The sequence below is a fragment of the Rhea pennata genome, chromosome 3, assembly GCF_028389875.1.
Source record: "Rhea pennata isolate bPtePen1 chromosome 3, bPtePen1.pri, whole genome shotgun sequence".
Classification (NCBI taxonomy): domain Eukaryota; kingdom Metazoa; phylum Chordata; class Aves; order Rheiformes; family Rheidae; genus Rhea; species Rhea pennata.
In genome coordinates this window covers 32,984,744-33,056,832 of record NC_084665.1, presented here as the reverse complement: position 1 = coordinate 33,056,832, position 72,089 = coordinate 32,984,744, and positions in this window count along the sequence as shown.

Genomic DNA, 72,089 nt, shown 5'->3' with positions numbered 1-72,089 from the left:
AGAGACTTCAACACTCTTAGGCTGACAAGCTAGGGTCTGGAAGCGTCCATGCTTTTGAAGGAGCCTTAACTACTGGCAAAGACAGACCAAACTATGTCACACATGTTCCTTGTCCTAAGATTTTTTCTATGAGAGAGGACAAGCTTATTCCAGGTTTTGGGGGACATCATAGGCTTCAAAAAGCCTGATTTAGGCTAGAAATCCATAACACAAGTACGTGAGTTTGTTCAAAAGTTGCTGGATAGCTCAAGGCCAAGTGAATGTGATATCTGCTCATGTCAGGTATGGGTTCATACAGTTCACATACTTTAAAAATTGCTCTCAGAAAGTACTTGCAGAAGCAGCTCCCTGTTGTGTTACTAGGCTTGTCCAAGTCCCAGTACAAGATGCACGTGTTCAGTGTGGTATTACCTCCTCTAGCACTAGTGGGAGGATCTTCAAAAATAATGGTCTACTTCTCACCTTCTAATGGACTCACACTGTTGACTTCAACTTAATTATTGTGATTTGAACTGACATGATGTGAGGTGAGGTCAGAACGTCTTTCCTACAAGGAGATTTAGACAATTAGATACACTAGAATGAAAGAGAGGTTAAACACCAGAAAATAACTTTCTAACAACAAAAATTCTGTACAGGAACAGGCTGCCTGAGAAAGATGTGGAATCTCCAACACTTGATACATGGATTAGAAGACAGAGGCATGGATTAGAAGATCAGATTAGATGTTCAAGCATGGATTAGACAAAGGTTTTCCAGGAATAGGTTAGATATGTGAGATCCTGCACTGGGGCTGAAGAAACTATATACCTTCCTGAAGCCCTTTCCAGATATATTTTCTGTGATTACCCAATTCATTTTAACCATATTTAACTAATTTAGGTACAAATGTTGGTAGCAAGTCAAATGTCATCTCTGACATTTAAAATTTGATTTATTACACTCATAGAGTGCTTTACTCTCTCTAATTCTTTCTACATTGTTTCCTGGGCCTAGATCTCGCGGACCTGAATACTGACCTGATTAATTAAATTCCTCCCAGGCCCCTAGCGAGTTGTCATTTTAAGACCCAGCAGTGCAACATTTGATTTACTTCATGCAACTTCCTTTTCTTCAATACCAGGCAATGAAAATATGTCAGCAGAGTCTCACATCAAAGAGAATATGAAGGGAAAAAATGCCTGTGCAGCCAGCTGGTTCTTTCCAAATCTCACTCATATACACTATATGTGTGTGCTTGGGGGTAAAAGTAAAGGACAGGGAAGAAAGTCTTAGATAAGAACTGAAAGTTACATTAATCTAGAAGAAGGATGAGAAATAAAGAAGCTCTTTCCCTGGCCAGACAAAATCAGGAAACCTCACAGAAGGAAGAGATGAGTTTGGAAGTGTGATCATATCACCACAGTGCTGAATACGAAACCTTTCATTTCAAATGTAATGATATTAAAAAGACAGGAAACAGGAAATTATACAGATTGAGCACAGAAAGTGAAATGGAGTTGTCAAGTTGTGCAAAAAAGTGCCATGCAAATTGTGAAAAAGTATGAGGGGTGATGGACAAAGGGCAAGGGGTGGAGAGGAGAGCAGAGCAGAGCAGAGCAGAGCAGAGCAGAGGAGAACCTATGACAGGAATAAAAACTTGACAATTGTAGGGGGAAAAGCTTTGCTTTTTGAATTTTTTTCTAACATTTTCCTTTTTACTCCTTTGTGTTGCTAGAGAAACTATACTTGCTAGGGTCAGTAGCTCACAATGTACAGTAACCTGTTATATGTGGTTTCTGACCATTACTTTAGAATATAGCACTTTTTAAAAGAGATTTTAAGCTAGTTTATACAATGCATGAGTTGTTGTTGGCAATATCTTTTCAAAGGAAATTATAACTCGCATCTCAATTTCAGCTACTTCTTTACAAAAAGATTAAATTCAATCCAATTCCGTTCATTGAACCTCTGGCTAAATCAAAACGTATGTTGCTGTTGAGGATACAAGCTAATTGAAAAGCCTTGACCTGAAATATGAAGAAGTAGCATTATATTTCTACAAGCTATTGGGGAACAAGACATTTGTGCATTACATCATGTTTTTATACCTCCTAAAATCCTCACAGAGGGGTGCACTGAACATAACAGAGAGCTCTGCTTTGCTAGAAAAAGGAAAAGAGGGGATGAAAAGCAAGAGGAAAAGACAAGGACTTTCCTTTCCTCAGGAGGAAAGGATAAGAAACTGCCAAGCCTACGTAATGATTCCTTGTTTGAAGAGTTCTGCTTTTACAAAGCAGGAGATGTATAACACCAGGGGGAATATACAAAAATGCAGGAATCAGAGCATCATCTTTACTTCCTTTCATTTTCCCCCTGAGTTGCCACAACACAGCTTTACATCTGGACTCTGCTAAATGAAAAATCCATTTCCCCTGGATTCATGATACAGAAAATGTTTGAGACTAGAACCTGAAAACTAAATAGGGACTTTATTCCATCTGCACTCAGGAAGTAATAATAATCATAACAACATCGGCAAAGCTAACTACCTAGCCACGCTGATGCTTTCGTCTATGCGAGATCTGCATTAGTGATTCTGCTCCCATTGCTTTTCTGGGATCTGGGATGCTGTAGAGAATTACAAAAGTGTCTTCATATGGTTATTTTGGAAGTGCTATATGTTTCGTAAACAGATGATACTTGGAGCAAGGAAACTTTCAGAGCATGAAAGGTTCTTCTGCAGTCTTTGCACAGGGCCAAGCACAGTGGGTCCAAATTCTAATTAGGATTGCTTGGAGCTATAGGAATACTGCACAGAGTGATAAGTAGGACATGTGAGTGACACCCACGGTATTCTTCAAATGCAGCTTGATTGTTAAGTTCCATTAGTGTTAATGGTTGCTACCTACAGCCAACAATTTCTTACCCTCAAGCCAAATGTCTTTTATTCAGAACATGGGAAAGAAAAAGAAAAAAAAAAAAAAAGAAGAAGAAGAAGGAAATAGTTGAAGTAAGATACTATAGCAAGAAAGTGACCTCATGTGTTTTCTATCCCTAACTGCCTCAGTTCTTCCACACAAAATGGCAGTTGTCTCTGCAGATGGCAGAAACTTAAAAATGAAAAAGCCTGGTACATAGAAAGCAGAAAATTGTAACACTTGCCTAGTTTCACGACCCTAAATCATATCTTGCTGCAGTCCAATATTTCCCCTAGGTCCACAGCTGAACAACATTTTTTTTTCTGTATTCAGTCAACTCCAGCTGCTGCAGAAAGAGCCTTGTGATTTGAACCTGGATCTTTGTCATAGCTGAGAAATATGCAGCCAATAACCCATTTATTTAATAATATACACTGTAGGTGGCAGAAGGGTCAGTATATTCTTTTCTATCACCAGGCCAAGGCATTCTCACACATAATGTCATGAAACTCATTTAACTCAGCTGAATATAGAGAAGTTGTAAAAAAAGTCAATTGAAAACATTCCTTGTAATCTTAATGGAGCAATGGGAGATAACAAAGCTTACACTCTTATCAGAATAACACAATTAAGCAAATTCAGCTTGAAGCAGTACATTATTTTGCGTTTTGAAGTATTTTTAAACTAGCTCCACTCCTGCCTAAGGTGGAGTTGATAAGTGCACGGTCATTTTATTCATATATCATGAGAATAACAACACAGTGAATATTAGAAATGTGTAGATCCCTTAATTTTATGACAGAAAATTGGCTTATATTTTTGCGACCTGGTAGCCTAAGAGAGATGTTCTTTCCACAGCTGACAAATATGTCTACTATAAATCGTCAATTCTTTAGAAAATCTGGTTACCTTCAGTAAACACCTGTAAATTTTTGAACAGTCAGGCTTACTTTTGGACTTGTGATGGACAATGATGGACATCATAAATATATCTCTCCTGACTTTCTGGTACCAGAATTGCATAGAGAGATTCTCTGGAAGTTAGTTAAATGGGACTAGTATAAAACTGGAACATCAGCATCTCCCTGCATAAATTTGCAAGCACTCATTCCAAAAGGTCAGCAGTGTGGCAGATGGATATCACAATGTGTGAACTCAGAAGAGCTGAGAATTACAAGGTTTGGTTCCAGAGGCAGTTAAAAGTTTAAGCATTTCCCTAAGCCTCTTGAGCAGGCTTTCTTTACTGACCTAAACCACCTGCTGCTTCAGTTCAAGCCAGAAATAGTCCAATAACAGCACTTACAAGTCTTCTGCTTTACTTCTGCTCTTCTTCTCATTGAGAAACTGAAAGTATGAAAGTAGAAGCTAAAATGTACAAATGCGAACCCTATTTGAACAAATCAATGTCAGCTTCTGGAAAAAGGTAGTCTAATGTCCATTCTTAGGTTAAGGCCAAGTATTTTCTGTGCTTATTTTATGCTGAGATTCTTTCACTTGGATAAATACTTTTATAATACCAGGAAAACATAACTTCTAGCCTCTCAGTACAAAAGCTGTTCCTGCATCTTCATGCATGCAATCTCACAGTATGCAGCTTTTCTTCCTGTGGGTATCCTCCTTTCATAAAGACAACCTAAAACAAATGCAGAGTGAAGGTAAAGAAAAATACATAAATTTTCCTCACTTTGCTGTCTTTTCACGTATTATATTGCTTTTGTGGCTTTATATATTAATCAGAAAGAGTAAGGGAAGTCCCTGTGACTATGGTAAGTCACCATTGGAAATGTGTGTATACAGCATAAAGCAGAGATGTGTAGACACCAAGGTAGGTCTGAATGAATGGTGTAACTACAGCCCAAGCCTCTGTTTATCTTGAGTCCCAGTGGTACATGATGCTGAGCAAGATGGACATCTCAGCCAGGTCCCATGCAAAGGGAGGTCCTGGAGAGAAGAGACAGTCCTTCTCAGGCAGGTTCAACCTCCTGCACAGAGTAGGCTTGAAAATCCATTTAAGGATTGCTACTTTAAGAAACCCTAAGGTCTTACTGCTCCTCCTCAGTATGGTGCTGTGTCTCCCTCTGATGGTCTCTGGACCACACTTCTAGGCTGATGAATATGCTGAAGTTTCGTATAACAAAGGGTGTCTTTTTAGCTCAGCTAGTGGATCAGCTAGGTTTAAAAAGTACTACTACATCAAAATGTGATGCGTTATCCAGTCCTCTAATGAAACAAGTCATAGCGACAAATTTTCAGAAGAGCCTAGTTTTCAGTCACAACTGAATAGAATTCAAATTTGCAAGGTGAGGGAGATTTATCAATCAGTAATTGCTAAAAGAGATGTAACAACTTTAGCCCTTTCAGAGACAACTCCACAAGGCTACTCTGAATGCCCAACTTGTCTCAAGGCTATAAAACCACTCTAAGAAACTATATTTTCCATAAATCCCTCAGGATTTGCCAGCAGACTTGAAATTAGAAAGTCTTCCTTGTTACCTACAGCTTGCAGTCACCCTGTGGAGGTCCCCAGGAAAGCTCTGCAGCCCTGCATCCTGCTTTATCATCTTTCGCTGTATGCTGTGTCCTCCTGAGTGACCTGGTTCTGAACCACTGTTTCATCATGACTAGTTGCAGAAGATTTGTCCCACACTGGGAAGTACAGGAATTCACTGCCAATAATCTCATGATATTGCTCTGTTTAAAATGCAAATAGTTTCACTCTCTTTCTAGTAGTACCTCAGCCATGCCCTGAGAAGAACTACTGAATTGGGTGAGTTTATTAGGAACAGCAAACTGTGTGCATTTGCTGATCTCGGAAGACTTGACTGTGTAGTGACAGACCTTAGAATAAGGGTCACCTTAAGGTCTCCTTGAATATTCTGTAATTAATACTGCTAAACAGGACGTGATAGGAAATTCTCACTAGTAAAGTTTTGATCGGTTTGGTTATGCTGAAAATCTGAGGTATGCTGCAGCCTAGATTCCTCTCTTCCACTTACATAAGCAACAGCTATTTGTTCATACAAAGTTAAAAATTCTGTCTTGTTGTTGTGTGGCAGTGCAGCATTTAGGAAAATGTCTCAAGGCATTAAAAATAATAAAATGGTAATAATTCTCACATAATGAAAACATTCAGTAGTCTAGGATTCGAGGATAAGGATGAAGCAAACATTTCTTGTTACAGGTCTCATTATCTGTATGTCCCAGAAAAGGGAAAAAGTATACTAAAATCATGTGGGATCAAAATCAGCAGTACTGCCATCAATTTCAGTAAAGTCTCTTTCTTTTTTTAATATTTGAGGATGTGAACTACTGACCTTCAGGAAGAACAGCAGCATCTTAGACCTGAAGCCTCAAGATCTTAAATCTTTCTAGAGTATTCAAATCCATTATACCTCTCAGAAACAAAACAACCAAAAAATAATGTTTTAACACAAAAGACTAGCATTCAAATGCTAGAAATGTCTCTGCAGGAGTCAAGTTTAGTGCCCTTTGATTCTGCTGAGGGTGTTGATATAAAAATTCAGAGCAAATTGTCTAATCAGAAGTAAATGTTCTTTCTGCAGAGTATTTATTTTTGCTCCTCTAAGCCATATATTTGTGGAAGGGTGACTGCAGGGTGCTAATGACTAAGCCCAGGGTGGGGTTCAACCTCTTCATTTGTGTGCCCATACAAATTTGTCAGGGAAGGCAGAGACTCCTTTAGAAAATTCACATACAGAGATTGCTGCAAGCAGCAGTAGGTATGAACCTACTTTTCTTTGCCACTTTTCATGATTGCCACAGAATTAATACAGTGATCGCCCTATTGAAAGCACCGGTGTGGGGGATGTTTTTGCATTTTGCAGGTGACATAAGCTTGCTCTGGCTCTGCTATGAGGGAAAGGAACTCCCTCGACCTACATTCAAATCTCACTGGAAGCGATGTCCCTGTAGCCAGCACAGTGCCGAGCGCCAGCTAGTAAGCCCTTCTAGGCAGTTGTGAATCTGAGACTTGCCTAGAGTGAGGCATTAGACTGAGGTCTTGGCTAATTCAAAGTGCAGGCAGAGCAAGCCAATGCCTGCCAGTAAAATACCATGCTCGTTTATTTACTTTGTCACATCACTCACTATCTGGCTTCCAGTCTGGCTTCAACTAGTACTATTTTCAACTACCTGTCGGTTGAGTCTGCAATCAGATGGTCACAGCAGCCCGGCCACCACTGCAGTCCTGGAACATGGCACTGGCCTCCACACAGCACTGGAAGTGTCTTCGGACAGAAATGTTCTAATTAAGCTAAGACTTATCTCCTGGTTTTGAGATTTTCCTTTGTCAAGACTACAAGTTCTTAGCAGAAGAAATAGTTTCTTCAGCAAAGTTTAGCCCACTGGGTCCTCCTCTAAGCCAGCATTTTTTGGTACTGTACTAATGAAAATCAAAACCTGGATTCTTTCCCTGGCTGGGCCACCAGCTCGGATGCTTCTGTACGGAAAGCTGAGACTCAGATAATAATGGCAGTAGAATTAGGCTGTTTGGAGATAATTTCATCCACATTTCCCCCTTCTCTAAATTAAATAAGCTTAATTTTATCTTACATAAGACAGGCACTGGCAGGGTTAACTTGTGAATGGCATTGTGGTGATCAAACACTGTTATCTGGAAATACAGGACATAGAAATGACCATGAATAAAAATAATAAACTTGACCCAGCAGAGTAGTAATGAAAGGTGTTTGGGTTCTCCAGCCATTTGCTTCAAGAAAAAAAAATATATGACACAGCTGAGGTTTTTTGCACAGTAACATTTACCAGGCTACCGATCTCTACTTCATTAACCTTTTCCATTAAAGTGATAGAAGTTCACACAGCAATGAAAAGAAACTCTACAAGAAGCTGGGCACCCTGGCAAGTGGGATGGGTCTGTTTAGTCTGCTCAGACTAAAGGAAAGGTTATGAAAGTATCACGGCAGATAGTTTGTGGATCAAAACTGGCCAAGGAGAAGGGACTAGTCAGGAGCTACAGGAACAAATTAAGAAAGAGAGTTTTAGGGCCACATTCCAGCAAACACTTTCTGACAGGGAGACACAGGGAATTAGGCTACTGAACCAGAACTCAGCTTCTGTGCTTACAGCATACCACACCCTTTGATTTTAGTGAGAATGGCTCATGCCAGCACCCAAGGGGAATATCCCCATCAGAGACAACAGGAGTTCATCATTCACTCCATGTACTAGCAAATTCAAATACACCCTGTAGTTTTCCCTGCTGACATTTCTCTCTCTCTCTCTCTCTCTCTCTCTCTCTCACACACACACACACACACACACATTTTAAGTAACACACAATTATCTCAGCTTTTGAAAATAAACTGAAAGATAACACAGGGCGGAAATGGCTTCTGATGAAGGCTGTCTTCAACAGCACAGCTAGTAAGATCAAAAACTTGCTTTGTGTATGGGGGTCATTAAGCCATAGGAAGATGTACATATGGGAGGGACTGGGCAGAGTAATATGTTCGGAAAGAGAAATATATACAAGTTGGATTCAAGAGAAAGAAAAGAAAGCAAGGCCTGGAAATATAATGTGAAAACTTTCCATTGGTCCTTCAAGCTGCATAGCCCAGGAGACTACAGTTGCTATAGTGTAAGATGGCACTGCTGCTTTCACAGGTAACGAATTAGATGAGCTCCAATCTAGATATGAACTCTTGAGTTACTGTGTATTGTCACCACGTCAGTGCCCAGCCAATCCACCTACTCATGCTTTATAGATTTTACAAGAACAGGATTGCATCGGTCTGTTTTAAACCCCTGAACAGTTAATCTAACTGAGGTTTTTAAGGTTTTAGCAGGTCCTTCTAATAGCTGCTGTGGTAGTGTGCTGTTAACCTTTATTGCCATGAGAGCCCTATTAAGAATGAGTTATGCTCATGTCCTTTAAGGAAGGAAGGATTACATTTACAGATGTGTTGATATACTTGACATATGCCCTGTGATTGCTGGGACTCTCAGGTACCAAAAGAGTGCTGTTTTCACAAAGAAGTAATTTTTGTTTATATGATATATACACATGCTTGTAATAGTAATTTGTGTACAGCACTCAGCAACCAGGTGATGAAACTACATAGAGAGAGGTTGAGCGAGGCAGTAAGACTGTACAGTATATGACATATAAACTCTCACAGGCACAGGCTGTATGAAACTGGTTTCCTTTTGCCTGTTCCAGTTAGAACATCCATAAACATTTTCAGCATTGCTGCTATCATCACATTGGCTTGAACACATCAAATAGCTTGATTTGTAAGTATATGCAATTATGCTCATGAATCAAAGCATCAAATTTGGTTCATTTAGACTAGTAGATGCACGTTGTGTCTTGCTGTTCACTATTCAGAAACCAGCAAGGCAATTGTGTGACTGTTGATATTGCAGTTGCTACCACGAATAAATATTCATCCAGAAATCCATACCAAATCCAGGGGATTCTTTACCCCACTTTTTTTCAAAAAACATTCCCATCCTCCTCTCTGAGAACAGAATAAATGCAATGGTGATGTTTATCCTGTAGGCAGAGGAATCCGGGACTGATCTGAACCCCAGAGTCCTGACAGCTCATCTCTGTATTTCCTCTGAAGGAAACAAAACAAACCCGAGTTCACACTGCTGACATATCCCATTCCCCTACCTTTTTGCCAAGTGGTTTTGGCATGCTTTGTGGAAGGGTCCTGGGGCATCTTCTGTGCCTGATTCCAGTCACCTCACATCACCGAAGGGCTGATGAGATGAATTCGCTAAACTGGTTATGAGGTCCACAAGGCATGTAGATGGATATCAAATATGTCCTCTAGTCTAGTCTTGCCCAGCTATTTCTCCATAATAGAGCAGATGCAACCAATGGGACCTCAGGGATCAATGCATACAATATGATTCAGTTAATAAAAATGCATTTCACAATCTGTTCTTCAGCTGGCAATGTAATTTGTCCCAGTGCAAAAATATTTTCAGACAAAAAACAAATATACTTGCAGAAATCTGGAACAGCCCACAAACAATTTGCTAAACATAACAAAAGAGGAGGCAGGAGATAGATGTGTTATTGACAGTACCTGATCAGCCAAAATAATAATCATTAGGGTAAGAACATGAAGGCAGACTCTATGTCAACATGATGGTGATACTTCACTGTTTTAGAACCATATTTCTATTTACATTCCTACCTCTTCCCGCTCCTGTATCTCTTCCCTATTTGTTCATTTTTGTTTGGTTTCATTTTATTCTGTGAAGACAGACCACCCGGTCTTCTCCAAGCTAAGAAGGCATCGTACCACAGAAAAACGTATGGGTAACCATCCTTCTTGGGATGGCAGAATTAAAGCCAGCTGCAAAAGGTGCAAGCACATCAGTCTCTAAAGCTCACAAGTGAGAGCAGTCACCTGGCAGCACAGCCAAGTGGCAATGCCATTCCTCAACAGTCCCAGGCCCCTGCTGTACATCCCAGGCAGCTAGCAAAGGCAAGAAAACGTGGAAAACAGGTCAGCAAAATGAAACCATGCTTCTGGAGCTACTTTTCAAGATAGCAAGATGTTTTCCCATGTACCCAAACCTTTCCTACCGACCATAATTCCACATCTGGAGCACTGGCCATACTGGAGCATTACTGTAGGAAGACAGTGTTACCACTGCTGTATGGCATAGTTTGACTCTCAAATAGTCTGGTATCAGATATGGTACTCTCAAACCAAGGCTGCTGATTGCATGCTTGTTGCCAGCACTCCAGACCATCTAAATGCAAACTGTCTCTGACCTGGAAGCTCTGCCAACATATGTTAGCAACAGGAAGTACAAACTTAACAGTCTTGCTGCCTTGAAGAGCAGCGAGATCCAGAGAAAGACTGTCTGAATCTCTGTCCAGACTTTTTCCCAGACTCCTCCTGAAGGAGCAAGCTGGCCAAGCTGGTCTGTGGAGTTAAAGGCATTGAGATGAGACTCAGGACACAATGCTGTGACTACAAACAAACCACATTGTTTGGAGTCACTTAAGTTTTTCAGAATCAACAGAAATCAAGGACCTCTATTTTTAATTCCCTCTATGCAATTATGCATGGAATTAACTTTATTTCAAAAAAATTACAGAACAATTTAAGTCCGAAGAGACTGCAAAAATCCTACACCTTATTGTGCCTAAGCTGAAGATGCCATACAGACAAACTGGGAAAGCCTGAATAATATAACTCACAAACAGCAACTCTTGTACAAGGTGAGAGGATGGTTTAAAATTATTCCAGTCATCTCAGAAACTAAAAGTCTCTGACTTGTATGAAGCACAGCTATTCATGTAATATGACAACAAGCCTGAGAGAGGAAGTGCCATCCAGCTTACGTGCTAGATCAACAAAAGGAAACCAAAGTTTTTGACTGAAATCACCTTCTGAAATCAATGCAAAAGCCCTTCTAGTGTGTTTTCTTTCAAAGTAATCCCCAAAGCTTGGGGATTACAGCAGACCTGTGATCTTCCACATACACACACAATCTACAGAGGTCTGTGTATCTACCCTGCAGCAGCCACTCCACCTGAAAGCACTGTTACACTATATCTCACTCAAGGAGGGTGCCTGAGGGCTTTGGAGAGTCCAACAGACAGTCAAACAAAACATCAATTAGAGTTTAATGACTCTGCAATATATCAATGGAAAAGTCACAGTTATATTCACTGATTGATCAACAGAGTGCATATACTGATCGCAAATGGTTTAAGGAAGCTGCTCTTTGCTAATTACAAGACAGCTGCAAATGTAAAAAATATTAGCAAACCCGAGCTCAGAAATGCTATTTTTGCTTTTTCTCTACCCCAGCTCCACTTAAGAGACAACACTGAGTCATATCCTTTGCTTTATTCTTCCTCTTGCTATGTTTATGTGTTTTTACTTGTCCCCCAATGCAGATAGGAGAAGAATTCTGCAAATGAAAACCTGACCCTTCAGATCCTCAAAAGGCTCCAGCAGGACATCCTGTCTATTCAAGAAGTCCCCAAGCTGTGGGCTGGGAGCATGCACTAATCCTACCCTATGTTCACACTATTCTTATATCTGTCCAAGCCACCTGAAGGTGGCCACTGGCAGAGATACTCAGCTAACCAGACTCCTGGTCCAAGCCTGCACAGCCAGTCCCATGTTCTTATGCAAGGTTTTCCAGAGTGCTAGATGTTGGTGGAAGCTTTTGCTTGGTCTGGAAGTTGAGAAACTTATTTGAGTTCTCCAAACAGATTTTGAATACTAATTTTAAACTCATAATTTGCCCATTCTCATCTGTTACACCAGCACTGTCCCTCCCTCGCCTGTGTCTGCAAGTCCTACTTCTTCTGTAATGTCTTCAGGTGAGAATGGGCTAAGGGACACTTAAATGAAAGATATGCTGTTCATGTGTATGTATATTTTCTCTATATCTGGTTATAGCTCTCCCTTTTTTACCTCTTACTCTGTTTTAAGTCTTAAGACAAGGATCAACTCTCCTACATATTTGTAGCGTGTAGCTGGATGGTGATCTAATCCTGAGCGAGCAGTCAGGAAAAAAACAGTAACAGAAATATCAGATAAATATGAACATTAATAATTTGATTAAACTCCAGTCTAGTAGGCTCTCACTCTTCAGCAAAGCTCTGAAGTGTCTATTTCATGTTAGAATAAACATAAGTAGTTTGCTGAATAGGAGCAGGTTTAAAGCCTATGTCCAAATGTACTGCTGAATAAGGACTGCCAGGTATTTCAGATTAGAGCTATGGATTTTTTCCCTCCAGCTTAGTGGCTGGATAAAAGAAAAAAATGGGAAATTAAATGGGAATTAAGTGGGAAATTAAACAAGAAAGTTTCTCAGAGGTTTTGGCTAACTTAAAATATAACCCTTAAAGTTTTATTTTGCATACACAAAAATATTTTCTTTGTTTTGTTGGTGGATTATTTTCTAACAATTTTCCTTTAATTTAGAGTTTTGGTTAAAAATGAGAAAAAGAATTTTGGAGTAAAAAGGAAAACAATCATTCAGAAAATGACAAAATGAAGTGCCTTAAATTTCCATACCTGTTCTTTTATCACCAGATTTGACCCAAATTAGCAAAGCATTTTGGTCTCCCTGAAATTTGTCTATGATTATTTGGCAAATTTAATATACAGCAAAGCATCTCAATCTTTTTTATTATTATTCATCATATTTATTCTTTCTGAACATTAACACGAGAAAACTTGTGCTCATAAGAAAAGTAGAGTGTCACATGAACACGCCACTTATGGCGGAGCTGCTCGATCCATCTTGAAAGTTGCTTGCGAAACAAGCAGCATGCAGCAAAATGCAATGTGACTGCAGTGATCAGTAACCAAGCAGTGACTAGCTGGTGAGAAATCTGCTTCTGAAACGCTTTTGCAGTGACAATTGATTTGATCATTTCAAACAACGAGAGAAGCCTATTTGTAAACACACACTGAAAGGAGTGCCTAATCCATCAAATAAATTGTTTGCTTCAGATGGTCTCCCTGTTCTATCTGCTGGTGTGCAAATAAAAACAGATGACCATATAAGCATGGCATATAGACCTACTGGGTCATCTTGTGTCCTAGTTTATCACCAGTCAGGGAGCCACAGAATCCACAAGTGAGTCAAGGTGCTTACAGACTTCTGATTGTTTCTGGAGAGGTTTAACTTTTATCTTTTCTTACCTGCAGGGTTTAGGGATTAATTGCAGTCTCAAGATCTGCAGTATGAAATGATAAAGAGCCAGGAAAAGTAAAAATTTTTTTTGTTGTTGTTGTTTTGTTTTTTTTTTTTTTTTTTTTTTTAAAAAAAAAAAGGTGGGCTCTGGAAATGACAGTATATAACTTGCTGGAGCTGAACTATCAAACAAACTCATCCAGTATTACTCTTAAGAGTCTCTAAGCCAAAAGAAGCTCTTCAGGAAGCCTTTGTATGTTGTGTTTTAGGTTACCCTTGCACATAGATACCCTGGAGGCAAGGGTAGAGCATAAACCTGGCCTTACAGAAGGAGAGATAAACCTTCACAAGGTCTCCTGCATTAGTCCCCTTGCAATTTCACTCACCTCCTCACACCAAAGTCAAACAGAGGGTGGATAAAGAAGGCAAAAGAGAAAAGAATAAGGATTATGGGGAAAATATTTAAAAGCTGACTTTTTTATGTGCCTCCGTGTCACAGTGCTTTGTACTGAAAGCAGCATCTTGTGGCACCACTGTAGCAGCTACTCTGCGAACAACCAGGAGCCCCTGAGGAAATGGCTACAGCACGAAAAAGCTTAGACTTAGGTTCACCCTACCAATGCATCAGCAATGAAACTCACAGTCCCCTCTACAGCCAGTGAAGACCAATAGCACTGCTGCAGGGCACTCCAGCCTACTGAAAGGGCTGACAGTCCCAAGGATCCCATGCTTCTGTATGAGATTGCAGTCTACCACTGCAATGAAGTTGCCATTTCAGGTGCCTAACTTGGGTATCTGAAGTTAGGCAGGATAAATCTAGGTCTACCAGTTGAAGTAAAAGAACTAAAGCTTTGTTTTTCAAAGCACCAGGAAAGTTCAGTGGTGAGATGTATTCCAGCAATGTGATACATTAGTCCAAGGGAATCAGCAAAACCCCAGCACTCCTGTTACTTAAAACTATAAGGAATAATCCTGAACAGGTTTTGGAGCAGACAAACTGACCTCTGCGATCAGCGTGCTGGTTTCAGACTACAAGGTATGTGTCACCTCGCCATCCAGCCAACAGTGGTTTCAGGCAAGCTGGTCACAACCAACCAGACCAGAGAGACAGGGGAGAGCAGCCAAGCAATGCAGCTCTGACACCTGTGATTGAAAGATAAAAACAAGTGTGCAGACTGGGGACACTATTCAAACCAGGGCCTGGTCCTCAGTGCCAAAGAGCAGCCATGTCCCAGAGCTCTTTCTTCCACTTCACCCCATATAGTGAAGGTATGTTTTCCTGTCTGTCATGACCACACTACAGTTATCTAGGCCAAGGGATTAGAATACTTTAATGCTCTCACCACACTGCTACACTTCTGAAGTGTATTCAGCCTGAATTCAGCCTGAATTCAGCCTGAAGCTAGCACAGGATGCTACAGCCTGACAGGTAAGTGAGGTCGCACACTGGGAGCAATTTAGACCTTTCTCTGTGCATTTCGATGGCCTCTGCTAAGCTCCCAGGTGGAACTCAAGGTGATGGTTTTAACCTACAAAGCCATCACTGCTCTGAGACCTTTTTAGGTTAGAAATCTCTCTCTCTCCCCCATCAGTCACTGATGTTGCCTCTCAGGGGACGTGTTGCCACGTGGCATGTCACACCACCATTTATTTTGTTATCATTCTGCACAAGCCGCACAGCTCATCAACTTTCCTCTTTCTCTAAAGCTACACTGAGCAGCAGTGGATCTGTTCACAGGTATACCCCTTATTTAGACCATGACTCGTAACTGGATGTTAAGGTGCCCGAGGCACAGAATGAGTACTTGCAGGTATATTCTAAAAGGAGCAAAAAATGCGAAAAGGAGCAGTTTTCTGCTGTATTTACAGTTAATTATGTACAAGCTTATTTCTCCCTCTGTCCCCAGCACCCATTTAAGGATAGAGCTGTCATGCCAGATGTCAGGTACTTGTGCACATTGGGGCACTGAGGAGGTTCAGCAATATGCATTCTCCATTCAGCTGCAGTCCTTCCATCTACCACTCATAGCCTGCTCAAAATTTAACATTAAGCATCTAATGAAGCAGAGAAACACTGGCTCCCTCAACAATTTTCTTAAATATCCCCTAGCATATCCCTGTTTCTGCTCATCTGTTTTCCATGTGATTCTCTGTCAGTTACCACAAAGTGGAGCCTTCCTCAGCACTCCCTCAGAGGTCTCCTATGGACCCTATCACTTCCTTTTTGTTGCCGGATGTTTTCCAGTGCCCACAGTCTGACCTGCTGTATCTCAGTGTGAGCAAAATGGCAGCTATGGAGCTGACAGAGAGAGAAACTCACAACACAAAATTATTTGCACCCATCTAGATTTGTAGTGCTGTGCTAGGACCAGAACTGATTCAGTTTTAAGCAAACAGATGCCTTCTGAAAGAATTAGGAGTGGATTTAGGCCAGCACTTTAAACACTAAACTGATAGGTGCTTTAGAGATGAGATAGAGGGGGATTTTTCTCTCTTACAGCTATTGTGAAGTCCAGCTATCTAGATATTTGGGATTCATAGCAGGTCGATAGCTCCCTTTCCATCTATTCTAAAGTGCAGGCAGAGCGGGCAGATGCCAGGCCTGTACATTAGGATACAGTGCACTGACTTTTCTGCAGATCTTACCAGAGCAATCAGTAGCCTGGAGACCTCTAACCAGCTGGTTATGCAGATGTCTAATAACTGTCATATGGCTTCCTGTTAGAGGAGAAGTGGAGCTGAGGAAGATGGAGTGAGACTAATTAAAAAGGAAAATTTTGAATATGTTGCTTTTAACTTCCCTCAGCTGGCTAATTCAACTTCCTAAATTAGCACTTCCTAAATTAGAAGGAGCAGCATGGGGGGGGGGCAATCAGTGTAAAAGCATTAGAGAGCTATCCACTGTCCATCTCTTCAATGTCTGTCATAGTAGTCACGAACATCATGATATTTTCAATCCTTCACCAAGTTGAACCTCCAAAAATAGGTGAGAGGCAGTGAAACAAATAAATAGACAGTCCCTCTTCTCAGAGATCCCTGAAACGCTACACATAGTAGAGAGAAATACTGCATTAGAGAGGAGAACACACTAGAGTGAGAGAGGAGCACTTTATACCATTTCAGTTATGGAAGGAGAGAGGTTACATTTAAGGACATGCGGAAGCACTAAGTTTTGGTCTGTGGCTGAAACAGAACACATTTCATGACAATTTCTTTTTTGGAAGGTTGAAATTGTGAATATGTTTAGGGTTCAACAGTACATTTTGCCCAATGTGAAATGACACATTTTGAAACACATCTGATCAAAGAGAGGACTAGATTCAGAAAGTGAATGAAAAGAAGGAGTACTCTAGAGCATGGTTGTCATGCCATTGCTTTTGAATGGGAAAAACTGGGGTTAAGGTCTCCTCTAACAAATTTCAACACACAGTTTTAACCAAAGTCTCTCACTTAAAAGAGCTTGTTCGTTGAACTGCCAATAGTCAAAGATGAAGCTATCTCATGCTTGCCTCCTGAAATTGATGTAAAAGTTCTTTAAATATTCATTTATGCAGAGACCAGAAACCACATAAATAACCCTAGCCACCTGGCTGAAGTCAGTTTTTCACTTTGTGTCTGTGAATATTTAAGGCAGCTACAAAGTGGAACAGCTTCAAAAGGACAGCTCAATTCAGAACACACAATGGCTGGCAGCTGGGCCACTCTCCAAAGGGACAGAAGACTTCACTTAAAGTCCATATGTTATCAAAGAAGCAGAGAAGGGTGTGAACAAATCTGATAACCCCAACAGCCTACTCAGATACATTGTAAAAGGACAAAAGATCAGTTCCTCCTACATTACTTTTATGAATGAGGCTTAAACCCAGAAAATGTTTACTTGTCCAAAATTATACATTAAAATCTGCCTGCATTTGTTAATAATTGTAAATTGACTGAAATGTACATTTTTCACAATAAAACCTCTTTGTGCGTACACGTGTGTGCACACAGCCCCCCACATTACTGTTCACCTCTAATTACACTGAAATCCCCAATTCTAAATCTGATCAGATAGAGATCATATTCAAAAGCAGAAAATCCAATTCAGACACAATTAAATGTCAAGATAATATCTGATCCCATGAGATTTCAGACCAGGATGGAAGAGTGAGATACTTAAGAACTCTGGTGCTAAGTACTCTGGTGGTGGTAAAAAGGAAAGGTAGAGAAGAGAAAAAGAAAGGTCAGTTGTCTTCTTTGTAAATCAAATTTACACATTTGATGACAAAGCAAGAGGAGCTAACTAGAATATCTATGACCAAGCTCATACATAAAATATTCTAAATCTAGCACATTCCCCTTCCTCCCATCTCTTGAGGTAGCTTTATTTATCAGACATTAATCCCACTGTTAATCCCACTGCTTCAGTGTAACTAGCAGTGCATAACTCATTTCAAAACTGCCTGGAACAAAACAGGCTCCAGAACAGTCTGTGCTCAAAAATGTGACACAACAGGAAGTAGAAGGAAAAAAGTCTCATCAACTGTGCCAAGAAGGTGCAGAGAAGACCTCCCCTTCGGAGATATGGGGATCAGGGGCACAGGGAGAAGAAGCTTGTCTTTGGAGAAAGAGTACAGGTGGGGTGATAAAGCATGCAGGAGCAAGAGCAGGAAACTGGCTGCAGTTAAGTCATCTCTGCTTACTCTGTTCTTCTCAGGACTCTACAGATGAAAGTACTTCCAGGGTTTGAGGCTTAGGAGTCAATACTTAGAGCCTCTGGAAAGTCTGGGCTGGACCTGGTTTGAAAAACTTGGCAAGATTTCAGTGATGAAGACTCAGACATTATGAGTCAGGACATACAGAAACCATGAGATTTAAAATATTTTTAAAAGAGGTCTTTTTTTCTGATTTTTTCCCCACCTTTGCAACTGTCAAACTAGGATTGCATTTACCATTTTTCCTCTATGAATGTGAACTCTAAGGAGTCACTTACTGAATTATTTATTCTTAACTGAGGACTGATATTCGTGCAGCAGCCCCACCTCCACTCCCCAGCCCACTCCTACTACTGTACAACCAAATATCATGACTTCAAAGCTTGCTTTTAATTTTCTTGGGAGCCATTCATCCTTCCTGTGCATCAAGCCACTGGCATTTGTTCTTCTCCGTGGGTTTGCCTAAAACTATCACAGCCCCCTCTCCTACATACATTTGATTTCCTATTGCTTCCTTTACTTCAAAGACTGAATCATGACACTAGGGTTAGAAATGTGACTATTAATAGAAAAGAAAAAGAATCCCAGAGCAACTGGCATTTCTTGACCTATTATTTTTCTTGCTGAGCAAGAGGTCTGTGGGAATTTCCCTTCTCTCACTGGTATAAATACAAGATATAGCCACCAGGAAGGAATAATAATGAAAGGCTGCTCCCTGGGTGCTTGAAAACCTTTCTGAAATTAGATTTACCCAGGTCCAAATTCTCCATCATGATAGGTCAACATAACTCCTTTAATCTACTGGTGCTGCACACATTTATGCTAGCTTTGAATCGAGTTATCATCAAGGCAGACAGGATGGCCAGGCAAAGAGACGTGAGAGGGAGAAGGGGAGACATAACAAATCTGTGATGGCAAGCATAAGTGTTTAGATCCTCTGTTCTTCAACTGTATTTGCTTCTACCAGTAGCTGTAACAAACACTTGGTTTCAGACTTGGAGACGAAAGGAAGGTTCTTCTGTGACTTCTGTTGTTCTTGCTTGTTGCTGTTTTATTTATTTTCAGCCCACTCTAGTCACAGGAATTTGCTGCTCCTGTCAGGTAACATGGTATAGAAAGAAACCCATAGTATGCTAAGGAGCCATGTAATATGATGCGAGGAGATCTCAGGAGAAATGGGAATGGAGAAAAGCAGCCAATGCAGAGTGATCAGAATACGCTTGGGTATTGAATATTTGATGAGGCTGCCTATTCAAAAGAAAAATCAGCTTTGCTTAGTTCAGCCTATAAAAATGCTTTAATAGGTATAGAATAATTTGTGCTGAGACCCTCACTCTTTGATAATATATACTGGGAAGAGATCTGCAATTTCTCTCTCTTCTTGCCCCCTAACCCCTCCCTCCTCCTCCACACACATATATATACACCCATATGTACCTTCCTACAGTACTTCTGGATGACTTCTTTATATGGAATATTTACAGCAGAGATAATCCTCTAAAAGATGTTTAAAAAATGCAAAGGATGACTGCTGTGTTTCTCTCTATAGAAGAAGACATATCCACTATATCATTTTTTCTTGAAAGTGAGAAAGAGACCTCATTAAACTCATCACTGTTGGCTTCTTCATTTCATGTGTTCCTAAAATTGCCAGGATGTAAAATTATTCCTTGTGTGTCCATCAGCCCAGTCTAGTGGGGCAAGCCAAGTAGCTGCATTCATCTAACTGATAGAGGTAGTAATGTAATAGGAACAATAGACAAGTACACTAGTTCTTCCTCTTTATGATAAACATAAAAGTTAGGTAGTTTTGTTGCAAATGCTCTGGAAGAAACCACAAGGCTTCTGAAAAATTTTCAGGTATAATGTTCTCATGGCAGTAATACCAAATGAAGCTTTATTATTATTATTATTATTATTATTATTATTATTATTATTATTATTATTATCTGAAGGTATTTGTGCATGTTCATTCTCTCAGTAACTCTCAGCATTGAAAAAAGAAATAGCACTCTAGATTCTTGTCAGTGGTGATGTTCTTGGAAATTTCTGTCTGAACAAAACACCAACAGACATCTCTTCAGAAATTTTGCGACGTGATTCAAGGATGAAGAAAAGCTGTGTCCTGAAAACGATACATGTCAAAGTGGTGCGTTCTCCATGGAATTTGAATTCCTAGTGGTCTGCAGTCATATTCTAAATCTTATCAGCAATAAATTTCACTTACTTTTTCCTCCCAGTAGCACAGAGCCAATCCACATGTGAGAGAAAGAACTGAAAACTGCCTGACTCATGCATCATCAATAGAAACATTAACTGAGATTCAGCTGCAATACCAGAATTCATCCAAAGTCAGATCTGTGAAAACCCTCTAAGAAAATAAGCATTTACAAGAAACAGAGGGCCAAACTTCATGCTGGGGAGTTAACACAAAGCAGAATTTGTCTTGTACAACTTGCACTGCTAGTGAAGAAGGTGAGCAGAAAAGCTCCCTTTTCAGCTGTGAACTAAGCAGCTTTGGGGGTAGGTATCTCTACAAGAGAATGACTGTGTAATATCTGAAACTTAAACCAAGCATCTACTTTTCCTTTCTCTGTGGTGAATGAATACAGCTACACTCTATGATCTAATTTGGCTCCGTTACCAGGAAAATCAGTAAAGACAAGGTGATCCTTTCATTAGTTTGGATGTCTCAGTTTTCTAGGATACAAAAGATAAAAAACAACAGCACGGAAGTCCTACTTCAGATTTCTCCTACTCATTATATATCTGCCTTTATACTTATTAACTCAATAATAGCAGTACATTACTTATTGCTGTTGTAATATTAATAGAGTAACCTCTTGATCAAGGCTTTACTGCACTTTCTTAAGCAATTTCTGAAAAAAGGAGGATGCAGATTTGAAGACAGACACAGAAAGTAGGATTGCTCCTGGAATTAGGAGAAAAGAATGAGTGGGATGTTAGCACTTTTCTACACCTACTTCTTCCACACCTTAGTTATCCCAGCCAGTATATAGATAAGGTCCTCTTAGTTGATTGTTCAGTTGCAGACCTTTTTTTTTTAGATCAGCAAGAAATAATTTAGATTGATATAAAACACCCTTACTACTGTCTACAGTAGTGACGGTTAAAGAATGCCAGAGGGAATGTCAGACTTTCAGAACACTGTCAAGCCTGAAGGTTCAAAACATATCAGTTTGCCATGGAAAATTTTGTTTTAGGTATGAACTAAGGAGTTGCCGCAGAGCTGTTGAGAGGGATGCAGCAGAAAGCTGGTTAGCATAGCCTTTCCTTTAACAGAGCAAAGGAACAAAATCGATGGTCAGACCTAGTAAGGGGACACCTAGTCCTTGAATAGATGTGGGCATAGCAGACAGTGAATGAAGTGTGTTGGTGTGGCTGTGCAATGCTTATCAGCCCATCCTCTATGTGTAACCGGTGCAATTATCCTCATGCCCCCATAAGCAATAAGATCGTTTGTAACTATTTTATAAACAGAGGAAACCATTAAAAATTATATCTTCCCATGAGAATTTTCCTGACTCTGGTATCCACAGTATATACCTTCTGTTTTGCAGCCTGTACCCAGGGCTTAATGAGCAAATCACCGTAGCATGAGATACTACTTAACCAGTCAATATAGGCAGTATAGTAATGACAGTAATTAAAACACCTTATGGTGCATATGTTTCTCGAACTAAACTCACAACTGATACAGATGCTGCTGGTGGAACAGAGACACAAACCCGACTTTTTATGAAAAGGATCTGATGAAGACTGGCATGCAGAGATAAAAGGAGCTCTGATAAACCAATCTGATTTTATTATGCAGTGAGAAAGCATGAGACAGCCGATACTGCTAAGGGTTTCTCATGCTGCTTCCACAACCCAAACTGACACTGAGTGAGAAAGGCTCCCTGTGCTTAGTAGCCTGTCACTTCAACCAGTGACATCCTCATCTTGTCTATCTTGAGTTCACATTAAAGCACATTGTTGTTTGTCCCTTTACACATATTTGACTGAGATGATTATTTGTGTGTCTCATCCTTGTTGACAGGAACTTAATTCTCCCCTTTTTCACTTCCAGATAGATTTATAGTATTACCATGGCAAGCTGCCTAGCCTAGTCAGGAAGTTTAGCAGGTAAGATAGCAAGCAAAAAAACCAACAATGCTCTACCTGCTCCCCAAATAAAGAAAAAATCCTGTCAGTAAGCCCTCTAGATCTAGACTGAGTCCAATTAAATGAAAGTCAGCAAGGGACTGGGTAGCATACAGACTGAGTAATGACTTACAGAGCCCTTCTCCTCTAGGTGGCTGAGCGAAAGGAGTGAGAGAACATCTCACATGGTTCCTAGTCAAAGTCACATACAGAAGTCACAGATAGAGCTCAGGATGGAAAATAGCTGTGGCTTACATAGCTGTTTTTCTCAGTAGCAGCACAACAGAGAGGAAAAAGACACCATTTCCAACCCTAAATTCTGAAAAACCTTGCCAGGAAAGTATGGATACAAAAAGCAAAGACACCTAAAAAAAACAAAATGAAAGAACGCTGTGGATTGTGGCCAGTTACAGGGTGCTATAATCACAATCTTTCCTTCTGGGATATCAAAAAGACTGCTGATAGACCTTGTGATTTGTGTCCAACACAGGGGAATTGAATAATTTAGGTATCTCAGACCTCCTGCCATCACCGAGACAAATAGCAGATTAGGTTACCCAAACAGGATCCATTGGAAAGGGTGGCGAATCAGATTCCCCTCGCTAGAAGTTGCCTGCAAGGATGACCACAGTCAAGACTGTGCCTGTCTGTTTCCTGGAAGCTTTCTTTACCTTTTATGCTTATGGTGCATAGAGTGTTTTCTTGGACAATGAGAGTAAGGCAGCCTTTCTGCACTTTGAAGGACAGCTCACTGCATGTCAGACATGGTGCAGATTTAGCACTCAGCAAAGAAAGCACACCAGCTCTGAGAGAGCTGATGGGAAAGGGAGGAAAGTACACTTTCACTGCTGTGGCCCAAAATTCAAGTTACTAAGTTTGCCTGAACAAAGATTTGGTCCTTTCTCTAAGACCACATTCCCTCCAGGGCTTCAGGCGTCATCAGAGAATGCCAGCAGGCAGTGTGCTGGAACAGCTGAGGGGCAGATAGCTGCTTCCCCTGCATTGCTAAGCCTGCAAAATGTGACAGAAATGCACTCTTCTTAGATCTTCAAATCCAGCACAGGCTACTCAGGAGAAGTAATTTACTTTGTTCTATGCTACAAGTGTATATTTCACATGTATGCACATTTAAATTTTTTAGCAAGGACAAAATACATTAATTATTTTTATATCCTGTAAATAATATAATATAATAAAAATATATATTATTTAATATATTAATAATGTATAATATTTAATAAAAATCATCAGAGATAAAATTGTGACCTATATGCTTCCATAATTTAATATGTTTTAACTATGGGTCAGAGATCTGAGTGCTGAGCACCATACAAAATTAGTCCAATAATAATTATTAATCTCTTAAATGAATTTTGCCTTGCAGTTTTGTAAATAAAAAGAAAGGGCAGTATTTGGAGAACAATACATTAGGTAACTGAATGTTCTAGCCACTGAAAAAAATGAACTATGGCAATGATTATTTATGTTAGTGTGCTGAATAAGGAATAATTATCTGTATGCAGTACAAGTAAGTTTACTGGCCTACGCACTGCAAAAGGAAGATGACAATAAAAGCAGAGGAAAGGAAATGCTGAAAGACTCTGCAGAGCAGTCCTTAGAAGCTGCATAGCACAGTCAGCAGATGAAGTTTCACCTCCCCTAACAGACTGTTTTATCCCACTGGAGTAGCAGGAAGGAGTGAACTCTTCAAAGTCAAAGTGGGGGGAAACAAAACAAAAAAGCTTTAGCAAATGTCATCTTTTTTTCTGTTGTGAGATATCCAGAGGCTCTGGTGCAAACATTATTCAGAATGATTCCACCAACATGGTCTGTGTTAGTAAATAAATCCTGTGGGCTGTGTGCACGTTATCCACATACTTATAGAAATGGGTGATAAGTAAGCCATTACTCAGGTTGAGGGAGCAATTGTCCTCAGCACCTGCCATTGTTTCTGATCTCCAGCTGCCTAACATGTGTCACTGAAAAGGTGGAAAGCTTTAGTAAATCATTTGTGAGATGCATGCTAGCCAAATACAGATATCCCTGCTATATCTAACTCAAATATGCATAGATTCATAGAGATTAAGGCCAGAAAGAAGCAATATTTCAGCTTGCCTGACCTGTATATCACAGGTCATTCAGTTTCCCCTAGTTACTCCTGCATGAAGCTGAATAGTTCATGCTTGACTGATGCATATCTTTCAGGAAGGCATCAAATCTTGATCTGAATACATCATAGAAGAAACACATTTTTCCTTTTGTGATTTGTTCCACTGATTAATTTCTAACACTCTTGTGTTTCTCCCTAATTTTTCATTTAAATTTGCCTGGTCTCTGTTTCCAGCCATTGGTTCTTGTCGTTCTTTTCTCAAGCTAAGAGCCCTCTCAAACTTAATGTTTTTTTTTCTCCCTGAAGACATTCACTGAGGTATTATTAACAGGTTTATTAACTTACCTCTGTTTCAGTTTCTTAAGACACTAAACAGATCTAGCTCTTCCCCTCCATCATTTTCTCCAGGTCTCAAGTAGCATTTGCTGTGCTTCTTTTTGCTCTCCTAAATATGCTAGCCAGGCACCTGTATCAAGGCTGTATTTGGGAGTTAATCCTCTCCCTGTTTTCCCATTCCTATACCAAAGACAGTATTGTTCTTTTCTTCAGTTTTGTTATCCTAGGACACTGTTGAACCACTGGTTCAGCAATGCTTCAATGCTAGAGTCCCTTCTGTCCCAGATATGGCTCTTCATTCTGCACGTAGAGCCTTATTCCTACATACATCTGTCTTTGCTTTTGGCTGGGAATATTTCTGGATGAACTAGCAGAAGCTGATTGCCCTTTGTGGCTACCAGGTCGTCATTTTTACCACTCAACGGTCCATCTTCCCCCCTCCTTTCTTTTTTTTTAACTATTATTATTTACTGCCCCATGGTTGATGAAAATGTTGAGTAGTATAGATCCCTCTGGAACTTAATTTAGAAACATTCTCATTTTATGATGTTTCCTTGCTGACAGCTAACATTCAAGATTGTCAGATAGCGAGCTTTTATCTATTCAATATTCATTTTATGATATTGCACAGTGCTTTCCTTTAGAAAAATTTCATGTGATATTGAGTCAAATACCATACAAAAGTCTATTATATCTGTACAGTTGCTCTCATTGACCAAACTTATAATCTCATCAGAGAATGAAATTAGGTTTCCTTGACAAGATCTATTTTCTATTAAAGAAAAAATTGACTAGCATTAAAACTATTACACCACTTAGTCTTGTATCAACTGGTTCCTATATTCCTATATCATTTTTTTTTTTTGCAAAGGAGACTTATCAGACTAATTGCCCTACGTATATCTCCACCATCACACTTACCCTTTTTGAATACTGAGATGGTGCCTGCAAATATCCACCCTTGAGAATTACAGTGGCATTAGATAGAGGGGGAAAAAAAATAGTGATCCCTGGCCAGTTTCTGTAGGATTCTTTGGTAGAAGTTATATCACCATTGCTGATTCTGAAATTGCTCTTATACATACTTTTTCCAACCCTCCTTAGCTATCCACGTGTATTTCTGTGAATGACCACAGTATTAACATGAGTCATTCTTAATAGTGCTCCACCTTGAAAGCTGACCAATAAAGTCAACATGGCAATAAAATGAAGCAAAGTAAGTGTAAACTATTTCTTGACGCACGCAGTGGCACAGTCAGAAGCACAAGGAACAGACCCCTGTGGGACTTCTCTCACAAATTGTGACAAATTACAGTGGTAGCCAGGACAGCAGAGTGAAACCCACATGTGGAAGGCACCCGAGGAGCCCATAGTACATTCCCCCTGTCCACAGAAAGCTGTTGCTTGACCAGCATTGACAGTGAGCAAACAGAACAGGCTGCAAACACTACTTGGGCAAATGTGGGCTGATGGCTTGATCAAATACCACTCAACCACAAGTATGTGCCAGTACTCACCTTGCTCCGGCCTTTCCCTCCTTTTCAATAACTATTTCAGAAGTGGCACAAATCCCTCCTGGCACTGTAGAGTGAGATCTGATTAACAGAAGGCATGTTTTCTAACCAATAGCTTCTTTCTTTTTATTATTATTTTTTTTTTTTGAATAATCAACAGATGGAGCCAAGGTGATTCCCAAAAGTCTTTTCTCAGAGCAGAGGCTGAACTTATCTTTACTGGGATTTCAGCCACAGTAGTGACACCTCCCAGGGAATTCAGTGCACAGGCAACTTTTCCCCATTTGATTTTTTTTAAAATAGCCCCAGTTTGTGGAATGAAATTAATTCAGATACAAGCTGATGTGATAATTCCTACCTGTCACTGAAGGAGCAGGGTTCTGCATTCCCTTGCCATTCTGCTTGCAATACAGTGACCACGAGCAGCCTCTGAGGAGCTCAGAGGCCGCTCTGCCTGTGCACAGATCATGTTGACAGCATTAAAGCATTGAAAATTTGTTCATAAAACATGTACACAGAAATCCATAGAAGCTACATACATAACATATTTACTAAATCAAAAAGCAAATGTCCTGTCTGTAAAGATAGTTTCCATAGCCTCAGGCAATATAGAGGATCATTGAAGTCCTCAGTGAGATGGGGAAGATTTAGAAACTACATTTTACAGGCAGGGTAGAAAGTGTTTGTGTTTTGTCTGATGTCATGAAAGAAATTTTCATCAGAGTTCAAATTTGGATTTCCTCAGTTCGGAAACGCAAGACTGATAGGCTCTTGTCTTTGTCCTTCTGCAAGTCCTTCACAGACTAAGGAAGCTGTGTCCAAGTATCAATATTAAGATCAGTATACCAAGTCTTTCCCATTTCATGAGGGCTCAGATATAGTGATCTGATTTATCTCATTCTGAAGACGAAACCGTATGTCAAATTTAGGTCTGGATCAAAGTTGGAATTTCAGTTCTTAAGTATATATCTGTCTGAGAGTTTAAAACACAAACAATTCATACCATGTGCTAAGACACCTGTGTCTACACCTTGACAAAACATAACCAGAACAGAAAAGAAAGGTTGCAACTAGAAAGAAGACAGAATTATTTCTGGTCATAAAACTTGCAGTGGACCTAATCTCTTCTCCTTGAACATGACAGAAAAACTGAATGTCTAACTGATCAGGAGAGGATTTATTTCTTCTTTTGCACTCTCAGGTTGCCAGAAGACAGCGGGTTCAGGATGAAAACAAGCTGAATTTTATCTGCAGTCTTACAACTGAGTCATGTTAAGTGCTAAAGAAATCTACAAGCATTTATTTGTCACTTGGCTTCATGACCTTCCTTATGACCAGCACCTGCATATTCTTCAGTTCAGAGGCTTCCTTTTCTGCCATTGAGACCCAAGCAAGACATCACTTTATTATAAAAGATTGTTTGTTTGCTTTTTAAGTGAGTTAAAGATAAAGTAATGTCATTTTCTGCTGCAAAATACTCTGTGGGCAGCTAGAGATAAAAGGTTTATTGCAGCTTTATTAAAATATATTAAATAAATTGAAGACATGCTATCCAACCAGCTGACTGAGGCAGAGACTCCCTGTAGATATTTTGGTTGCGCATTAAGAAAGTTGTCACAAGTAATTTGGACTGCAGCATGGAGTTATAGACTGCCAAATGTTGATTAATTAAGCCTATGTTTGGATTAGTTCTGCTAGATGGTTTCATTAGGGAAAATGACTAAAAATACAGAGTAAAGCAACCAGAGGGAATCCAGGAAGTATTTTCATGTAAGTGAGACCTCCAGCAAAGACCAGGGTCTGAGACTGAACTATGTGTGTTGTAGGATGTTACATGGTCCTCCTTTCTCCTCCCTTAAGGTGGCAGAAATAGGCACTAAGGAAGCTGACTTGTCTCTGTTGTAGCACTGATTGATTTCACTGGAGCCATTCTCAACCAAGCTCTGTGCCAATAGCTGAGGAATAAAGCCCTTTGTTTCCTTGCCATGTCATGCTTCAGCTTTAAGGCATACTGCCAACTAATTTTACGCCCATAACATCTTCTCACTCTAAAGGCGATAAAGAACATATGATCATAAAAATAATGATTACTTGATTATTGTTTATTTTAATTTCAAATTTTATCTCCATATGGTTTTCCCCCTACAGTGTTGTGGGAAAAAAATGCCTTGATGAGGAGACCTCCTGCAATGGGAAATCCTTTTCTTATTTCCTTAGGCTACCATAATTTCCCTGTAAATGTACTGCCATGAGACTTCATTGAACATAGCTGCATTCCAAAAACAGTGAGCTAGCCGATTAAAAAAAAAAAAAAAAAGAAAAGAAAAAAGAAAAAAATAGTATGCCAGATTTCAGTTAGGAAGGAAAAAAAAAAAAAAAAAAGTGAGTTTTAGGGTTGAAGCAAACTATTACCTGTGTGAAGTAAAATCTCACTCTCTGAGCAGCCATGGAGAGACAAGCATCTTCCCCCAATTCATTTAGCCTTAAAACTAGAAGAGACATGTGGGAAGCTGGCCTGGACTGGGCGCAAATCTGACCCAGCTTGACAACCCTGGAGGCCAGAGGGCGGCACTTGGCAGAAGGTGGATATTGAACTCAAACTTTCAAGGAAGAAGAAAAGTGAATGAGGCAGCAGGTGAGTGCAAGTCTGTCTCAGCTGGAGGAGGTGACGCTGCAGGTGCCCAGCACACTGCCTGCAGAGCTGTAAGATCTTGAAATAGAGCATCACATAGCTGAGCTTCTGGCACCATAAAAGGAAGCTGGTACTTGTACCGCCTAAGTGAAGTTATAATAAAGAAAGTGAACTCATCGCGGTTGTCATGGTTCATAACATAAATCATTCTGCCTGATTCTAAACACATTTCACAGCCATTGTGCTCCAGCCCAGCCATGAGAGACACAGCCATGGCTGAAAGGAGGGTGTTTGGTCAGCTCCAGTATCATCCCCAACCCACCAGAAGAAAGCAGGACACTCATTTTTCAGCTGGCCCCACAGGGTGGTCTACAGAACCTATTTGTATAAGAGGTTCTCAAAAGTTTTACCCTTGTAAAAATATGAGATAAATAAAATTACTGGGCTGTTTGACTATTTTTCACAAAAATGAAAAAAGAAAAGAAATAAGACGTGCAAAATATTCACTCTCTGAAAAGTCAGCTGCTTTCAGATAGTCAGTTCAGAGAGCCAAAGTCTTTATTCACTCTGGAGAATATAGGACCCCTTTCTCTTTCTTCCATGCTTGTTTTCACTGCAGTTTAGAAAATCTATACATTGAAAAATTCAAAGAAGATTCTGATGCTGGTTTCATATAGTGCCACCTCTGTCTATTAAACTCTCCACTTAGACTACAGTTGGCTAATAGGACTTTTGTCTCGGTGAGCCACTTTTCAGGCAGACTTGTTATACACCAGTCTTTCATGGAGAAGAATTGCACTGAACTCAAGAGTATTCGTAGAGTCTGGAAAACAAAATCATCTTCATTCTCACCTCAGAAAAGAGAAGTGTGAGACTACAACCAGAAAAACAACCAACAGGCCATTACACTTTTCTCAGCTCATGAAAATTCCTTCCATTTAGCAGATGTGGAAAATCAAAGTGAATGGACAGAAACATTTTTTGACATGCTCATTTGCTCTGCTCACATATGTCACACTGCTCCTATGCTGGGCATAACCCTTTGATGTTATTCTTGTACAAATTTATTACAAAGGTCCATATTTATTTCTAGTATAACTCCAGGAGAATTGATTCTAGTCTGTAAAATTACCCAAGTAATTAACCAGCTAAGGCTGTAGTTGGAAAATATGTTAATGTTATGTAAGTATGTTAATATTTGGTTACTTTCAGAAGTAATAAAAAGTATTTCACTTCTTTGTATACACTGCTTGTGCCCCTAGTCACCTCTGCCCTGCCATTCCTCTCTTCCCTGACTGTCCCTTCCCCTCACCCTCCCTTCTCCCAGCCTTCGGTGCCAGCATACCCCATCTCCTCCGCTTCTGTTCAGCCTGAACCTCTTTCAGTCTCTTTTCCCTGTGACTAGTTGGCAGAAGCAAGGGCACTCTCTGAGCAAGTTAAGGGCTGTCAGAGAGTGATGTTACCTGTCAGATGTCAGGATAGGTCTCAAAAAGCTTGATTTCTAATGGCACCTTGTTAAAGTGACAGTGGGTTCAGTCTGTCTCCACAGTGCCAGGGGCTATTGGCACCCCATGGGGCTTGGCATGACCCAGCCCCCCATGAGCCATCCCAAGGGATGCCCCGTGCATGAGAGCTGACAGGCTGCACAGCCTCACCTGGGCCAGCTGTGAGCTCACTGCCTTTTCAAGCTGTGATCCTACATCTAAAGAGGACACTTTCCAAGCCTCTTTAACTGTTTTGTGCCTTGAGTCCCCCTTCTGTAAGGCAGATAGTAACATTTGCTATTACACTAGCTTGTCATGAGGTTTTATTCCTATTTTCCCGAGGCCTTTCCAAAGCATGGTAAGGAAATACCATAAAATATGCTCCAACAAACCCTCAGACCTGTAATCTACTTTGCCATAGCCTTCAGACTTGCTTCTACGCCGCTGTGCTCCTTTGGCTGGGCACCTGATGCAACAGCCACAACAAGCACACCTGGGGCAGCGGCCACTGCTGTCCAAGTCCTGGTGTGTCACGGTGAGCGATCAGCTGCACAGGCACTAGCATATCCGCCCAGCTTTTCCAATTTCATTATCACAGCGTAGCAATGTGGAGACTGGCTGCAAGTTCATTATTGTATTATTGAAAGTCCATCTTGCAGAACTCTAAGCCTCACCTATTTCCATAAGTTTTATCCTCTTACCTATGTGTGTTAAGACTCACAGTACCTGGTATCATAAATCCTTCATCTCTATTTTTCCTCTCTTCATAAAACCCTTTTGTGCTATACAAGGATGCCATTTATGCAGTTAAGCTATACTGCATTTATACATCTTCTAAATAATAAAAAAAAAAATTAGTGGAAATTGCCAAATTTCTGTATTTATAGAGTGATATCACAACTTTTTTTTTGCTTAATGGGAGCTGTCACAAAGTCATCTGCACAGTGACATATTTATAAACTGACAGTTTCTTATAAATACTGAAAATCTGTAATTATCACTCATGCTACTTATCTGAATTTGAAAATAGATAAAACAATGAACAAGAGCAAAAATTGCATGTTAAATTCAACCCATCTCAAAATATCCACCAACTCTTGTTCTTACAATGTACCCAATCACTTTATAGTATGACTTGATGCCACAAAAGCTGCTATATTGGTTCCCGACAACTGAAATACAGAAGGAAGCAGATTATTTTTAGCCAGAACATAACCTGACGGTGTGTAACTGATTCTGAACTGAAACTATTAGCTATAGGTCAGAAAAATTGAACTATTCTGAATAACTTTTAAGATCTGCCCAAAGAATTCCCACTTCTCCTGTAATTTGTGTAATATATCGTATTGTGCAACATATCATAAATTTGGCCTTCTTACCACTCAAATCTGATCTACAACAGATAATCTGCCATAATCCTTGAGGAAAGCGAGAAAGTGTGAAGGGCATATCAAGGACAAGTTGTTACTGCAGGAGGGAGAGCTGCAGTTTCCAAACGGCTTTCCTCCTCATTTAGTAGAGAACTGAGTGCCCACACCTTCAGCACATCTTTGGGGTATGGCAAATTTGAATCTGCGTTAGAAATTATGAGTCACTTCTTGTCAGAATCTGGATTCAGCAGAGTGTTTCAAAATGCTTAGTACAGCTACTTTTCCAGCTGATATTAGTGTAAAGTCTTCTGCTGACCAGGGAGACTAAAAACAGCATTTTGCATTTACATAATCCTTTCAGTCAGAGGAATCCCAGAGTCCCAGAGAAATCTCACATATAGACACAGTCAGTTTTGAGGTGGAGGACTGTTATAGCTAATGTTGCTCCTAGGGTGCTTCTTGTCAAGGCAATAGTACAGAGCCCTGCTCGCAGTGGTCAAAACAAAATACTGCTTCTGCACGTGGGATGAATGAATAAATAAATAAATAAAGCAGACTGGGCCTCAGATTTTTATGATGTTTTCCAGAGTTTTAGCTGGAGCTGACATTGTGAAATGACTCAAACTCAGCTGATAAAGGGCTTGGCTGACCTGTGCAGAACTGGAAAAAAACAGTGGGCAATTTCCTTACAGCTCCTCATCCATAAATCTCAAAATGTTTGGTTTTCTTGTTAATACAAAAACTTGTTCAGCTATCCTTATTAAGGCATTTATAAGAACACAAACGAAATCCAGAAGCTAAAAAAGAGTGAGTATGCATGCCCAAAGCCTCTTTATTTCTTCTTTTGACCATGCTAGTGTCTCATTAACTGTGGTGATAAATGCTGGTGAGAAGGATGGACAGCGGCAATAAATATTCCTCTTTCTTCCAGTGTTACCTCGAGGAACCCTTTAAGCAGTGCTGCAGCACATGACATTGCCTTGGAAGGACAGAGGTGGGAAAAGGCATGGCAATAGGAAGCACCAAAGGAGGCAGGAATTGTCTCAAGTGTGTTGAATATAGAGGAATGAGTACAGGGCAATCAAAGCTCCCCATCTGTGTGTATCCTAGTGGCGAGCACTGTTAGCCCACATACCCAGTACTATTTAGGAGAATTCATCCACAGGGATTGCAGTCTCTTGCAGTGCAAGCAGCCTGTTGCAATCTCTGGATTGGAAATGGCTCTCAGGGAGAGTGATGGAAGACCCATTATTTAGACTCTTCAAAAACAGAATGGACCAAAGACTAAAAACAATACCCTGGGGTCCTTCTCCTTTTCCAGTGCAGAGCAAAGTGGAATCAATGTAACCTCAGGGGATCTTTTTTATTCTACATCTAGATTCAGAACAAGATCAATGAGATGCAAGCATAAATTTACATTCTTTCCCACATTCAGAGCTGAGTATTCATGAAATTCGTGTTGCAGCTGTCGTTCTACAAATCTGGAAGTATGCTGCCTCTGAAATAAGTACCATCAGCAGTTGAAGATGTTGCTAGAGAATGCTAGCATTATTGAGAGCTACTGCCAAAATATTGCACATAACCACAGCAAAACAAACCACTGAGGTTGAAGTCTGAAGTGATGAAATGATAAATAATTTATGCTTTCATCCAGAATAAAGTTTTCTTCATCCTATTTCAGTATTTTGTATTCCTGGAGTTAGAAAGTAGGGAATTAGCAGCTTTCTGTGGAACATAAAATATATAGTCAGAGGTACAGTCAAAGGTGCTTCATATGAGAAATGAGTCTGTAGCAGGTAAAGATATATATTTTCTTCTATTCCAATTGATTTTTATTCCAAATAACAAAAGGCTTCACAGTGGTGAAGCTCACTCATTCAGCTTCACAGTATTCCAAGAGTCTGTGATAGAAATACCATGTCAGAAAACTGGGTGTGCTATCCACACACAATTTGATTATGATTTCTGTTGTACAGATACCTGCTTTTTCCAGTTTTCTGCAAGTCCCCAAAAGTCAGGAAATTGGCTTTGGTAAATTTGAGACATATATTAATCTTTCCATTGAACTGAAAATTTCATTTAAGAAACTAATATAAGGTGGAGTCAGAGAACGCTTTGGTCTGGTCTGGAGAAAGTTTAAACTTTTAATATAAAATGTAAAAGAGAATACTAACAGACATTCTAAATGCAAACATCAAAATATTTTGCTTTTAAAATGCCAAAAACAAAAATCAAACATTTTGATTTTTACATAAAGAAGAAGCATGTGTTTCTATCAATACGTGAAAAAATAAGCAAAACAAATGAGTAAAACCTTTTTGTCAAATCAGCATATTTGATGGGAAAAATACATTCCCACCAAAAATGTCACCTATCTCCATTTGATTCTCTAGCAACTGTCAAGAGCTCAAAATCACAGAACTCCTATTCAGACTGCCTCTTTTTTCTCAAAAGCTGTAAATTCTACTGCCAAAGATAGACTAAACATTAGACTGACACTGTCTGTCTCTGAAATCTGAGGACAAGGTACTTTAAACTTAAAAGGACAACCTCTTGTTCCAGCACTCTGTTCTATCAGTATATATATCTTACAAATACCAAACAGAGGCTGAAGAAGTTTGAGTAGTAGGAACAGGAAAGCTACATGGGTGCAATAAATTCATACAACACAATCTAATTGTTATTATTATTACAAAATATACCTTGTGTCAAGGATACATATATGTGTAATTTGGGCTGCCTTGACTGTCATTTCCAAGGTTCAGAAACTCACAAATGAGAGTCCTGCCCAGTTTTGCCCTCACATGTTTAAGGTCACCACCTGCATTATCAAACTCATTTTAAGGGGCTGAATTTAGCACTAGAGAAAAGCAGCAGATGGCAAGGCACTCTGTTATATAATGTACTTCAGTCCTGCACTGGAGGGCTGAGAGGTACTTCAGACTCCATTTCCACTGAATTTCAGTCTGTGTTGCGAGGGGAGTAGCAATCACACTGACCTCTGAGGACTGTAGAGATTTCCCTGCATGCAGACCATTACCTTGCTGCATAAACCCATCTGGCCATGCCTGGGAAAGGTTTTATTCTCTCCTTCCTTATCAATGACAGCTTTTTTGGGTAGTGGCTGCACACTCATGTCAACAAATCCCAGCTGTAGGTTTTAGCCTGGATTATCACTGTAGTGAAAACTCCTACCAGATCAGGATTACACTGGTGCTTTTGCCACTGTTGTTTATCTGTTTATAAAAATGCTGTTAGCCAACTCAAGGAGTGGAAGCAATTTCAACAGGATACAAGCTCTTCACACTTCCTAACGCATCCTGCCCAAGCTAAGGTACCCGTCTTTTGACAGCCATGTCTCTCAGCTGGGCATCCCAGGGCCCTGGCATTGGTGGCTATGCTACTCTCCTTGCTCTGCTGTCAACTCTTTGAGGTCCCTACTGATATTGCAAACACTAAGAGCCAGCCTTGAACTCCAGATTCCCTCTACATAAGAAATCAGGGTTTATGTTTCATAGGAAATGCTCATCCAGGTCTACTCATAGACTCAGCCCCAGTTCTGCATTGACAAGAGGGAAGCCTGACAGTGTCTATGCTCTACCCTTTCCCAATGCAAGGTAGGTGGATGTGGGGCTTTGCTTGTCCTCACTGGCCATGGGGGAAGCTTGCCCCACTGGAGCACAAAGCATTCTGGTCCCTTTCTTCTCATGTGCCTCAGCTTCATGCATCCTCGCCCACAATCCCCATCACCATCCTAGAAACTGCCTGAGTTGACCCGTGGAAATACTGCATCTTTTGGGAGCTCAGCTCACCGCAGATGCCCCAGCAAGGGGTGAGCGAGAGCTGCCTTAGGTTCCTTTTGTGCCACAGCAACAGCATGAAGAAGACAGAGCAGGTCAAGGACTCTGGTGTTTATTCTCAAAGAATACCTAAAGCAGCTGTGTCTGTAGCCAGCTTCTCTTTTGGGTAATTACCTTCTAGTTACCTGAAATTCCCATGTGCTTTCAATAGAAGTTATTCTTTTCTCCCCATAAAAGTGTTATTATCGTATTATGCCCCAGAGATGATTATGTGTCACTAGTGGATGAGTGACTTACAGACTTTCTGCAATGAGCTTAGGGTACCTTCAAGATGAAAGATGCTATCTAGATGTAAGTTATATATTTTAGTAATATGCACTTAAGTGTAAGTTTTGCATTGCAAGAAGTACTTAAAGTCTCCAGTAAGCTACATGGAGTTAACAAACTGACAGTCAGCAGTGGCAATCTCATATCGTGCTTATTTCGGAGTCTCTAACTTCTCCCAGGAAACTGCACTTTGTCAGACAAAAAGCCTTGCTTACTGCAGTACCTCACTGTTATTGTAATGCTATTGGCATCTTGCCTCTCCTGTTGCACTCAAACCTTATTATCAGCAATGTAGTTTTAACATCCCCCAATTGCAGCAGAGAAAATTAGGTCTTGTTTGTGAATTGATCATCCTTTCAGAGAGGTGGACACCACCACCACCCTGCTGTGTGGGAAGGAGGTTGGCAAGCAGAAGCCTTCATAATTTAACTATTTGCAATAATTTGAACAGTGAGCTGTTGTTTCTTTGCTTTGTAAGCTCTTTCCCAGTATTTGGAGGCAAAAGACATTCTGATCTGAGAAGGTGCCAGAGGGATCTGTGCTAATAATCCAACAGTGAGGCAGCTGCTCCAGAGAATCCCAGAGCTCCCTTCTCCCTACACCTCTATTTTCTCCATCCCTTCCCCTTGCCCTTCTATTTGGAGACTTGGGCTCCTTCCAAAGTCTGTTTAGAAGCATGGTCTATGCCAGTGGGATAATCGCTGGCTACTGCCAGTCCCTGAATAGCAAAACTCTAAGCTAGAGTAAAACAAAATAAAAATGCTTAGTGTTCCTAAGCTAGACAGCTGCTCAGTCAGCATACGTGGAGGTGGTTTCTTGGCTGAACAGCAAACTTAGTGTCTCAGCTGCCAAGAATTACAGAACAAAAGAAATCCCAGCAGTGATAGCAGCAAGGTATATCCGTTCTAATACCATGGTGTGATTCAGAGATGGTCATTAGATTGATTTAGTCGCCAGGCAAAGGAGCTTGGCAGATGGTAGGTTCATTTAAGGCAGAGACTAGTTTGCTGGAGATGTAAGCGTGCAGCTGTGCTCTGCACCTGGGAATAGCAATGGCGGGTGGGTGGGTGGAGAGGGAGATAGGAGAATGTTGATTGTTTATGACTATTATCTAACCTAAGTAAAAGTTATTTAATCCTTACCTGAGAATCACACCTTCCCTCATGTGGCTATGTTTGTTACTGAATTCATTTAAGCTTGTAACAAGGACTCCCACAGCAAAGGGAGGAGACAGGTCTTTTTGTTTCTTTTGCTTGTATTTTGGCATATATTTCTCAACACAACAGCAAACCTGTTGCTCCCTGCTGTAAGTACACATAGACCTCATAGCTGCTCATCAGTTTCTGGGGATATTAGGGCCCAATGTATCTGAGTTGCAGGAGAACATCCTTTGCCAATCAGCAGGAGGGAGACTGTAATGTATACAGCTGAGCAGCGCCACTTCCTCAAGCAAGGGGAAGGGATCCATGCAGCTCTTGGCATCCTCTGCTGTAAAATAACACAAACTACAAGCCAAATTAAACTTTTCTGATAGGGATAGCTACAGCTAATGGTCCATTTTCAGATGGGGAGTACCCTTGGTCAAAATGTATGCCTCACTTGAAACACATCCAGAAGCACAGCGACAGCTTAACATGCTTTGCTGGGCTGATGAAGAACAATTCAAAAGCCCATTGAATTTACTGCCAGTGACCCTACAGGTTTCAATGTCTTCAGACTAAGCCTTTATTTAGTACTGACTCATCTACTGGAGGTTTTGATGAGCTTTCCACTGCATCAATACCCCTGAACTCCTTGGTATCTGGGAATGGGAATCACCTGTGGAAAGATCCATGACTCCTGAGAAGACAAGCAGGGTACATGCCAAGGGAGTTTTGCCTAGCTGAGATATTCTTGAAACTGTGGCTGTTTGCCATCTTGTGGTGAATGTTTTTCAGTTCTCATTTGGTTTCCCCTGCAATACTCCACTGGTATTAAAATATCAAGCAAAATTTCCATTGTCTTTTTTTCTCTTTTTATGAAATTCCCGTCTGTTCCCAGGGCTCTATTCTTAAGTTCTGTTTTTCCCCCAATGATTTAATAATGTCCTTCATTTATTCCCTAAGTTCAAGCTTAATGAGGTAATCCTTCTGTTCATTTACCAGTGTCAGCTAATGGGTCCTTCACCAAAGCAAATGGTCAGTTATGTAAGTGTGGTAGTGTCTGCTACTGTCTCAGCATAGGCTTTTTTATGCTGCTCCTAAAATAAATTTCCTCATAGAATCTTACTTTCCTCTTGCATAACTAGGGATGTTGACCTTACTAGTAGCCAATTTACATGACTGTAAATGTAAAGGAAAATCCATACTTCTCTTTCTCTTCTCGCTGAAGCTATTCCTGTGAAATCTTCCTGGTTTGCTTTCATGTTATTGCTCCTCTGGTTCTTTGCTTTCTACACCGCTACACCAGTCTTGGTCTTCTAGCAAAGGTGCAACAGAGATGTTTGCAGTCATGCCACTAGCTGACATTTTTATAATTGCAGTTTTGGGCAGGCTCCTGCCTAGTTGTCAAGCCCAGACTCAGAGGCACATCAAAACAGTATTATGTGCAGATGGAGAGAATATGGATGTGTGTATATAAGCATGTGTATGCAAGGGTTTCCATTATCTTTGAACTGATAGAGTAATACAGCTACTGTGGTGTCTCTGAAATAAATTAAAGACTGACCTTTCTTCTGCAGGGGCAGGAATAACCAGCAGATAAAAATATCAGCACAACCTAGCCCTCATATGTTACAATCAGAAGAAAAGGAAATTAATCTCTCCTGTGTTTCCAAAGTTTGACCCACAATTTAAACCACCGGTTTGACCTACACAGCTAGATAAACAGGGCCAAGGACCATTTTTTTGTCCTGAGGCCAAATAACACAGAGTGTGTGTGTGTCCATGCATCCCACTTCATGGCACTTGGCCTTGGGTCTCCTATGGATCATATTAGTGCTGTGTGGACCTACAACACAATTACAATTTTGATTTCCCTTTTTCTATTCGAAGTGTCTGAAATAAAGGGAGAACTGTGTTGTAGCCCATCAGGAGAAGAGAGAAGGGAAGATACTTCCTATAATAAAAAAATAGAGATAGGTTTTGTATGTCCAGGTGGTGGCATGGGGCATATACTAGAGTCTGAAGGCATAAAGGCTCGTGGGACTGGAGTACTGTGGAGGTGGAAGCAACCAAGGTTGACATCGTCTTGTGCATCCTGCCTGTTGAAATTGCCCTTGGCACAGGCTGTTCTAGCAAATTGTGCCTGGCTGTTATCTTGGCGACTACAAGTTGGCACAAGCCAGAATTGTGCCAGGGCATATGTTAGCAGTGAAATGGTACAGAAAATATACGTGTCTAGGGCTCAAGCACTCCATGTTTAAAAAAAAAGAAAAAACACAAAGAATATTTTTAAATAATATGTTAAGAATCACCAAGTTTCTTCCCACAGAGATATATGCTAATAACCTAACCACATAGTCAGAGTTACATTCTCTCCTTGCTTGGACCACTCTTCCCTATCCAGTAGCTAATGGAAGGCATAAAACAATACTGCTCTGCAGCCTGGCCAGCCCCCACACAGCGCTGTCCCCACAGCACTCCGGCACCCCAAACCTGTGTGCCGCGATGACCTCCGCTGGCTGAAAATACTCAGAAGTTTCTGAGTGTTTGTAGTGATGCTGCCTTCCTACATCTGGCTTTCATGCTACCTGTCTCTCCTCTGTTTCCACTTGCCCTGTTCCTTACGGATTTTGTATTATGCCTCTCCTTTCTGCTCTCAATGTCCTAGTTCTTCACTCCTTGCTAAACACAGTCTAGACCAATCATTTCAGCTGATCCGTCAATTGCAGGCTGTTCAAGAGGGTTTGCAGTTAAGCAATGAAAAAATTGCCCAGTGTTAATTTCTAATCAAATGCAGAAATAAGCAGCTAGAGTGGAGTGCGTTCAACATACTTGAATGTAAGTTCCATGAATAGAAGTAGAATAAAGCTACATAGAAAAGCAATAAAGCTGGAAGACTGAGATGCAAAGAGACAAAATCTATAATCAGAGCAGGAATTCAAAGCACTATATTAGAGGACTATAACCTAAACAATTAATTTAATTTTAAAGGGTGGAACATGCAGTAAGATATCATCAGCGGATTCTTTAATTTTTATGCAATTCAAGTGGATCAATGTTCTATTCAAAGAAGAAGAAATATGTAAAACAAGAAAGATATATGCCTTCTAAACTAAGAAATTTGGGTAGGGACTAGAAGAATCTGTTACTTAATATTATAGGACTAAACCTAGGCAAAATGCCAGCTAACTGATGAGCACCCAGCCAGCTTCTCCTGTGAATTTAGAGTAATTTGAAATAAAGCACTTCTGGAAGCATTTAATCTTGTCTTTTCAAAAGGTGTTATCTTCCCAAACAGGAGAGAGAGATGAGATCTTTAGCCAACTGAGATTCCTGTCACTTCGTTACGATCAGTGGTGCTATACTGATCTATACCATCTGATAATCCGGCAGAAATTACGCTCCTTAGAACACCGGTCTGTTTTTCTTAAATAAATCGAATATACATATTTAAAAGAACAAAAAAAAAAAAAAAAAAAAAAAGCAGCTGTCAGCGTCTTGGCACTGTGACTGACAAATGTGAGGTGTGTTGTTCACTAAGATCCATTACTGTCCCTCGTACTGTAGAGACCATTTCTGTTTGCACAGTGGAAAGTTATCCAGGGCAACAGGGTCCCAGCCTGCTCGCAGTGCAGTCCTTGCTATCCTTGTGAAAAAGGGTGGCAGGGACCACAAAGGCCAGCGAGAGAAAGTGCAGCTCTTTGCATGACAGCACAGTGAGGCAGAACTGTGCAAGTCTAGACAGCACAGCCCCAAAAAGATCAACTGGCAAGAACAGTCAAAAGCAGTTAAAAACATTCTGCCCTCCTTTCTATATCTCTAAGGTTAATTAGAATCTGAATAGATTTTTTTTTCCAGAGATGTAATGCATTCGCCAACATTTGAAGTTTTTAAATTGAATTTGGATGTGTTTCTTGAGAAAAGCTGTCATTCAGCTATAGGTTATAATTTGAGCTTCATTTCAACTCTACAGTCCATGTTAATCACACCAGACAGAATATTAGACAGATCTCTTTCTAGTCCTCAATTGAATTTTTAAATTTTTTAAATTTGGCAAGATGACCTGAAAAGCTTTATTGGTATCCATCTGGCTGCCTGATGTGCATTGAAGAACAGCCCTAAATCTGCCTAATGAAAAGGAAAACCTCTGCCTAGCACAACCAGGATGAAAGGCTGCTGGTTCTGAAGGTGTTAATATGCTATTCATATCTTTCTTTGCTCCAACAACATTAAACAGTTAATTGGGGTTCAAGGTTTACATGATGAGACCCAGGTCTGCTTTTACCGTAGCAACTGCATTATAGAAATCCTTTCTGATATTGTTAAGCATAGATGAAAAGCAAGCAAAACAGAAACATTAAAATACTTGGAATTCAAAAGTGATTTTTTTTTCCAATTTGGAAAAGCTCCTTTTTCTTTCATTTGCATCCAGTAAAGTCCTTCAGAGAGAACAGTGCTTAAAAAGTCTCTGCATGGTACCAGAAGTTTTCCTTCTTAAGAATAACTGATTCTCATTACAAAGAAACCTTTTAATGCTGCTCCATAAATAGAGAAGGCCTTCATAAAGCACAAAATGCCTGAAATCCACTCCAAGGCCCAATTAAACTATTTCCAATTCATAAAGGGCTTTTAGTGTACCTATGTCTCAGGTGAAAACAGTTTATTTATTACTGGATTTTTGCTCAGCAATAGTGTTCAGTAAGGTTATTCCTGCTCTTGGAACAACCACAATAAAATAGATATAGGGAAAAGTCAGACACATCCCATCTTAGTGGGATGCTCAGCAGGTCAGGTGTGCACAGACACGAACCAGTTGTGGACAAGGCCTCCCCTTTCAGACTCTCACATTCCCTTGTGCTTTTTTAGTTTGGGATGACACTTTCTGAGGGTGAGAGCACAATCCCTCTGCGTCTTCCCTCTCCTAAGGCAAAGCTCCTCAGATGTCTCACGTTGCCACAGCTTGCTGCTCTCTAAACTTGCCAGTTCTTGCGATCGGGCATGAAAAAGCCAACGTACAGACCCAGAAAGGAAGAGCTCAGAAACACAGAATGTTCAAAATCTCAGAGGTGGTTGTCATTCAGATTATCCTGGGGGAAATCAGCTTGCTGGCCTCATGGGTATGTTCGTAGTTTCAGCATTGAACAGAAAATTCCTGTACCTTCCAGAGGAAAAAGTGGAGCCCCTTGGATAAAGACAGAGGACTCTAAGACCCTGAAAGCATTCTCTGCATTTCTTTCCTTAAAATGCTTAGAAGGTTTACGATTCTCTGTCATCCTCCTATTAACCTGACTCCTAAAAAGTTGGATCCCCAAGCCCAGGAATAAGAGTTTCTTTCTGTTCCTTTTAATGCCGGGGCCATATTTATGACAACTTGTGACCCGAGAAGATTCTAGGGACAGCATTTTAGACTAAATGAAGTCAGTTCATTCAGTTCCTAAGAATGAAGTTTTATAGTTCAGATTTAAAGGCTGAAAGCCACTTTTATGATTCTACAGTCTGACTTATGCAAGCTGTAAAATTTCATCAGGTGGTTTCTTTATCAAGCCCATAACTTCTATTTGAATTACATATATTTTAGAAAGCTTTTCATGTAAAGACTTCAAGAGATACTGATTATATCATAGAATTGCATAAATTCTTCCGGTGGTTAATTAACCTCTCTGCAAAAAGATATATCAGCTGTATTTGTAGTTTGAATTTGTTTCATTTTAGGTTTTAGATATTGGATCTTCATATACCTCTCTACATGAGATTAAAATAATCCTCTGCTGTCATGGACCTCACCAAAGTTAAATTAAAATGATCTGCTACTGCTATGTACATCTCACCTCTTAAGCTTCTCTTGACCTCATTAATCCCACAAAAGGCAGTAATGTCAAGTCCTCACTTCTGTTTATGATTCCCATACTTATTAATATCTTATATTTGTTTTGTTAATCACCAGTAATCCCCCTAGCTAGTTATCTACTATGATCTAATTTTTTGAACCAGTCTTATCAAAACTATGCTTGATGTTTTTATAGGCAAATATAAATCTTGTTATTGCTTTTAAAATTCCTATTTTTCACTCAACCCACAAGTCAAAATGTCAATGCACATAAGATAAAAAGCATTTTCTCTCATTTTGCTGTTCTGGAAAAAAATACCAATGACCAAGGTAGCATAGAGCTCATCCTGAACTGCTTGGATGTGCTAAGATTTTACGTATGATTTTTCCAATTCTTCCATACCCCCAAAAAATAGATCAGGGAGAGAGAAATACAGATTGCTACCAGAACTCCTCAGCAAATACAGTCTGTTCTTAGCTCTTGATGAGTTGAAAAACTTGTCAGTCATTAGCATAAACTAAGCCCAGGAGCTTATGGACCAGCAGAAGAGAGTCTCAATCAAATTAAAAATAAATATGCAAGTGGCTATATAATGTTGAGAAATACCTGCTAAGGTGTTTGTCTTCTTATTTAACTGTCCAGCTACAGCTTGTTATATGCAAAGCTTAACATAGGAGACCTGCTTTTGATAAAGCCAGATAGGGAAAATACAGGGCAGTATGAGCTGTTGTTACTAAATGAAGCATAATACACCTACACCACCTACTTAGAGACTGCATGGCTTGTCATGAAAATCAGGTAGCAACAATGTTCATGTAAGCTGTGATTATATAAATGGCTTAAGCCAGCCACTAATGCTGCAAAAAGATAACCCTGCAGTCCTGACCCCAACCCTACCCTCCTGCCCTTTCCTTGCACTGCCACTAGTACTCCTTTGGCCACGCAACCAGTCGCATCAGGGAGCATTTGCATTTCTGGTGAATTTATTTTCCTGGAAGATCTGCAAGCTGAATTGGCTGCCTTCTTAGCTGCACCAGTACTCAGTGCTGGCACAAGGGCTGTAAGAGCATCATAAACAGCCTATGAAGCTGCATCCCTGGTGAAGGGAGATAATCTCACTGCGAACACACAAAAGAGGACTCTGCACTCTTATATTGATAATTCAAGAAAAACTTTCTCCTAGACAAGAAGCAAGGAAGACACACGTTATTTGGACCCTTAAATTCCCTCTATCCTTCGAGACTGTTTACATGGAAGAAAAGAAGATTATGTGAGGGTATGTGTACTGCATGTTCACAGAGCAAGAAGATAGTGCCTTAGCCAGTAGCCCAAGAGCAGCAGAGAAAGTAAGCAAATTACCTTTAAGGCTAATACTATTTTCCTTGCTCTAAGCAGAATCCTTGCTGGACATGAGATGAATAACTTTTTGTAATAGATATACGGCCTTTTTCAATTACGGAAAGGCTGAGTAGAAAGCTGTATTTTTGCACTGAGCTGAGAGAAAGTGTGTTCTAAGTGAAGATACTGAAAATACACAATTGCTGTAGAAACCTCTGGTAAGTTGACTGGGGACTGGTTCACCAATTATGCTTTCTGTGGTCATCACCACTAAACAGATGCATTGTTTATTCCTGAATCAATTGCATTTCAGCTCCATTTCATTCTAATCAGATAGTCAATAATCCCTGGATAGTATTTAGCATTTGGCAGCTGAGAAACCACCAGTTCGCTATTTTTTCTTCTTAATTGCTGTTTTGAAACTAGTGTATTCAGGTTTCCTTAGCATAGCTCTGCAGACTTTTTTTCTTTTCTTTTCTTTTTTAATACACCGTGCAACTGCCACATCAATTGCAGTAGAGAGGGTTCTTATAACAGTCTTTTTTTATGTTCCTAGAATTTGTGCAAATTGGGACATCTACAGGTCTGACATCCTTTAATGTTTACTGTAACAAGCACAGATCAGGACAAAGTACCACAGGGATCTAGGCCCTGCAAGCTATAGTCCAGGGTGACAGAAGGCCATTTAAGAAGGATGACTGGAAATTTATTTTGAGAGCTGCTGCTGGGCATGTGCATTGACAAATGGCAAAAGCTGCAACTAGGGATCTTGAAAGAATGATCCAGTAAAATACACAATCTAGGGGAATAACTGAAATGATTTATTTCCAGATTTCAGCTCTTACTTTCTTCTTTTGCTTTTGTATTCACAGAGAGGAACTTATTAGAGAATTAGAGACTAATTCTATTACCTTTGCTCACATGAGTGGTACTTACCGAAGTGAGTGACCACAATGATGTTCGAGAGCTAGCTCATCTGATGCTTTTCCAGCAGCAGCAAAGTCTTAGAAAGCCAGTGTCACTGAACAGATGGAGGTTGCCTTCATGCAGCAAAATCCCTGCATAGCAAGGAGCCAATTCCCTGCTTTTGAGGGAAAGGGTGAGGCATAAAGGTCACAGCCAGCTGTTTTCTTCCTCGATTTGTCAGGTCTACTGCTACACCACCACCTAATGCTGCATAAGCTACCGTTGTTTCTCATCCAAATTCTACCTTTTCACCCACAGGGCAACTATCCTCTTTGTGTTACAGGACCTGCCTTGTCATGCACTTTGCTGGAGGTAGCCTCACCATCACAGGCCCTGGTTCTCATGGGGGACTTCAACCACTCTTACATTTGCTGGAAGGACTACACAGCAAGGCACAAGCAGTCCAGGAGGTTCCTGCAATGCAGTGATGATAACTTCTTGTCACAAATGGTGGAGGAGCCTATGAGGAAGGGTGTCCTGCTGGACCTTGTCCTTACCAACAGAGAGTGACTGGTTAGAGCTGTGAAGGTTCAGTGTAGCCTTGGCTGCAGTGACCACGAGATGGTGGAGTTCAGATTCTGCAGGGAAGAAGTAAGGCAACAAGCAGGATTGCAACCCTGGACTTCAGGAGAGAGGACTTTGGACTCTTCAGAAACCTAATTGGTGGAGTCTCATGGGTTAAGGCCCTAGAAGGAAGGGGGGTCCAGGAGAGCTGGCTACTATTCAAACATCACTTCCTCCAGGCTCAAGAGCAGTACGTCCCTATGAGTAAGAAGTGCAGCAAAAGGGGCAGGAGACCTGCATGGGTGAGCAAGGAGCTCTTGGCCAAATTCAGACAGAAGAAGAAAATACACAGAATGTGGAAGAGGGGACAGGCTACTTGGGAGAATTACAGGAATGCAGTCAGAATATGTAGAGATGTGGTGAGGAAGGCTAAGGCCTAGTTGGAATTGAGTCTCGCAAGGGATGTTAAGGACAACAGGAAGGGCTTCTTCAAATACATCAGCAGCAAGAGGAGGACTAGAGAAAGTGTGAGCCCACTACTGAATGGGGCGGGGACCCTGGTGACAAGGGATACGGAGAAGGCAGAATTACTGAATGCCTTCTTTGCTTCAGTCTTCACTGCTAAGGGCAGCCCCCAGGAATCCTGTAGCCTGGATGTGAGGGAGAAAGTCTGGAGAAGCAAAGACTTTCCTTTGGTTGAGGAAGATAGAATTAGAAACCTTCTGGGCAGGCTGCACATCCACAAATCCATGGGCCTGGATGGGTTATATCCACGGGTACTGAGGGAACTGGCGTATGTTGCTGCCAGGTCACTCTCCATCATCTTTGAAAGGTCATGGAGAACTGGGGAGATGCCTGAGGGCTAGAAGAAAGTCAGTGTCACTCTGGTCTTCCAAAAGGGCAAGGAGGAGGACCCAGACAACTATAGGCCGGTCAGCCTCACCTCCATCCCTGGAAAGATGATGAAACAGCTCATTCTGGATGACATCTCCAGTCATATGGAGGTAAAGAAAGTGATCAAGAGTAGCCAGCATGGATTCACCAAGGGGAAATCCTGCTTAACCAATCTGATAGCCTTCTCTGATGGAATGACTGGCTGGGTAGATGAGGGGAGAGCAGTGGACGTTGTGTTCCCTGACTTCAGCAAGGCTTTTGACGCTGTCTCCCACAATATCCTCCTAGATAAGCTCAGGAACTGGGGGTTAGACGAGTGGACAGTGAAGTGGATTGGGAATTGGCTGAAAGGCAGAGCTTAGAGGGTTGTCATCAGTGGCGTGGAGTCTAGCTGGAGGCCTGTGGCTAGTGGCATCCCCCAGAGCTCAGTACTGGGTCCCATCCTGTTCAACTTCTTCATCATGGACCTGGATGAGGGGACAGAGTGCCTCCTCAGCACTTTTGCTGATGATACCAAGCTGGGAGGAGTGGCTGACACACCTGATGGCTGTGCTGACCTTCAGAGAGACCTGGACAGGCTGGAGAGCTGGGTGGAGAGGAACCTCATGAGGTTCAATAAGGGCAAGTGCAGAGTCCTGCACCTAGAGAAAAATAACCCTATGTACCAGTACAAGCTGGGGGTTGACCTGCAGGAGAGCAGCTCTGCAGAGAAGGACCTGGGAGTGCTGGTGGATGACAGGTTGACCATGAGCCAGCAATGTGCCCTTGTGGCCAGGAAAGCCAATGGTCTCCTTGGGTGCATTAGGAAGAGTGTTGCCAGCAGGTCTACGGAGGTGATCCTGCCCCTCTACTCAGCCCTGGGGAGGCCTCATCTTGAGTCCTGCATCCAGTTCTGGGCTTCCCGGTACAAGAGAGACATGGAGCTACTGGAAAGAGTCCAGCATAGGGCTACAAAGATGATCAGAGGGCTGGAGCATCTGCCCTATGAGGAACGTCTGCGAGAGCTGGGCCTCAGGGAAGAGAAGCCTGAGGGGGGGATCATATCAATGTGTATAAGGACCTGAAGGGAGGGTGTCAAGGGGACGGGGACAAACTCTTTTCAGTTGTCCCATGTGACAGGACAAGAGACAATGGGCAGAAATTGAACCACAGGAAGTTCCACCTGAACGTGAAGGGGAATTTCTTCACTGTGAGAGTGATGGAGCACTGGACCAGGTTGCCGAGAGAGGTTGTGGAGTCTCCTTCTCCGGAGATATTCAAGGCCTGCCTGGCTGCAACCCTGTCTAACATGCTCTAGGTGACTTGCTGAGCAGGGAGGTTGGACTGGATGATCTCCAGAGGTCCCTTCCAACCTTACTGATTCTATGATTCTATGTCAGTGCAGCCAAACAGATTTTAGCAGAGTTTTTGCCTCACTGACATAAGGGAGAGGAGAAAAAATCAGCCCCTTAGGTTCATAGGTTTGTCCACACGACAGGTGAAAGATGTTTTGCACCCTGCCTGCCTCTCTTCGACATGGCTGTCCCAAGTGATGGGCTACCTGGTGAGGACTTTGCCAAAAGATGTGCTCCAGCTGGGGAAGAAGTCACACTTGCATTTTTCCAACGTGGGGACCAGTGTGCCTGATTAGTTAAGAGCTGCATTTACCATGCAGCGTAAACAGAGCTATCTGACCTTCTTTCATTACAGTTTGCAGGTTTTTCTTCCAGTAGCACCAAAGAATCTAAACCTCAAGCCTGACATCCTCCAAGCCTCTTTTGCATCTCCTCCCTCTACCAAGATATGCTCTCTACCAAGGATTCACCATTCTCTGTGCTGTGTGGCCATTCCTCTGAACAATGATGCCCATAAAAATAATTCCCTATGGAATCATTGTGCTATACAACAGATGCATTGCTGTCCCTTCTAGTTTCTTTCCTCTCTCAGCACAGGCTCCAAAGTTGGCTAGAAGCCCCTCTCAGGGAAACATATCACAAGACCTAACGTATAAATGCAAAAAAGACCTGAATGTGTTATATAAAACACCAGCTTTATAATGATCCTTGGTATATTAAACCCCATTGTGGCCACTACAGTATCACACTCCATGTTCCAGACACCCAGGGACAGGGTTATGTTGTATAACAAGGCAGGTAACAGCCTTCAGCAGATCTCTGAAATGGAGAACATTTTAATATGCACGGGGAAGAACATCAGACCTGTTCAGAGCAAAGCTGTATTGTTTTCCTTCCCTTGAGCCTCAGGAAATCTTTGCATTTATTTTATTGCACAGAAGCTCAAATCCTTTTCCTGTGAGCAGTCTATTTCTAGTCTGTCTTCAAACAAAATATGACTGAAAGACATCCCTAGGTGCAAAATCACCTCACCATGGAACTGCAATGAGACTTCAGCAATTGATGCAGTTGTAGGGACCCCTTGGAGGGATGACACTGGCAGTATTGGAATGTCACTCTTTAGAGATCTGAAAGGGGCAGTGTCTTTACAGGCTATACTTTCCAGACGGTGTTTGAATAAAACGGATTTTTAAGGCCATGATGGCAAACCCTCCTGGTGCCTGCTGCCAAATGCCTTCTAAAAGGCTCTGTGCATCATGGTTGGCATCAGCCCAAATCTCAGTCAGTGACAAATTTGGGACAAGTGCTTGTGCTTTCCTGTTTTTGCATTAAGGGTTGAGCCTCTCACAGCATCTTGGCAGCCTGCTGCTGTGCACAGCCAAGTGGTACCTGCCCCAGAGAAACAAGCACTTGTGGATGTGGGCTCACTCATCTCACTTCAGCTACCTGAAGATGAGCTCTCCACCCCAGCTAATCACCTCAGCTCCTTTTACAGCCAAGCCAAAGACAGGCACTGTTGCCCCACTTCAACACAGTGTCTGAGAGAAATATGCTGGACTGCCTCTTAGAGGTGTCTGTCTTTCCCCTTGGGTCATGTAAAGAGTCTAGATGATTAGTCTGTATTTTAGCAACCTAAAGGAGAAGGGAGTACATTAATTGCTCAAAACGTTAGAGCAGAAATCAGCCTAAAACCTGGGCTTGGACAATCATCTGATGCCCACAAGTTGTGGGTTCTTTTCTCCTGTTATAGTACGGATCTCCGAATAGATAAAAAAATTGTTACTGCCTAGCCCAGCAGGGTTCAGATTTGCATAATATTCAGATTTGCAGAGCAATAGGGGTCCAGCTCCAGAATTCAGGGATGTTTGATTCCAAGGTCTGCATTCAAATCATGCGGACAAAGGTACCAACCATTGCTTCCTAGTGAAGACTGAGAGGAGTTTTGCATGTAGAACGAGTATTCAGCCTCCGTGAACTGTATCCTGCCCCAAAATGCAGCACTTACATGTGGAATATAAAATCAATAGAGGCAGAGCCCAGCTGTCAAATTAGTATTTTGTCTCTGCTTGTGTTGGAACATAAAACTCAGTTAATTTCCCATGACTGCTCACTTAATAAGAGAAGTTTCAGAGAGCACTTGTTAAAAATAACAAAGTCATTTGACAACAGCGTACCCCAAAACAGAGCTATATTGGAAAGGGTCTTTGAGGGGAAACAGCAGTGAGGAGTCTATCAGCAGCCCTGTTGTGTCACCCTGCCCTCTGTACCCGCCATCCCTGCTCTGGGTGTCTTTCCCCTCAAAAGACTGGGTACAATCAGCAGAAAGCTGCAGTGCACAGACTCCCTCTGTAGCAATGGCAATGGGCCATCTAACATATTAGTATCTCTTATCACTCAGCAGTGCACAAAAGCCCTTTCCCCAGCATTTCCCTCTTCGTTTTGCATCACAGCCTCAGAGTCCACTAGAAGAATAGCACTAATGATACCTCGTTACAAGGCATCAAACACCTTCCTTAAAATGCCACAGGTCCTGTGATGAAGTGATTATAATGACACGCTCATTTTGAAGTCTTACAAACATCAGCTATAAAGACTATCAAGTTAATGCTGATCATAAAAGCTCCACTTTCCTGCCAGATAGACAATAAAACTTGGTATCTGATGTTGCAATAAGAGTACCTGAGAAAAAGAACCAAGAGATAGACAGGGATGTTTTGCTAACCTAATCCTTCACCTGGTAGCATCAACATCTTAGTCAAAAGCCATAAGCTTGACTTTTATTTCAGAAATTTGCCCATTCAAGCACTTTTTTTCTTCCTTTGTGCAATACATATCCATAATGTATATATCGATAGAGACATTTACATATTCTTCTTTTTAGCTAGCCTAAACAAACAGCATGAAATAATCTATATTAGAAGAGTGGATGTGCTTTAGTACTTATTCCCATGTGCATTTCATTTAACCTATTTTAATTTTAAACTAAGTTGTATTTTCTTTGAAAGTAAAATTCTGGAGCTGTTTCAAAAAATTTACTTTGGTTATAATAAGAAAGCATCATCACATTAGATTTTGTAGTTTAATCTTCATGCTGTTTGAAGCTCACCTGCCCTCAGAGAATATATAGGAGTCCCTGTGTTGTTATTTTACTTTCAGCTGGATTTCACTAAGTGAAGAACCTCCTTCAGGGTACTGCATTTAAAAATCGACTAAACACTTCCAATTTGAATTCTGATTTTTCACTTGGGTGAATAATAGTCTAAATATGAACTCGCAGCTTTCACAGAAGCAATGCAGCTGATTGCAAAATATCATATGGAAGGAAAGAGATTATCTCATTTCTAGAACAAAGCCAGAGGCTGCTCTGGAGCACCAGCTGACCCTATGGAGTGGAGAAGAGATACAGCATTTTCTAACAATCCAGATCACTTGAATGGTTGTGGAAGGCTGTTAACATTTGCCATGCATTCACATGAAGTAACCAGGTGGTCTTTCCTAGAAGCAGAGCTGTTTATTCCATAACAAAGCATCCCAGAGAGAGGCCAAGATTTGTCTGAGGCATGGAAAATGACTGGCAGAAGCTGCTCATCCTGTTATGCCTTGACATAACAGGATGCCTGTCAAGGCATATGCCTTGTTTGTTCGGTCAGCATCTTCAGGGCTGTCATTGATGTGGACCCAGTGAACAGATCTGCCCCTACCCAGCACCTCTCTTCTCTACAAAATGCAAAGTAGGAATTATAACTTCTGTTATCTTCATGGCTAAGACCTACTTAGCAATATGTTCTGTGGTCTTTTTAGACAAGGAAAGAGGATGATCTTTACCTGTTACTCACAGCTTTAAGCCAAAGACGGACAAGTATTTCAGTGGTGTAATTGATTCCATTAAGTATCCCAAAGCCCTGATGTATACTCATGTTCCTTGAGATGACAGGCTGGTCTGGATAGTTACAGCAACTTGTTCTTTCAGCAGATTTTTGGTATTTCTTGATTTTTCATGGCTCAAAAATACCTCACATTATATTTTTGTGTTGACATTTCAAAATGGATGAAATTAGGGAGAAACTTGTTTCAAAAAACAAGGAAATTTAAAATTAGTTTTAAGACTTCAGAAGCATTTCAGATTTGCTTAGAGAAAAAGACAAAATGCTGTTTATTGTGTCTGAATCAATTTGCACCTTCCTGTGGCAATTAATCTTAAAAGACACAAACATTTCAAGCTAGCAGCAAACTGATGAATATGCAGAAGACCAGACTGGCCTTGTCATTTGTCTGGCTGTAAACAGAGTTACAGGCATTAATAACTTTCTGCCTCATACCCTCCAGCAAGGAATAGGTAGCAGCACCATGCCCACTGCTCAGGGTCTCACTCAGACTCAGAGCTCTGCCCTTCCCACTGGCCAATACAGATGAAGATCTAGGAGATGAGAACTTACCCACACTCTTATTAAGACCTCTACCAAGTAGGACAGTTATATTTTCTTTCACATTTGTTTTTCCTTGCTTTGTATTCTGCCAGACCACCTCTGCTTGGCAAAGTGGGCTTAAAACAGTTTCCATCAATTTTGGTGTATGCCCCAGCATGATTAATGGCCCATCAACAGACTAGTGCAGCCATTACTTACATCATGGTAGCAATGACCTTGATTTCATTGTAACCCACATGCACTGCACTGTAAAAATCAGACGATCCTAACCTGATGTGGGCTGAAGTATTCAGCATTTAGCACAAGTCCTGGAGTTGCTTCATGTGAACATTTCTCCTTACCCCACACACCTGTCCCCACAGAGAAATGAGAGAGGGCTCATGGACCAAATTAGGCTTCCAGCAAATTGTGCTGAGTCAGCCCGAGAAGGCGTAACTGCTTTATCATGCACAGAACACACAATAGCTGCCAGAGGCCTGTTTTGGCATACCTAGTAACTGTAAACCTAAATATGGCACTACGTCAGATGCACAGCCTCCTTCAGATTCGCCTGACCTTCTATTTCTCTTTCTAGCTACATGGTTATGAAAAAAAACATTTGTCTATTCCCACAGTTTCCACCAGGTCACCCAAGGCAAGTCAAACAACAGCCAAAGGCTGCATGTTTTCTCCTCTTACAAGATAGCAAAAATAACTGAGAAGTTGTTGCAGCATGAGTTGGTCTGGCATAACACATCACAGACAGCAGGTGTCTGAAATATGTGGCATAGTATCTAAAATGCATGATAGTATTATAAAATATAAAAGGATATTACAAAATTGTAGAGTTTGATGACAGATAAAATAAACGATTTGACACACCATATATTTTCATCTTTCCTCTCCATGAAAATTGTAATCGGAACGCATTACTTGTAAGAAGGAGTTGAAATACTCTGCTGTAGAGTTGTGGACTCTAGGGACAGGAAGAGGAAGAGAGAGGGAGAGAAAAATAGGAAAAAATGAAGGCAGGATTTTCAGTGTAAAATTGAGGAAGTTTCCTAGCAGCAAATTGAGTTACTCCCTGTTTTCATTCCCACTAATGAGATTTCTATTTGGCCTACATATCTTCCTAACTGCTTATCAGATCCTTAGCATGCTGTTAGTGCAATATAGGAGTGCAGCTATTAAGTCCACAGGTAAGTGTGGGTTACTGCTTTCACGGAGGCACAAGCATCCAGAAGTCAGAGTGAAGGAGGGTAGCTGGTTGGACTGTGGTCTCCATTTCACTCCTGAGCTCTCAGCTGATGCTACCTAATTAGTGCTAGACAAATAAATCATCAATGTTTTTATTATTTAGACCTCAACTTTTAAATTATTTGGAAAGCTGGATCAGGAGTACAAGTGGATACTACGAAAAGGATTGAAAATCGTAAGTCTTATGTCTGTCAGCAGAATAGCCACATCAGTGCATTCTCCAGTAAAGAAGCTTTGCTGTGCTTCAAAGGCTTTAACACAATGAGTCTTGAATGACATGGCAAGATGTCCCCACGCAATATCACTAAGAGGGACCCTATTCTGTACTAAAAACCCAGGTTGTGAAGAGTAGTTTGCATATAGTCAAAGGATCAGAAATACAGACAGTATCAGACTGCAGAGTATCATTCTTCACAAATGTTTTTAGCTTCTTCCTCCACCTTTGTCCCACAGTGAAGTGACAAGTCTCTGAAAAGAGTGGCAGGGTCCTGTGACATATTTAAGTCATCTGAAGTCTCAAAGGAACATCAGACATGACAGCGTGATACCTCTGGGAAGCTGGAGCCATCACTTCAAACAGTTTTCTGTTCTCTCAAATCTTCATTGCAAAAATAAAATAAATGAGGTAACATTTCCAAAAGACTTTCCAAAGAAATGCACAAGACCCAGCCGTGAACTCATAGAAAGTCATAGCGAGTCCCTAAGACTCAGCCCATCTTGAAAAATAGTATAGAGTTGTCTTATCTGAAAACAATGTTAGGATAAAACGATGACTCCAGAGAATTATTTATCTCCTCTGTTTACTGGTGTTTACCTTGCTACCTCCTTGCTATATTGGCTTAACTCCTCTAACTAGGGTCTTTAAAAATCACACACTTTTCATCACACAATTAATCTGGGCAGAATGTGTCTGCCTTTCTTAAGCACTGATCATGCCCACAGGAACACAAAAAGGAGTTATTGCAACTTTCACCAACTTTTGGAGACCTGAGAATAATGCAAGTGGCACCACCCAACAGTTGTAAGGATGTACCATAGCTCCAAAGATCATGGGTGGGGGAAGAGAATCTGCACAGCTGGGACTCATCCTGGTTCCTACGTTAGGAGAATAGTTCTAGGGACTTTCAAGAGTGACTTGGACCCTAGATGAATTGAGTCATCTATTTAGGTCCTGCTTTCTTTGAGAGAGAGTTTTGACTCTTGAGGGAGCTTGAGGCAAGAAGACTTGTAAGGAGATGCCTGGAATAAGTGCTTACAGTTAGGTGAAATGAAACTTTGACTCACTCTTTGGTTTCAAAGGGGGTATCTGTCTTTGTTGAAATGGCTTTGCTTAATGACTTAAATGTTATCATGGAAATAAAGCATTATTTATTAACAATCATTAAGCACCTGCCTTGCCTTTTTCTGTCATGGTTGAATGGACTGAACAGAGTCTATTCGCATACTTTTCAGATGCTCAGGAGCAGAGAAGATTGATTTGACTCAAAATAAAGCACTCTCTGGGAAGCAGCAGCACGGCAGAAGCCAGAGGCTGCAGAGGAGCCTCAGCTGCTCTGTTGCCCTTGCACAGCCAGTACTCCCCCAAGGGATATGACCAGAGCCCCACACAGCCCTGATAGCTTTTCTCACCAGAACTGAATCGTAGCACAGTTTTAGTCTTCGTAATTCTTCCTTTGCTAGTTTTTTTTATCTGCTGCAGGCTGGAACAGCACAGGTGTGAGTGAGGTTTGTGAGGTGCCCTTCGAGTGCTATTAGATACTTTGCCTTTCTGTGGTTTTCTTGTGCCTTTATAACAAGGAGATACTTACATATTAAGAAGATTCTTATATCTTAATATTCTGGATGTTGTGATAGAATTCAACATTTTTTAGGAAATGTTTTCAGCTCCTTGCAAGGAGAATGTAAGTATTTGCACAGCAAAGGAGTAAGTGCTGGCAACACTGAGAGAAAATTACCAGTTGAACCTACAAATGCAGCCAAGACAGGGTGATAGATGCAGTAAGAGAGAATTTACTGTATTCCTGTTTCTTGATCAGTGGGACTGGGGATGTCAGTGCAGAGTAGGCTGGAGGACTCAGTAGCGAGACTGAATTCTGCTGCCCCAAAGACAAGGACAAAACTACTTTCTAACTTGGAAAGCTTTCCCCTCACAGAAAAGGGGTTGGTGAGTCTTTGAACTACTCCTCGGAGCCCTGGAAAGTTGTTACCTCTTCCCAGGGTTCTGACTGTGAAAAGAGAAATCAGTCACACCATGCTCTGTCCATCTTTGCTGTGCCCCAACCCCGGACCTAGCAGACTAGCCGAGATGGGAAAATGAGCAGTCAGGCTGATAGTGGGGAAAGATCCAATCTGATGCACAAGCAGCTTGGCAAACTTTTCCGTGGGCAGTTTTGTTCCCAGTAACTTCCTCGTATGACTCTAGCTGAATCAATCTTTGCCAATGTAAGCATTTGTAATAGTGAGCCACAGCACTGCCTTATGCCCAGCAAGTGGAAGGACAAGTTCTTAAGACTATTGAAATGAAACATGTCCCATGCCTCAGCAATCCCTCCACTCCATACTCTCTCACGGCCAGTGCAGCACTGAAACCCAGCCAGTTGCCAGGTCCTAAACCAGGCAGGCCTCCAGCTGGGAGCAGGTTACACTCCATCCTCTGTGTGGTCCAGCTGAGCACAGCTGAGCACCAGCCTTTTCAGCTCAACACACAACACCATCTGTAGCTAGTTTCAGCATGGGCCAATTAATACAGTTTTTGAGCCTATGTTTCCTTTCAAGCTCTGTCAAATCCACAAATATGACCTGCTTCCACTGCCATTTTTTCTTTATTTCTTTTTTATTTAATTTCCCCAGGCCTTTCATTTCTGATAGAAGGGAGAGACGATTTCATGGTGTTTCAAGGCACATTTTGTTATTACAGGTAGCATATACACACATGTGAACAGCACTTACTTATTAACTCTCAACTTGCCATGCCTTCTCTCATCGCAGTTGCTACCACCTCAGCTCCACAAGACGCTCCAGTGCTCGCTCTTCATACACCATTTCCGTCTCTACTCTTCCTTACATCTCACACCCTCTTTCTCCTTCATGTCCTTCACACACACAGAACTCCTATTCTCTCTACAGAACGCTTAATTCACACATATCCTCAATTCCTTAAATAACGTGATCTAATTCACTGTTATTTTCTTCTACTAATGCTCTCCTATTCTCTCATTCACCCCTGCTGGATTCACATGTGTACTTTGCATACAGACTTTCTTCATCCTAGATCAACTGTGTAGGGTTTCCTATTACTTTTCCTCTTTATTCCTTTGTGAATTACTTGGGGAGGGGGAGGGAGAAGAAGCTGAGAAGATCAGGAGGAAAACTGTGGGAAAAGCAAGGCTGCCCAAGAGCAAATGCTCTCCTGCTCCTTACAGGCATGTGGCCTTGTATGGGAAGTACTGCAAGATGAAAGCAACCTGTGCTGCAGGACATCCATCAGACTGCAAGGCAGGGAGATATGAGGAGAGCCACCCTTACTAAGCTGCTGTTCTCAGGCTGATCTTTCCGCTGAGGAGGGAATGGCATTGCCACTAACCACCTGTCTTTGCCTTCCTAGCCAATCTGGGATGTGCTGTCTGAGGAAGATCCTCAGAGGATTCAAAGTAGGCAACCCTTTGTATTTTCTTCCAGCTATGAAGAGGTGAGAGCTACTAATGATGATCTGGAAATATCAGCAATGAGCAGTTAAGCCACAGGTTTCTCAAAGAAGAACTGAAGGCCTTTCCCTTTATGTCTTTCATTACAACTACTCAGCACAGAAATTGTCAGTTTGGGCCAGGACAAACATATTTGCTAAGCAAAGCAGGACAAAGACACAGAAATATCCAAAACAGCAGGCAGCTGGAAAGCTAGAGGGATTTGAAGGAGGTGGGTATTTAAAGACAATGCAAAAGTTACTGTGACAGATGCAGATTGCAAACATTTGGTTGTAAACTCAGAGCCCAAACAAGAGCTGTATAACAAGGAGAGGAGAGGAAAGCCTTAGGAGAACTCTGCTAAGACCCAAATAAGCCTCTGATGCGGCAGTAAAAATATTTATGCAGTAAAATTTTTGCAACAAAAAGATTCACGTTAAAGCTATAATTAGTATAAGAACACAAGGACTTCAGGGTGACCAGCATGGAAATACAGAACATTTCTACGTGTGCCCTATGCCAGCTGCCAAGAACAACATTGATCAAATGGCAACTTTTCCTTTCCATGCCTTTTTCGTCTTTTCTACTAAAATGGTTCAGGTTCTCCAGGATGAGGACATAATATGTAAGTATGGCACCTAGAAGAGAATTTCTAAAGGGACATCCCCTATGTGACACAGCTGGCCCCGGGAGGGGGGGGGGAGAGAGGGAGAGAGATACCTACTACTTAGTCACGCTGTGCTCTTTTAGCTCAGAAACAAGCGCAATTTCTGGTGTCACAAGTTCAGAATTCAGTTTCTATTGATAACTCTCAATATCCATGGCTACACTATCATAATCACAGTGAAAGCCTGGCAGTGGCCACCAACAGAGTACTGTGAATATGTGATTCCCTATTTAGTCTTTGGCACCTCACCATTTGCTTGGTTTGAGGGGACAGGGAGGACAGAGATTTGAGGAGGCAGGGGATTGCCCTTTTTATTCCTTTAACTATTGGTCTACAGATGCTATAGGACTTCTGTCTGCAAACCCTAAAACAGCTTTGCTAGCAAGGAAAATTCCCAGAGGTATATACAAATCATGGTACAAATAACAGAGGAGTTCTCTGCCTCTTCAGTAGCTCTGCTAAATATACTGGATTAGCAGTTGTCACAGCTTGGCTTTAGTAGTAAAGTCATACTCAGATGTACTAAGTTTCAAGACATCTCTGAAAACAAACCCACCTGACAACACCAGTTGAAAGTCCTCTTAGGTGCATGGAAAACATGCGAGTGACAATTGTGCTTCCTCCTAATGGCTTTATATAGATACCATCACAGTTGCTCTCATATCATCATCTTCAGCTTAGAGCAGGCAACCCATGAATTATTACAGATTCTCAGTGTGGAAGCAGCCAGACTGCTCTGTCATGTACAGCCACCTGTAACAGTCCACTGAGATCTGGAAACAAAGCAGAAACACATTCCTCTCAGGAGCACCAATGAACAGCCATGCATTAAATCAGCTGTGTCTCCAAAGTGCCTACAGGAGACCATTTAGTTAGCCAGCAGCATATTCTTTATAGTAATTAATATCTGCATTACAAGCTTAGTCTTGGGCACAAACAGGCTACAGAAACTCATCCTTATTACAAAGAGGGCAAATCACAAGAGGCAGGTGATTTCTCCTGTCCTGTTCTTCTTTTGGCATGTACCATTTATGTCCTTGCTACTTAGACAAGGAGCCTCTGAGGACTCAAAAATAGGGTACTAACATGCACACATACGTGGTACAGGGGGAAGCTGGCATTCACCGCAGATCTTGAGAGTGGCTTTAATGAGCAGGGAGGCACATGTGGACTGTCCTTTCCTCTGCCCTGACATACTCATGCTCTGTGTCGTGGGTGGTCTATGGCTCCAGAGACGAGGAAGGAAACAGAGCAACATACTGGAAACCTTCAGAGCATTAGAAGTTGTTTGTTGGGAGCATCCTGCCTCACCTGTGTTCATTGAGGGGCAGGTGCAAGATATTGCAGATAATAAAACTCACAACCATTCCCAGGCTCCTTATGGCTTTGCTTTCAGGGACTTCTGCCCTTTAATCTTGACTCCCTGTGGCTTTGAGCACTGTATTTGTAACCCTTTGAGAAGCTGATGAGAAGAACAGTATTGCTATTTTTCTTATCTTCATTGATTCTCCTTTCTTGTTGCAAATCCCAGCTGAGAATTTTCCTTTTGTTCTTTATTTCAATCTTTACATTGTGTTCTCCCTTCAGATAGCATTTATGAATTTAACTCTCCCTGTATTTTGAGGGAGGTGGCTCTTGGTGGAGAGGAGGAATGTTCTATAACATGAAGCTGTGTTAGGTCTTATTTTTATAACAAACAGTTCCCTGCAAGGAGAATGTTGTGATCCATATGTTAGATGGAAAAGAAGAGTGGGAGAGGATCTAGGAGTGTTTTTCTATCTTCTGGTTTTATTTTCAGTTTATAAGGAAGTTTGTAGCTAATGTATAAGATCTGAATGTAGCTCTCTGTTTTCTTTGAATCCTTCCAAATGGTTTAGCTATTTTTTCAGCCATGGATTGGAAGCAGCAAAGCAAATATAACAATCTTTTTTTATTATTGAAGTATGTGTGTATCAATTCCATTCCAATGAGGGAGATTAGAGCTGAGACTATCACCCAAAGTACATACATCATCTGCTGCAGATAAAACCTACCCTTGGGCTTTAAAGTCCCATACAGATGCGACTACTAATCATTTCAAAATAAAGAGTTTTAACCAAATTCTGTGGTTAATGATTTGAGGGGAAACAAAAAAAAGACCAAGAAATGGCAGTACTTGGGGAGAAATTAAATTGTAAAATGAAAACTTTTGTCATGCTGAGCTCCAGTTTCTGAAAAGGTCATTTCTCAGTAAAGCTGGCCGAATAATTGATAGTAAATAATTTGTGCGATGGTCTTTTCTCTGTGTTTTCTAGAGACAGTCACTAGCAGTTCTGATTGCTTCAGATAGGATTGTTATTCAAAATTACTTGATGACGGTTTTTGCAAGGCTGCTTTAATCAGCAGCTTTCTATTCATGAGAGCCATGCAGTTACACAGTGATTAATGGGAGTGTTTCTGATTCCCCTGTTGCAGCAGCATACACCTTAGTTATCCCATACAAATTCTTCTAGAAGGTGAATTTAAAATTCACCTTCCTCAGGTGCAAGAGCAGAAAAGCTTTGAAACTGCTTTCTGTGAGTGAATATACAAATAAAATTCTATCTTGTTGTTGTTTGCTGACAATGAATCTGAAAGGTCCATACATACAGCCAGTATCAATTCATTTAGGAAGTCAAACAAATGACAGAGAATCACTGTTGGTGACATTCAATCAGCTCTAGTCTTTGTCATCTGCACATTTCTTTTATGAAGGAAAGTAGATCTCTATGGTGATGAGCAGAAACAGAGGTTGTCAGACCTCTGTGTAGGGAGTCCCCAATTATGGTAGCAGAAAAACACTGCTCTATTCAAATTCAAGCACTGCCATTAATTACTATCATTATGATTAAGAATAATCCCATTTTATAGGGAAAAGCAGAGGCACCAAGAGGTTAAGTGACAAAGGGCCCATGAATTCTATGACAGAACCAGTTCTCTTAACGCTGAAAGCATTTTACTGAGAACAACTTCCTGCTTGTTCTTGTTCTCCTCTTTTAGATGTTAGAGTCTTCACAGCTTTTTCTGTTTCTTACTGTGTCTCTGCTGAACATTTCAGTAACTATAATGTATGCAGAAGGAAATAACCAAAAGTGAGAGGTGTTCCAGGCTCTGACATGATGAGCATGACATGGCTGGGATGAGGGAAAAGAAGAGATCAACTGTATGTGTTACGTGAATGAGTGTAATCCCAGCAGGAAGACATTATATCCTTGAACTTCAAAAGGGCTATTATAAATAGTAGAAGATAAGAAAAAAATAAAATCTCTAAAAAGCACTTGACAAGCATCTCTTTTAACATCACTGTGGATGCCTTAGAACCTTATTGTAGTTCATTAGGCTTGGAGAATTATAGCCACCCATTCCGGACAACAACAATGTTCCCCATTAAATAGGCTCAGGATATGTAATTTGGCTTTAGCTCCTGGCATAGTGAGCGATTTCCCTTTCGTAGTAGCTCTATTTTCATATATTAAAACTATGCAGCTCTGGAGCCACAAATAAGCTCAGTTCAAGAGCTCTTTTTTTATGAACACTCTAATACTTTGTTATAGTATCGATTACAATGCTTTTCCCATTCAGACTATTTTTCTTTCTTTCTGTCTTCTTACTTTCATTTTTAGTTCCCAACTTTTATGCTACACAATGTTCCTCTGTCAGGATACAGAAAAAAAGAGACTGCCAGTCGCAACAAAGGCCATTCTTGTGTAAACATTTGCATTGTCCTCTAGGAAAATTTTGTCTTTAGCTTTTAGTATTTTAGATGTCAGTGTCTAAAGTGAAAAAAAGAAAAAAAAGTGTGCCACAAGTGTACATGCTGGGGGTAAAGAGCAGAAGAGAGCTGTTCTTTCCTTGGTATTGAAAGCCAAATGAAGACACACATGCTTATGGTCATATATTTATTTTCTATACAGGAAGGCAATACAGTATGACAAAGTTAACATTGAATTAGGTTACCTGCAGCATCAGTGTGCATAGCTCTTCACCTTTCTCTTTCCCCTCATCAGTGGAGTTAATGATGTTTAGCTGTCCAATAAAAAGCATTTTGAGATCTGTACTTTGCTGATGCCTGATAGAACATTTCAAGTTCCAGTAGGATGATTCATTCTTCCCATATGGGTAAAGGTTGAGTGTTTTATGAATAAGGTTGAATATTATGAAATGGTTAGATGAAGCATGACCTACTCATTTGAATGGAAAAGATATCATTGAGGCAGACTCCATCAGGCTCTTGGGAGATATTTCTATCTCCAAATTTTAGCTATTTGAGAGTTATACATTTCATCTGATCTCTAAGTTTTCGTTATAGTCAATGAATTGAAATGGGTACCTCCAAATGGGTCTTTGAGTGAAATGCCTGATATAGATAGGATGATTTTCAACTGGTTAGCTTCTCCCTCTCTGGGAGCCTGAAGATTACCTTAACCAAGTTACCTAAGATTTGGATGGTGAAAGATAAGGAAGATGAATCTCCCCTGAAATAGGAACTTTATCTCAGTTATATTTGTTCTAAACTATTCCATTCTTCTGCCATGCTCAGAGGCCCATTCGCCAAGGAATGAAAATCATGAACTTCTGACTCCTTTATGATTACCTAATCCAAACACTCTGGCAGAGGAAACTAGGTTTCAATGGGCTAAATGAATTGTCAACAGACGTTTAATGAAGCTCCACTCTCAGCGTCTATTACCAATGATGTCTGAACTAGAAAGAATCCAGCTTGCCAATCAGTGAGATTTCAGAGTATGTATTGAATGCTTCAGTGCTACTTATAAACAGAGTGCATTTGATATAAAAGTCATCGAAGGACAATAAACATGCACTCCAGCAATGCTATGTTTATGGAATCATTACATTTTTAATTCTTACTTCAGCGTGCTTGACCAAAATCATTCTTCTCATCCATTTATGTATTAGGCTAGAGACTTTTTGACTTTGGTATTACCTTTTTCCACTACCTCCCTTCTAGAAGTTGTGGGAATTCAGAGGTGCTGTGATTGAACAAGTTGCACAGTATTTTTGGAGTCCTTTTCACCACTTAATGGATGAAGCATAGAGTTTTAAACTTGAGGCATAAGGCTTGACTGTCAGAAAATTCTGATTTAAGTTCTGTCACAGCACAATAATATAGTGTCTTGCCTTACCAAGGCACACATTAACCATTTGTGAAGTACTGAAATACTAGAGTGATGAGATTCTCTGAATAATACAGGAGAAAAATGATTCATTCTGTCTTCAAATACGAATAGCGTATAGTAACTAAAAGCTTAATGTCACACATTGAGCAACGAAGAGAAAGGAGAATATTGACTAGTAGCTCAGTAAGCGAACACTGACTGTCCTGTGCACTGAATGAAATAGGGGTTGTGTGAAGCAAAGGAAGGTGTGAATGTATAATTAAAAACTTTATGATGCATATTCACAAACAGAGCAGATGATTGAGATTGCATAAGCCTTTCTGATACTGCCATCTTCTAATTTCTCAGTGGCTGACTTTGCAGCCTTCCTATTGTTCCTTAATCTTAGATCCTTATCTATTTACTTCTATCTACATGCATATAAAGATGGTTTTTTTGTGATTATAGTCTCTCATCCCTCCTCTCTCTGTTCACACACAGAGAGAGAAATACTGGAGATCCAATTTCTGTTCTGTAGATGGATGGTTGCTTGTGCAGGCTGGCAGTCCAGCACATACCTGTGAAGAGAAATGAGACAGAGCTGCTATACAGTGGATATCAGGCCAGCGCATTGAATAAGATGGACATTACAGTGGAAAAGAACCAAGTAGAAGATATAAGAAGTGGAATGGTAGCAAAAGCCGAACAGGAGGCTAGCTATCAAGTGGTCCTTTGATCACACTTCAGTGACAGTTACCTCCTGGAGCACAGAGATGGTCAGGAAAGGCTCCAGGTGATGCCCCTCTTTATTTCTTTTTCCCTTTGTCACAGACATTCTTCACAGACAGGCTCTGCATGACATGTTTCCAGCTGAGACTGGTGACTGGCTACAGTGGTAAGAGCCTGCTCTGGACTAGAAACTGTATACTGTGCTCCCACAGAGTGTGTTCTTGTCACAGCTGAGAGCATAAGGGCCCTTCTCTCCAAATCCCCTAAAAGAGATTCAAACATTTGGCTTAGATGGTGGGCCCTTCTGGTTCCTTGCATTGTATCAAAGGGACCTCTCCTCCAAGGATACTTCAGGACCTCTCTAGTACGAACAGAGTTGCATAAATCCTCCATAATCAGACCTATAGTGTTCACTCCATCTCTCTTGTTTAAAGGGCATGTCACTGAAGACAGAGATAAAATGAAGGAAGGAAATAGCCTAGCATAAATCAAGAATGTGGCCATAAGAGCACAGAAGTCAGCCCTTCACTGTGGTTCCCAGTTCAGACACCAGTTCACACAGTGGAAGATATCTTTCAGCCACACTTGCCTCATTTCCCTGAGCTATTCTAAGCTCTTATGGTTCAGCTAAGGGTCCAGATAGACAAGTCCATGGAGAAATATGGATTTCTTGCCTGCTGCTGATCATAGATAATCCTGAGTCACATCTTCAAGTTTAGAAACAATAAAATTAATGTGATACAGTGACAGAAACATATGCACAGACAAAACAACAGTTAAGCTTCGCAGATAGCTTGTCTTTTGAGGAATTACGCTCTGTCTCTTATATTCCCTTTATTACAGAAAAATAAAACTCCATAAGGATCTCTGATGGGCACAAGGGATCACTTTTTTGCTTTGCACTTCACTGAGCATGAAGAACACAGGCAAAATAGCAGCTCCTAACACTATACTGTGGGCTTGTTTTATTAAAACCACAAGAGTGTATTCAGCTTTGTGTTGAACTTGCAACTACACTTTTCTGGCAAAACAGCTACTAGTTATCTACTTATCTATCCATCCACTCATCCACAGAAGGAACTCTCGGTTGGCTAGCACTTTGAATTCCCTCTGCTCCATGCAAAACTACATCAATCCAGCAAATAAGAAAATAAAATGTCTCTAAAAACAGCTACCTTTTGAATTTGGACCATTTGCTAGTGTGGTGTCAAGTTCTGTCTTGTCTCCACGTGGCAGGATTGTGCCACAATACAAGGAATTTGCATGGGTCAGTAGTAAAATGATTGGACTTTTGAGCCATGAGACAGATGCCAGGGACCATACTTCCATCATTTTTCTGTTCTCCACTTGCAGAGCCGATCTCTCTCATATGCAGCTCTGCTGAACCATACTGAAGAATGTCATACACTGCAGTATTAAGTATGAAGCTCTTAACATTAAAGCCAAGTTTGTGCCCCTACTACTCCTAAGAATTATCTCTTTTTGAGCTCAAGAAAATATGTTTAAGGCAAACTGGATCAGAGCCAGAGTTTTCAATCCTTCCCTGGTTCCTTCCACAACTATCAAGCAATAGAGTGGCTTGACAGTAGCTGTATGAATAGGTAATTGATAGCACCACAACAGAGGAGGGCAAGAGTGGCTATGATCCGTATTTGTCTGGATGGAAGTAAAAGCATAGTCATTTCCTGCAGACACAGGAGGTAAAGCACAACTAAGATTTTCTTGGGCTGAACAAAGAGATAGACATTACAGAGAACAGAAAAAAGGAAAATGAAAATGAGAGAAAGCAAGTCTAAATTAGAAAGAAATATTGGTCAACACAAAGGATGTGAAATATGAATACGCTTGTCGTGCTTTTCCCAAGATATGAATGCTTAATAGAGACAGTTGCAAAAGCATCTGAACAGCTTTGTAGTCAAATTCAAACCTGTATTTCAGAAAAGATTTAGCACTGAGAAACCTAAGTTTCCTTGACTTTCTATAATATTTGCTGAAGTGACTTAGAGATATCACCTACAGTGAATTCAGTCACTAAAGTAGCTACAGACTTCACAGACAGGTGAAAGCTAGTCAACTCTAGAGTAGCTCGTGGAAGTTGACTCAGGTTCATCATGAGCTACAATACTGAGAGTGGATAAATACCTGGCAGTCAGCTCAGGCAAAGCTCTGTGGTGCTGTGCTTATACCAGGGGAAATGACCAGCTACTAACTGAGGTATATGTTTCCATATATGTTCCCTTTTGACAGCAGGACTTCAGCTTGCGAACTGCTCAGTCAATAGAGGAAGCATTCCTGAAATACAGCCATGGGAGGAGCTGTGCCCGCACAACACAGCATAACGCGGCACAGAGCTCCAGGTCATGTCCTGAAAGCAGCCTAAGCACTTCTGGCAAATAAACCTGGTGCCTGCCTCACCTTAGTGATTCAGCAGAGTTACTTGCCACTCTGACCAGACTGCTGCCAACCCAGGAGCCCCTGTACCCTCTGCATAGAGATGTGCCCTTCTGCATCTTTAGAAGTCTCTGCCCTTTCTACATCGCCACTGTAAATGGTGAATGTATTGCCCTTGTGAGTACTGCTCCTTGTCATGCCTAGGGAATGCGCAGGCATGTTTAGTTCCTATAAAGAATCACATCTCCATTGACCTCATCTAAGCCACAGCTATTCAGAAGGCATCAAAGCACCAAGCCTTCTAAGCTGCTGTGAACTCTGGAGCAGAGCAGACTTGAAACATTGTTCCATAATTCCATACATAATTCCAGCTACATTTGCTGAGCTTTTAAATAATGTGTATGTATTTCCTGACACCAGGTTTAGAAGGGTGTTACTGCTTTCAAGAAGTTCCTTATTTTCTATGTTTTATTATGTAGGAAGAGATCTTCCAGCTTTTAGTCCTACTATATGTTCCCCAGTGTCTAAAACAGCATATACTGTTAGCTGTTGTGTGGCTTCATTGTCAAGTTTCTAAGTGATGTTGGCTTAGCCCATTCAGGAAACATTTTTCTTTCGTTTTAATCAACATCTTTTTAGTTTGGCTCTGTAAAATGCTTTGACTAATTAAATTCATTGTTCTTCCTTGCATTTACAGCCACTAAATATTTGTAGAATGTCACTACATTCTATCCTTTGCTTCAGGTCTGTTGTCAATTAGCAGAGTGATTCATGTGTATCTGGTTTTAGCCCATTTACTAAATGGTTTTAGCCCAATACTAAAATGAACATATATCAGCCTGCGGATCAGGCCACAGTCTTCCCTCACCAGCCAAGTCCTCTAAAATGAACCTCTACACCTCCTTCTTTCTTTCCCTCTCTCCTCCTTTACAAACCTCAAATTTCTTTCCTGAAGAGCCTGCAAACCAGCCATATCTGCATTTCAAGCTAAGTTTTCTACAACTTTCTCAGTTCTGCTGATTCTCTCCTGAAACTGTTGCTAGGCAAAGAGGAAAAAGGAGGACAGTGTCTCAGCAGAAAACTCCACATATCTGAGTTATGCGGATTAGGAAGAAATTGATACCTCACATTCAACATCTGCAAAGGGTGAAACAAGGTGAATATGAGATATGTAATCCTTGTAATTCCTTTTGAAGGGTTTACTCTGTGGATCTGCTATTCAATTACCTATAGGGCAGCAAGGAGATTATAGAGGGAGAGAATTTCCTCTGTAACATACAAAGGGGCTTAAAACTGAAGCGCAAGTGAGAAGATTTTGCAGGCTGAGCACTGCCTTTCCTTAAAGGATAGACTTTTCCCCTATAGTTCCACAGGTTTCATTTTAATTCAATCTCCTATATTTTCAAAGTCCTGTAAGAAGTGGGAAGTGGCCACCTCTCTCCTGCCCTCTCTTCTCTCTCATGTGAATGGTACAGCACAAACTTTTGTACACTCATTGCAGACACAGATGTGCTTTATCATTTGCTCAGGGCTTGAGCTTGGGCTTGGGAGGCATCTGGACTGTAATAGCAGAACAAATTCTTGTTCTTTTCAGGGAGTACCACCATTTCAGAGGAATATTGCAATCTCCCATCAGAGCAGGAGGAACTTCAGTCTTTGCTAGATCCAAAATCTCAGTCTTTTATGGCACTTAAACATAGAGCTTTTCTGCTTCACAGAGGAAGTACACTATTCGTGACACTCACAAATGGATAATGGACTCAAAGTCTGCAGGTATTAGCCTGGGCTTCCTGAGCTGCAGCCATGCTACGCACTGGAGTTGGGAGTAGGAGGAGGGCAGAACTCCAGCCCTGCCTCTTTGGGGGACTCCAGCTCCTTTCTGCTTGTCTGCCTCCAGGTTTGCTTTAATAACTCAGCTATTTGAGTATCATTAAAATGACTGTGACTGAAGCTTGTGATAAGATAGCAATCAGCATATGAACCAAAGTGATTCCCTCCACAAATAATATTTGCCTATACTGTTATGAGAATAATGAAACTGCTATTGTAAAGCTCTCAGGGCCAGGTGACAAGGAGCAAGTGGAGAGAGAGAAAGTGGTTGTGAACCTTCTTAGAAAGATGGATGGAAAGGGCCTCTGCAGCACTGGCTGTCTGATATAGTAGTGTTCCTCTGGGGCAGTTTTCGATGCTAGCAAGCATTGAATGCTTCATGCAAATGCTGCATGGGTTGCAATCCCTCCTAAAGGGAAGCCATCCCAGTGTATTTATGGCACTGGGAGTGGGTTTCTCCGAGTTCTGTGGAGGCCTTTTACCTGAATGAACATGCATATTAAATTACCATATTGTATAATATGTTGTCCTCAGAAGAGGATCTTGGCATAGCTGGGGGTCTGCACTTTGGAAGAGAAGGTACAGACAACACATGGCTCCAGTTTAAGACATTTATTTATCAGCACAAGAACCATTCCTGTTCACAGATTCTTCAGAGTTTCTGACTTTCTAAATTTCCAAAAAGCATGGCATGTGGTGCTCACACTTACTGTGGAACGAACTGTAGCTTGCCTTGGACTGAAAATAGTGCTGCTGACCCAGGACAGGATTCAAGTGCATTGAAGGCTGAATGCTAAGTCGTATCAGTGTATGCCTGTACAGAGCACAACTGAAATGTCAGTGCAGGGCTGCATGGGCTGAGCCAGCCCAGCATTTGCCCATATTGGTTTTTGGTCTACCTACACGCTGTTACTTTTCATGAATACCAAATTTAAATTTAAGAAAACAGATCAAATAACAGAGGCATGCATTCCTGCTCTGCCTGTGAAGAGACATCTGAGAATATCTTCATTTGAACTCTGCAGATATAATTAATCAAACAGGGACAGGAGGAAGTGAAAACTTCTTGGTTAATAATCTGCAAGGTGCCAGAGGAAGCTCTCTCTGGCTCATAAGCAAACACTTCTTTTAATCCTGCCACAAACTGCTTTGAAAGCAGGGGAGTTTCCTTCCTTTTGACAGTGTCACTTACTCCTAGCACACTATTAATTGACTGTCATCAAGAGGTGTTTTACAGGTGGACTTAAGAAAAATATCCTGACAAAATTCCTGAAAGAAAACCCATTTTTTCTTTCTGGGGAGTTTTTTGCATTTTAGAGATAAATATTCCAGTGGGGGATTCCTGACCATCTCCAGAGCTGATGCTGCTGAGTCTGGGCCTGTTGGTCTGAGAGTTGGGGGCATTTTGGATGGGGCCTTCATCCCTCCCTGCCTCTGCTCTCTTTGCAACGTGGTGTCAGGGACACCAATTCTGCCTGTTTCTTGCTATTAACTGAGGAGGACTGTTATCTTTTGCACTTTTCTGCCCCCAGGAAAGAATTGGTCTCAGCTACATACTGTCTTTCCTCCTCCTTTCTCCTCTACCAAATATTGTAGTCGTGCCTCTGTGCCTGCTCTTGCAACTAGCTTCAGCTCTCTCTGACTTCTTGCTCTTGTTTAGGAAAGAAGCTTCATAGAATCATAGAATCAGTAAGGTTGGAAGGGATCTCTGGAGATCATCTAGTCCAACCTCCCTGCTCAGCAGGGTCACCTAGAGCATGTTAGACAGGGTTGCAGCCAGGCAGGCCTTGAAGAAGAGAAGGAGACTCCACCACCTCTCTCAGCAACCTGTTACAGTGCTCTGTCCCTCTCACAGCGAAGAAATTCCCCCTCACGTTCAAGCGGAACTTCCTGTGGTTCAATTTCTGCCCATTGTCTCTTGTCCTGTCACATGGGACAACTGAAAAGAGTTTGTCCCTGTCCCCCTGACATCCTCCCTTCAGGTACTTGAACGCTTTGATAAGGTCCTTCCTCAGTCTTCTCTTCCCCCGGCTAAAGAGGCCCAGCTCTCGCAGCCGTTCCTCATAGGGCAGATGCTCCAGCCCTCTGATAATCTTCGTAGCCCTATGCTGGACTCTCTCCAGTAGCTCCAGGTCTCTCTTGTAGTGGGGAGCCCAGAACTGGACACAGTACTCGGGATGAGGCCTCTGCAGGGCTAAGTAGAGGGGCAGAATCACCTCCCTCGACCTGCTGGCAACACGCTTCCTAATGCACCCAAGGATACCACTGGCTTTCCTGGCCACAAGGGCACATTGCTGGCTCATGGTCAACCTGTCATCCACCAGCACTCCCAGGTCCTTCTCTGCAGAGCTGCTCTCCTGCAGCTTGTACTGGTGCCTAGGGTTATTTCTCCCTAGGTGCAGGACTCTGCACTTGCCCTTGTTGAACCTCAGGAGGTTCCTCTCCACCCAACTGTCCAGCCTGTCCAGGTCTCTCTGAAGGGCAGCACAGCCCTCAGGTGTGTCAGCCACTCCTCCCAGCTTGGTATCATCAGCAAAAGTGCTGAGGAATAGCATCAGGAGTGCTTCAGGAACAGCATCATGTGCAAGGAGCTGGGCTACAACTCAGGATAAGTTGATTCAGTTTGCCTACCCCTAGGTGACCTTGGATAAATTAATTCTGCCCAAATCTAAAAAGGACCTAACCACTTTAAGTGCGACATTGGAAGATTTTTCAGTGTTCAAACCTGCCACTCATCCTCTGCTTCATATTGAGAGATGCCTTAGTTTTCAATATTTAAATTGCATCCTCATCTGAAATTCTGCTTCTGATCATGGCCAAAGGTGCTGCAGCTTTAGCAGGGTTTATACTCACGCCCCATCAGGATCCTAAAGCTGAGTTTTCTTCTGTATATCTGGCCAATAAGGCTGGATTCAAAGGTACATTGTGAAAAGACTTTCCAAAACAGCCTTTGCAAAAAGGAAAAGCAATTCATTTTCTTCCAGACAACAGTGGGACAGTTCTGTGGAGAGCACTCACAGCATGGGGACAGGGCCAGTCCTTCCTAGCTCTAGGGCAAGATCCTAAATGAAGACCAAGAGCACTTTTGCCTCTGAGCTCTCATACCCTCTCTGCAAAGCCACTCCTTTATGCAGGGATAAATAAAAGAAAGATGCACCAGGCCAGAGAAATGAAGTTGGAGCCTGACATTCTAGCCAACAGTGGAGAATACCTGGGAGCGGACAGTCTAGTGCTAAGTCCCTGTTCCAAATTTGGTTTTTGCGTTATACATTGAGCAATCCATGACTAACCCATGTGAAGAATTATGAATCATGATTGGGATATTTCTCCATAAACATCCTAACAGCTAGGCTGTAATGTCTGCTCTTACTTTCTCTCACTTTCTGTCACAAATAATCTTCCTTTAGTGTGTAGGAGGAGGGACAACTTCAACAGACCATGGAGCACTGAAATCTGGATTATCTCCCTGCCGTGACCCTCAGCAATGCTCGTTCTTCCTGCCTCCTAACCTCCTCACCATGCATATTTCTCTGAAGAAGGAAACTTTTTAGCTGTTGAACACTAAACTTTTGAGATAAGAGGAAAGATTGGCAGTGGCAGAGTTTTGAATGTAAGGGTGTAGGCTGCTGCTCTCTGGTGAGACCTCATCCCACTGGAGGCCCCCCAACATGCTGTGCAAGGTGATTAAGCTCTATACAGGAGAAGAAAACAAAGACTGTTCTCCATGTTTCCTATCCACTGCCTCATTTGGCTCCTTGCTGAGGCTGTTGCTGGTTTTGAATCTCACTCAGACACTCTGCTTCCTTCATGAATTATAAAGGTGCCTAACACTGAGAATTGGAGCACCACAGTAACTAAATGTCTTTTGATGCTGGAGCCTGGTCCCTCCAATACACCCACGTTACTCTGAACATACATTTGCTTTCACGACCAACCCTCCTTGTTATTTGTGCTGTCTATATATCAGCAGACAGGGAAAG